The 71,809-nt window shown below is 43.9% G+C and overlaps 1 protein-coding gene and 4 non-coding genes across 5 annotated transcripts; 1 reads left to right on the top strand and 4 right to left on the bottom strand.

Annotated features, from left to right (window-relative positions):
* Window positions 1-9,818: 9,818 nt before the first annotated feature.
* Window positions 9,819-9,982, bottom strand: LOC122678620. The gene has a single exon (XR_006336268.1). It is a non-coding gene; the product is annotated as a U1 spliceosomal RNA (small nuclear RNA).
* A 13,189-nt stretch (window positions 9,983-23,171) lies between these two features.
* Window positions 23,172-23,294, bottom strand: LOC122678565. Its single transcript, XR_006336219.1, has one exon. It is a non-coding gene; the product is annotated as a small nucleolar RNA SNORA26 (small nucleolar RNA).
* A 3,105-nt stretch (window positions 23,295-26,399) lies between these two features.
* On the top strand, window positions 26,400-39,091 carry LOC122676725 (putative neuroblastoma breakpoint family member 5). The gene is made up of 6 exons (XM_043876317.1): window positions 26,400-26,526; window positions 28,230-28,344; window positions 29,444-29,658; window positions 37,926-37,977; window positions 38,739-38,797; window positions 38,997-39,091. The coding sequence occupies exons 1-6, from the start codon at window positions 26,400-26,402 to the stop codon at window positions 39,089-39,091; spliced, it is 663 nt and encodes a 220-aa protein (XP_043732252.1).
* A 17,146-nt stretch (window positions 39,092-56,237) lies between these two features.
* LOC122678625 lies at window positions 56,238-56,401 on the bottom strand. The gene has a single exon (XR_006336273.1). It is a non-coding gene; the product is annotated as a U1 spliceosomal RNA (small nuclear RNA).
* Window positions 56,402-69,598: 13,197 nt separating this feature from the next.
* Window positions 69,599-69,721, bottom strand: LOC122678564. The gene has a single exon (XR_006336218.1). It is a non-coding gene; the product is annotated as a small nucleolar RNA SNORA26 (small nucleolar RNA).
* Between the last annotated feature and the right edge of the window lie 2,088 nt (window positions 69,722-71,809).

The following is a 71,809-nucleotide window of genomic DNA, read 5'->3' as shown; positions in this document are numbered from 1 at the left end:
GAGTTTCTTGCCTTTGTCTTTTCTACCTAGGAATTTTTTGTTGTCATCCATTGTATTTTCCTTGGCTCATTTTTGGCATTTGGAAACACGTTTGCCCTGTGGCACACTTAGCAATACTGGGTAGTATGAGGAAGATCAGCAAAAAAGAAAATATAAAAATATCTCCATTGCTTCACCTACCCATGGGCTTTCAGATGGCCTTTCTTGTTCCTGGACACTTTTGGTACCTGATGTCCTTCTTGGGTGAAGGAGTAAGTCTCTGTAAATCATGAATAACAATGGATCCTGTTGGCTGTGGTTTTCTCTTCAGAGCTGGATGCTTCCATCAGAATGAAGAACCCTCACAAGCTGGAAGGTGAGGGCTCCACAGCAAGCACACAGGAGCATCCAGTCTGTAACAAGATTAAAGGCTTAAGTGTCCTGAAACAGAAGATTCTCAGAAGAAAACTGCTGTTTGGCAAGTGGAGACTAGCATGCAGATTCCCTGGCCTTCAAGCTTAGGGTACAGAGGTAATCCCAGGCACTTCTTCCTTATGCTCTTTATCTCTTATGGCTCAATCTCCCACTGAGTTTCCTCTTCCTCATTTGTTCACTCAACAGCTGACACACCTCTGTGTGGTCTTTCCTCTCTTTTCCGTGGGGGCTGCCACCCTGCAGTGGCCTTCCCTCTCACTCTCCTGTTTCCACTCTGACCCGTACTGTTTCCCCACTGCTACCATCCTCATATTCCCTCTGACCTTTCCTATTAGCCACAAGGAAGCCCAGATCCATGGTCCTCCTCATCAGAAGAGCAGCATTTAAGCCACTGAAAACATTGGCCTTCAATCATACACATTCTTGGTTTCCTCACCTGACTTTCCCCCTTGCCTCAAGTCCACTGCCTCTTTCTTTCAGGATCATGACTGAAGGAATCTCTCACATGTGAGTTGGCTTCTGGAGAAATGAACCTAGGAAAGTCCTTAACCCTCAGCTTTTCCACCTGAATAAGAAATGCCAGAGCTGAAGGAAAAAGCCTTGATTACTAACATAAAAGAAGAACCTGGGTCATAGGTGGGAGTGCTGGACTGGCCTGAGTCATGATTCCCCTCAGGCCCTGATGGGCAGAACTTTGCTAATGTGCAGGGGCTTCCAGGAACTCACTGGAGCTGGCATTAGGGGGAGGGCAGTAAATGGCCCCCTAAAGGGACACTGGGGAAAAGGAGATAGAGAAGCCAGGTTTTCAAAATACACAGAGCGTGAGATGGACAGCGCTCGGACCTCTCCAGTTTACTCACATTATTCCTTCTCAGTATTAGTCAAAGCCCAGAAAAATGAACTGAGTTGAAGTCTGAGGCCAGGGAATGTAGGACACCATTATACTGAATTAACTTGGGCCACATTTATGAAGACCCAGGGAGATACACAAGAATACAAGATAATCATTGCTTCTGACCATCCAATTGAGAAGGCCAATTATATATGAGAGTAACAGAAAAAGACCAAAACATCTTTAGGGCCAGTGGGGAGAAGTCCATATTGGACTAGAAGGAGAAAATAAAAAGAGTGATGTGAAATAGTGTAGTCTAGTGTGTAGTTCTAAATCATGCTATTGTAAAATGAAAACGGATTGGGTTTTGAGCTAACATGAATGCCTTAACCCAATCCATTGAAATTCTGATTTTAAAGTTCTGAGGATGAGGTTTGGATATCAGTATCTTTCCAAACTCTGCTAATATGCATCAAGGATCAGAGGACAGTGGTTCTAATAGGATATAAGTAACCAATATGGCAATGGCCTATGAGTGGCTGCTTCCTCAAAAATCTGAATATCAACAATTAAGGGAATTTGCATTCTTCTCTCAACAGAACTATTTTGTACAGCCTGGAGAAGAGAAAAGAGAAAAAAAAGAGATGTAGATAGTTAAGTTAGATATATAATCTCTCTGTTTGGATTGAAGTTTCTCACAATTTTCTTAGTACAATTTACAAGAAAACAAACAAACAAACAAAAGAACATTACAAATGCCTCAACGTATAAAATCACCCCTCCCCTTGCCACAAGAATACAGTTTGGTATTTCCTTTTCAAATGTTAAAATGCAACTTGCAGTTAGCTATTCACTAGACTTGTTTCACAGACTACTAACTGGTTCAGAAGAGCAGATGCAACAAAGCTTTTTTCACTGAATATATTCTTTATGCAAAAGCCCCCTAATGAGTATTAGGCTTTACCCTGCTATGTTTACCCTTTTACACACCCATCTATCAGTTCCGTTAAGTTCCTCAGTTGTCTCCAAATCTCTGCGACCCCATGGACTGCAGCAGGCCAGGCTTCTCTGTTCACCACCAACTCCCAGAGCTTGCTCACATTCATGTCCATTGAGTCGGTGAGGCCATCCTACCATCTCATCCTCTTTTGTCCCCTTCTCCTCCTGCCTTCAATCTTTCCCAGCATCAGGGTCTTTTCCTGTGAGTCAGTTCTTCACATCAGGTGGCCAAAGTATTGCACTTTCAGCTTCAGCATCAGTCCTTCCAATGAACATTCAGGACTGATTTCCTTTAGGATGGACTGGTTGGATCTCCTTGCAGTCTAAGGGACTCCCAAGAGTCTTCTCCAACACCATCGTTCAAAAGCATCAATTCTTTGGCACTCAGCTTCCTTTATGGTCCAACTTTCACATCTATACATGACTACTGAAAAACTCTAACTTTGACTAGATGGACCTTTGTTGGCAAAGTCACATCTCTGCTTTTTAATATGCTGTCTCAGTTTATCATAACTTTCCTTCCAAGGAGTAAGAGTCTTTTAAATTCATGGCTGCAGTCACCATCTGCAGTGATTTTGGAGCCCAAGAAAATTAAGTCTGTCTCTCTTTCCATTGTTTCCCCATCTATTTGCCATGACGTGATGGGACCAGATGCCATGATCTTCGTTTTTTTGAATGCAAAGTTTTAAGCCACCCTTTCACTCATCTCTCACTTTCGACAAGAGGCTTTTTAGTTCCTCTTTGCTTTCTGCCATAAGGGTGGTGGCATCTGTATATCTGAGGTTATTGATATTTCTTTTGGCAATCTTGATTCCAGCTGTGCTTCATCCAGCCCAGCATTTCACATGATGTACTCTGGATTTAAGTTAAATGATCAATATGACAATATACAGCCTTGACATCCTCCTTTCTCAATTTGGAACCATTCTGTGTTCCATGTCCAGTCTAATGATGCTTCTTGAGCTGCATACAGGTTTCTTAGGAGGCAGCTAAGGTGGTCTGGTATTCCCATCTCTTTAAGAATTTTCCATACTTTGCTGTGATCCTCACAGTCAAAGGCTGTGGCCTAGTCAAGAAAGCAGAAGTAGGTGTTTTTCTGTACACTAGCATAAAATACTAGGAGAGACTCTTTCTTAGAGAAAAGCTTGGGAAAAAGGTGATGAGAATTTAGTATAACTAAACTGAATTCTCTTTCACTTCAGAGTTTGATTTGTGTAGATGTCAAGGATATTCCTAGAAATGCCTTAAGGTAGATCCAGCATGAAATCACCTTCATAGCATTTTGGTGTCCACAGGATGCAAATGGGTTGAGACACAGTTCCACTCCCTGCTCTCTTTTTGCTCATTTTATTTTGAGTTTCCCCCCTTTCCATTCATTCCTCAGTCTCTTTGGAGCAGGATTTCCCTGGAACGCCTTATTCCTGTCCAGGAGGATGACCAAACATGCTCCATTAACTGTTGACTCCTCCACATGGGAGCTTTCCTCTCTTCTCTACCTTCCGAGAAATGTGTAGGAAGGGCCTGTGGCCTGGGTTTTCAGTAACAAGTCATGTGGTTTTGGATAGTCCTTAGACCTTGAAAACATAGCTCCTCCCCTCTAAATTATGCAACTGGACTTGCATACATTCTGAGGTCCCTTTTGGTGCTCACATCCAGGACTGTTGGCAGCCTGCTTCTCCTCCTCAGAGGGCAGGGAGGAAGAGGTAGAAGAGGGTCCTTTCTCAATGAGGATCCTCTGCTCCCATAGCAGTCTATTTCCAGCTGTGTATGAGAGTCGCTCAGCACGTCCATCCCTGAATGTGTGGGAAAGCGTACAGATGAAGGGGATTCAAGAGTGAAAGGACTGTTGCGGATTGAGCGGTGGGGATCCAGTCAAGGCTCTGAAGCAGCTCTGAGCGGAGACATCACCAAGCATAGGTGGGGTGAGGAGGGGTCCTTCGATGCTGCACCACAGGCTAGAGGAAAGTTTAGGGAGGTATTCCTTCTAAATCATGGATCTCACTTTCCTGTCCAGCCAGCCTGTGCTCTCCCTTCAGCTCGTCCTGTCAACAGCTCTTTCTGCCCCTGGCCCCCAGTCACCATGTGGCCATCCCTCCAGTCTCAGCAAGACCTAAGAAACCCTCACATTGCTTCTCTCCCTCTCTCTGTCTTTCACAGATACCAATTACTTTAGGAACTAAGGAAAGATATTGTTAATTTGAGAAACCACACTATAAAATGAACCTTTTCCATTTGATGCAAAAAAAAATCTACAACAGCAAATCAATTTAAACCTCAGCAACACTGGAGGGATCCCTTCCTGAGAATGAGCATCCCAACTGACAACCACGCTCCACACCCCAAGGGACAGAATTGATGGGAGTCATCCCAGTCATCAGCCTCGGAATTTCATCCTCAGTAACGTGATCAGTGCTTTGATGGACACACAGTTTGGAAAGACCTTGACTTGTGCACCTCTAAATATTCATCCTCCACACACCAGCATGGGAACAACTGGAAGAAGACAACATATCATCCCGGTCATTCTTTGCCACCAGATGGACTGTGCTCAAAGCAGACAGCATTTACTATGCATTGTTCTTGCTGAAAGTGTTTATCCTGTGTTTACTATTGAGGTAGATATCAGATAACTGCAGAATTTAGACCTTTGAACCAGACAACTGGCCTGTCTTTCTTCAAACATTCGATGTTTGCACCAAAAAGACAGCAAAAAGGAGAAGAGATGTTTGAGGTTCCAAAGGACTAAAAAGATCATGTTACTTTATTTCTTTAGTCCTTTGGAACCTCAGACATCTCCTCAGCTCCTTGTAGTTGTCTTTGATGGTCGTGACATTGACTTGTTTGCAGAGGATAGGTCAGCTGTCTACTCAAAGGTCTCCATTTTGCAGTTGTCTGATCATTTCCTCATGAGTAAATTCAGGTGAACCTTTTTTGCCAGGAACACCATCTAGTACATGCTGTGTGCTTCCTAGTGCAGTCTATTTGGAGGCTAAAAGTGTCCACTTTACCTGTCACCACTATCATTATTTTAGCATTGAACACTGTTATGCAGAGGCTTAGAAGATCTGTTCATTGAAAAGACAGCCTTTTGTGTCTGTAATGAGTAATTTGATGAGTGGTATTTTGAGAGTGTATGAATATCATATTCTATGATGCTCTTTCTGTAAAAATTTTACCATCCTTTATTGATCCCTGATGTGTGTCAATTATCATATCTGTGGTATTGCCAGATTTGTGCTGTGGAAAAGACAATCCCTACCCCTAACATATTATTAAAAATATTTTTGTGTTTCACTGTGGACCCATGCTTTTTTAAAATTCAGTGTTATAATCCCTTATTTTCTTACATTTATTTTTAATTGGAGGCTAACTGCTTTACACTGTTGTGCTGGTTTCTGCCATACACCAGTGGGAATCAAATGTAAGTATAAATATGTCCCCTCCTTCTTGAACCTCCTTCCCACCCCTCCCCCACCCACAGTCCATTATTAACATGACTGATTTTATTAATATAAAGACTCTGTTTCTCATGTGCCATGCTGTGCTTAATTGCTCAGTCGTGTCCGACTCTTTGCACCCCCATGGACTGTAGCCCCCCTGGCTCCTGTGTCCATGGGGATTCTCCAGGCAAGAATACTGGAGTGGGTTGCCATGCTCTACTTCAGAGGATCTTTCTAACCCAGGGATCGAACCCAGGTGTCCCCCATTACAGGCGGATTCCACCAGGGCAGCCCAAGAATACTGGAGTGGGTATCCCATCCCTTCTCCAGGGAATCCGACAACCAGGAATCGATCCGGGGTCTCCTGAATCCCAGGCAGATTCTTTACCAGCTGAGCTACCAGGGAAGCCCCTTTGTTTCTCCTATTCAGTTTTGTATCTTAAACTCCTCTCGCATCTTTTCATCTGTGTTTACCATTTGTAGTAGATGGTATCTTCTGTGTTTCTTTCTCTGTGACTTTATTTTCTTTGTGCATGCATATTTGGGTGTGTGTGTTTGTGTTTTGCTTGGTATTTTGGAAGGCCTGGATAGCTAGTTAGTGCACTAACATTTTTGACATGTTAGTCCTTTAGTATTTTGTCACATTTCTAATATTTGAAGTATATGTTTTAAATGTTATCTATCAACCTCAACTACTTACTACTGTGATGATCGAGGACATTATTTGCTTTTTTCTTCTGTCTTTACCTACTTGATAGTATTATTACCTCATTGCATTATTTCAACCCAATCAAATGTATGCCCTTTATATACCATATTTTCCCTACCTTTTTTTGTTAATGTGCTAGTTGGTAGGGTAGAGGTAGGAGCTGGAGGAGGGGCCCACTGGGTCCTTTCGACCCCCTGGTGGCACAGGATGGCTGTCCCACTCTGGGAGTACTAGTAGCCTCCCTGCGGAAGTTTGAGGGTGTACCTAGGCTGCCCCCAGAGCAGGGCCCACAACACAGTGGCTTAAATCTACAATCACATTTATTCAGTGATGACCAGATGTACAAAACTCAGTTTCCTGTCAATTCTTGATGAGTAGAGTTCATCTTTAAAGATTTCTCATGATGGTTTGGGGACTTATGTTTGATATACCTAATACTTTTTTTCTGTTGCTTTGATTCAGTACAGACACCTTGGCTCAATAAAAAGAACTTATCCAGAATGAGTTCTATTGATATTTGAAACAAAAAAAATATTGTCTTACTTTGTATGTTCTGCTGAGATGTAGAATGTAAATTGATGTTTTTTCACTGAGGATAAAGAGTGATCTGGAGCTTCAGGACATTTTTTCTTTTAGAAAGCACGTCTTTCAGCTCTCCTAGGATAGGTCTTAGAACTGACCATTCCAGGTCTATTGCCCCTAGGTATCTATAACTTTCCCTCCGAACCTTTCTCACTATGTTTTGTTCATTTCTATTCTGTTCGATGTTTTCATTTTTAATGCAGTGTCCCTTATTAGTTTCGATAAATATGTTCTCTAAGTACCGTGTCATTTAGAGTTTTTTTCCAAAGAATTTTCTTTACCTTCAATTTTTTTTAATTTCTGCCAGTTCCAATTTCTCATTTTTTCTTTCCTATCTACTTCTATCTCATGTTCTGCATTTTTAATTAAAATATTGAAGTTTTTTCCATGTGTATGTGTCTACAAATGCTTTGTTCAGAATAATTCAAAATATGGATGCCATTTTACATTTCCCAATGTTCTTTGTGTGATTTTGAGGCAACCTTCTCATTTGCTGAAATTTTTGACTCCACCTGCAATGCGGGAGACATGGGTTCGATCCCTGGGTTGGGAAGATTCCCTGAAGGAGGGCATGGCAACCCAATCCAGTTTTCTTGCCTGGAGAATCTCCATGGACAGAAGAGCCTTGAGGGCAACATACAGTTCATGGCGTCCGCAGAGCTGACACAACTAAGCACACAGCACTCGAAAAAACATAGCTTTGACTGGAATATAGTTGGAACAAAAGTTTAAATGTCCTTCCCTGGTTATTCTGACATCTGTGTCAGCTCTCGGTCACTCATAAATGATCACTGTGTCCCTTCATTGTGAGTCATTTCCCCTTCCTCTTTGGATACCTAAAAATCTGATGGAATCCCAGACATTGTAAATGTTGTTTGGAGCTGGATCGTTTTGTGTTCCTATAAATGTTGAGTTTTGTTCAGGGTTGCCCTTAAGTTATTTGTAAACAGTTTGACGGTCTCAGGTCTTGCTTTTATGATTTGCTAAATGGTCTGGAGCAGCTGAACACTCAGTCTAGGGATAAGAAATTCCTGCTACTGAGCTAAGACTTCCTTGAGCACTCCACTCCACGATCTCCTTAATTACAAGGTTATTATTAGTATTTCCTAGTGTACCTGCTGAGGGCAAGCATGACTGTGAGTGCCAGGCTCTCTGTTCTGTCTGAGCCTGTGGAAGATTTCCCCCTGACTTTGGGGAGTTTTCTCCCAGGGCTGCACTGATCAGTACTTTGCTGCCCTCTGGAGGAGCCTCCTTTGCAGGGCTCTCCTGACTACCCTCAGCATCTCTCTCCTCCCTGGGACTTTGTCCTATGCACTCTAGCTCCTTTGACATCCAGGAACTTGTCCTCAACTCAGCAAGGTCCACTGGGCTGGTTTTCAGTTTGCTCCTGGTGCCTCGCTTGGGAACTCTCCACGCAATCAGTTGGAGCCACTGGAGCCATTGTTTCCCATCTCTCAGGGATCACTCCCTGTCCTTCTTCACCTGATACCAAGTCTCCTGAAAATCTCTGTTTAATGTCCCCAGTCTGACTTTGTGGTTTCAGCAGTTCAGTAAACTTAGTTTCTATTAATTGTATATGGGTGTGGGGACCCTCTGAACTCAACTTGTGAAAAAACCATTAAGATTCTAAAAGAGTTCTACATGGTACAGAACACAGGTTCCCACTAAAATCTTTTGAGGTCTGCATTTGTCAAACAACAATTAAAGACTTCACACAAAGTGTCACGACTAGCAAACATCTTGCAAAGAAATCAGACATCATTGAGTGAGTGAACAACAACTGCAAGTATCTCAGTAGAAGTTTTGCCTGAGGTGTCTCAAAAGTAATCACACCCCTTCATTCAATTTCTTAAAGATTGGCTGACCTGCCTCTTGAGAAACCTGTATGCAGGTCAGGAAGCAACACTTAGAACTGGACATGGAACAGATTGGTTCCAAATAGGAAAAGGAGGACATCAAAGCTGTATACTGTCACCCTGCTTATTTAACTTATATGCAGAGTACATCATGAGAAACGCTGGACTTGATGAAGCACAAGCTAGAATCAAAATTGCAGGGAGAAATATCAATAACCTCAGATATGCAGATGACACCACCCTTATGGCACAAAGTGAAGAACTAAAAATTCTCTTGATGAAAGTGAAAGAGGAGAGTGAAAAAGTTGGCTTAAAACTCAACATTCAGAAAACTAAGATCATGGCATTCAGTGCCATCACTTCATGGCAAATAGATGGGGAAACAGTGGAAACAGTGGCTGACTATTTCTCTGGGCTCCAAAATCACTGCAGATGGTGATTGCAGCCATGAAATAAAAAGACACTTACTCCTTGGAAGGAGAGTTATGACCAACCTCGATAGCATATTAAGCAGCAGAGACATTACTTTGCCAACAAAGGTCCGACTAGTCAAGGCTATGGTTTTTCCAGTGGTCATGTATGGATGTGAGAGGTGGACTATAAAGAAAGCTGAGCGCTGAAAAATTGATGCTTTTGAAATATGGTGTTGGAGAAGACTCTTGAGAGTCCCTTGGACTGCAAGGAGATCCAAGGAGTTCATCCTAAAGAAGATCAGTTCACGGTGTTCATTGGAAGAACCAGTATTGAAGCTGAAACTGCAGTCCTTGGGCCACCTGATGCGAGGAGACCTGAATGTGCTTTCCAGGTTAAGAAGATTCCCTGGGGGAAAAAAATAGCGACCCACTCCAGTATTTTTGCCTTGAAAAAATCTCACAGAGAAGCCTGGCAAACTACACTCCGTGGGACCCACAAGAGTCAGATACAACTGAATAACTAAATCACTGCCAAGGAAACATAGATTAACTCTGCAGTTATTACTTAGTTATTAGGGGAAAGCGCGCACGCAGTCCCCCACTACCATAAATTATACAGTCGAGTTTCCCCTATTTGAGGAAATCGCAGAGGTCAGCACACCCGGAGTGCAATGGGTGAGCCTCGCCCTGGGAGAACCACCTTCTTGATCATGGTATCTCCCCTGCCAGGTAAGTATGAGTTGACCTTCGCCCTGCCCCACACAGCCTTAGACACGTTCACTGTACACACACGCTGACTTTGCCGTTTCCCCGCAGTTCTTCCACTATCCTCCGCACCCTCTCCTTTCCCACACCCCTCAGTCCCTCCAAATAACTCTTCTAAAAAACATATCCAACAAAATCTCATGAAAATTTCCATAAGGAGGGAAGTGGCTCGCTAGGAACAGGACCACTTCGCTGCAAGATTTACATAAACCAACCCCATTCGGGACCTCTAAGGCGGCTCCTCTTCTTCAACCCAACCCACCCCTGTGGAGATAACCAATGGCGAGTCCCCTGTGACGGGAAGTGACGTCATGACTTCATCAACGTTAGCAATGGACATACTTACAACGATAGAAAAGACCTGGGGCGTCTTTGGTGGCTCAGGGGGTAAAGCGTCAGTTTACAATCCGGGAAACCCGGGTTCGATTCCTGGGTCGCGAGGGTCCCCTGAAGAAATGGCTAACCCACTCCAATACTCTTGTCTGGAAAAATCCATAGACGGCGGATCCTGGTAGGCTACAATCTATGGGCTTGCAAAAAGTCCAACACGACTCAGCAATATAACCTTCACCGTTTAAATGAGACATACACGGGTTTTTATTTCTTTGCACTTTAAAATTTTTATTTTTTATTTGGGTATAGCCAGTTAAAATGTTGTGGTAGTTTCAGGTGAATAGCGAAGGGATTCAGCCATATACACACATGGAGATACGGATGGATTTTGCCAGCCTCCTCGGAGTCTGACTCTTCGGGCTGGATTGCACGCCGAGGAGAGAAATTTAGGGATCGTGTTTACACTGATGCAAAAGTTTTTAAGTAATAAATAAGTTGTAAAAACATGTCAGGAAGCAACAGTTAGAACTCGACATGGAACAACAGACTGGCTCCAAATAGGAAAAGGAGTACATCAAGGCTGTCTATTGTCACCCTGCTTATTTAACTTATATGCAGAGTACATCATGAGAAACGCTGGACTTGATGAAGCACAAGCTAGACTCAAGATTGCCGGGAGAAATATCAATAACCTCAGATATGCAGATGACACCACCCTTATGGTACAAAGTGAAGAACTAAAAATTCTCTTGATGAAAGTGAAAGAGGAGAGTGAAAAAGTTGGCTTAAAGCTCAACATTCAGAAAAGTAAGATCATGGCATTCGGTCCCATCACTTCACGGGAAATAGATGGGGAAACAGTGGAAACAGTGTCAGACTTTATTTTTTGGGGCTGCAAAATCACTGCAGATGGTGATTGCAGCCATGAAATTAAAAGACACTTAATCCTTGGAAGGAAAGTTATGACCAACCTAGATAACATATTAAATAGCAGAGACATTACTTTGCCAACAAAGGTCCGTCTAGTCAAGGCTCTGGTTTTTACAGTGGTAATGTATGGGTGTCAGAGTTGGACTGTGAAGAAGGCTGAGCACGAAACAATTATTGCTTTTGAACTGTGGTGTTGGAGAAGACTCTTGAGAGTCCCTTGGACTGCAAGGAGATCCAACCAGTCCATCCTAAGGGAGATCAGTCCTGGGTGTTCATTGGAAGGACTGATGTTGAAGCTGACACTCCAGTATTTTGGCCACCTCATGCCAAGAGTTGACTCATTGGAAAAGACTCTGATGCTGGGAGGGATTGGGGGCAGGAGGAGAAGGGAACAACAGAGGATGAGATGGCTAGATGGCATCACCAACTCGATGGACATGAGTTTGAGTAAATTCCGGGAGTGGGTGATGGACAGGGACGCCTGGCGTGCTGCAATTCATGGGGTCGCAAAAAGTCGGACACGACTGAGAGACTGAACTGAACTGAACTGAAAACAGTGAATAGAAATACAGAGACAAAATAAAAGCATATGTATATTTCATGTGTGTAAACATATGGATTTCGGGTTACATCTCAAAGTGCTACTCGGTGGACTTGTTTTCTGTGCAGATTCTTCCTGTTTCATTCTGAAGATTTCCCAAGGACCATGCTTTTCCTTTGCTTACCATACAGAATACAAGAAATGAGGACTCTGAAATAGAAACTGATGACTAAAATAAGGGCAAGAAAGATGACGTGAGAGAGTGAGGTTTGCTTGGAGAGTGAGGTTTGTCTATTTGTTTTCTCTTACTGCAGAAGACTGGGTTAGACCTGAGGGCAGAGAAGTGGGAGGCTGGAGAAGACAGCCAACTTGTGTTTTCCAACCAGAGAGCACGGGGAAATGGAGTAACTTGATCCTTGAGGTGCCTTTGGTTTAAGGGGGAAGGTGACTTCTGGAAAATCTTGGGGCGAACAGCAAAGGAACTCAGCATGCAGTTAACTTCCACGAAGAATCTTGCTTTCTGCCTCCCTTCCCCCGCCCCCCCCCCCCCCATTTCTATCTCTGCAATATCAGAAATAGATTCTGGCTCTTTTCATATGACATAAACTTCAATCCAGGGCTAGTAATACCTTAGAGAATCTCCAGAAAACTGGAGAATGAATTTATACAAACTGGGAGGAAGAAAAAAGGCTGATGAAAGCGAGCACACAAACCAAATGGAACGGACACTGGTGCCTTCTGCTCAGTGACAAACCCTCTAACTGCACAGCTGACCCTGTTGGGCCTGGGCACTAGACACCACCCGTGGTTCCATGAATTCTGCTGCACCTGGTTGGTGTTCAACTAAAGATCTTGTCGTGGGGGGATTCTTCTGTTGTAGTGGCCAGAAAGAATTTTCCCAGGGCCCACTCCTGTGTCTCTCACCTCCTATTAAATGCTGGAGTATTTTTTACTTGTAGGGAGTGGCCAGTTCCTGGTAAGAGATCCACATCTTAGCCCCTCAGAAAACTAAGTGTGTGATCCTCAGAAGTTGCAGAATATGGAAAATTCCTCATCAAAGGAAAGGGGGGTTCAGATAGTAGTTGATGAAGATATAACAAAGGACAGCCCTGCAGCTAGCCCAGTGAAGAACATTATAAATTCAGTGCCCCATTTGACACAGTGCAACCCTGTGTCAAATAGACCAGGCATGCACAACCCTGTCTTGGAGCATACTAGACGTTTATCCCTGAGTGCAAGCGAGGTTTCAGCCTCTTATATGGGGATGGTTGTACCTCATCCAGTATTATTTACATTTTCTTCACTGAGAATTAAATAGCTTGAAAGTTCCCATTTCTGGGGATAGAGTAATTGGTCTAAAGCTATGGTAACAGATTCCCACCATAAGTGGTTTTAAATATTCTTTATTCACCGAGGTCCACTGTAGGAGTTTCCTATTGCTACTGTTACATGTCACTACATATTTAGTGCCTTAAAACAATACACATTTCTTATCTTATGATTCTGGAGGTCAGAAGTTCAAGATGCATCTCCCTGGGCTAAAATCAATGTGACAGTTTTGTTGTGGTGGTTCTTTGAGATGCTAGGGGAGAATCCGTTTACCTTGTCCAGCCTCTAGAAGATGCCCAGATTCTACTCTCATGGGCTGCTAGTTACAACTGATCAAGTCATTCTCACAACACATTATTCTGACACCAACTCTCTTTCCTCCCTCTATATGACCTTTGTGATTCCATGCGGTCCCCATCTCAAGATCTTTAATTTAATCAGACTGCAAAGTCTCTTTTGCCATGTCAAGTAACATAATCACAGATTCCAGGGACTCAGATGTGGACATCTTTGGGGAAGCATTAGCCTGCCACCGCAGCCAGAATCCTCAGTGACCACATTTCTGCTCCCTTCTGAAACTCATCCAGGTGAAAGCAAGTCAATCCACGGCTTCTTAGAATCAGCCAGTCAACAGCTGTGCCCTGAGCTCAGGCAGTAGAGTCAGAGAGAGAGAGAGAGAAGGAGAAAGTCTATGGGGAGATGAATCTGAGTAGCCAGTGCCTGGGAAGTTCCTAGGGACTAGAGCTGAGAGCTGCAAATGCCTTCATGGGGGGAGAAGGCTGGGGAGGGTGTTAGGAACTGAATGTATATCACCACCACCAGCACCCACCACCACCTAATTCATATGTTGACCCCTAATCCGTGTGGGGCTGTATTTGGAGAAAGCATTTTGAGGAAGATGTTGTTCAGTCATGTCCACCTCTTTGCAACTGCTGTGGCCTTCAGCATGCCAGGCTTCCCTGTCCTTCACATCTGGAGATCGCTCAAACTCATGTCCGTTGAGTCGGTGATGCCATCCAACCATCTTGTCTTCTGTTGTCCCCTTCTCCTCCTGCCTTCTATCTTTAAGGAAGTAATTAAGGTGGCTCAGACGGTAAAGCGTCTGCCTACAATGCGGGAATCTGGGTTTGATTCCTGGGCCGGGAGGATCCCCTAGAGAAGGAAATGGCAACCCACTCCAGTACTCTTGCCTGGAAAATCCCATAGCCGGAGGATCCAGGTAGGCTACAGTCCATGGGCTTGCAAAGAGTCAGACATGACTCAAAGATATAACTTTCACTTGCATAAGCTTAAATGAGGCCATAGCCTTGGGGTCCTGATCTGATAGGATTAGTGTCCTTGTGAGAAAAGAAACCAGAGAGCTTGGGCTCCTGCCCTACCCTAGCTCAACCACACAGAAGAAGCCCGGAGAGGACCCAGTGAGAAATCTGCTCTAACATTTGCAAGCCAGGAAGAGTGTTTGCATCATAAATTGAATTGACATGACATGACAGGAACGTGACATGAGTCTTTATCTTGGACAACCATCCTCCAGAATGTGTGAAAACAGACTGATAGTTAAGCCACCCAATCTATGGTAATTTTGTATGGTTTGCCTGAGCTGACTAATACAGGAGGTTTCTTAACCATTGGCCTGAGAATCTTCTCCTACCTGGCCTTTGTGAGATCTGCCCCAATTTTGTTCGTTTCCTATAATTAGTACTCACAGCCTGCTTTCCCTTATTAAGGCTTATCTGTGACTTTAGAATGAGAATTGATCACCTGGTTTAGCGTTTTATAGTATAAGTTATTCCATGTAACAATAACCTGCACAAAGTAGTTGGTTTTTTGGGTTTTTTTTTTTTTGTAAACAGTTTTTGCATCTTCCCAAATATCAACCTGGCATGTTTTGAACAGCCAGATTGAGATTTTTGCAGAGTGACCCCATGAGAACATGTGGCCTGCATTTCCTCTTCTCCTGGGAGATTTCTGTGGTTTGGACTCTCCAGAGCCACAGACTAGGGTTTGGGTGCTGGTGAGGAATCTGTGGCTAGCTCTAAGGAGACCTAGGCAAAAAAGAAAACATCCCTAGAATCAGAGCATGGAAGGGGGCTGGAGGGGGATGTGATAAGAGGCTGCTCTTATGGGAATCAAGGGGTTTGGAAGATGAAAGAGGTTGTTGGGCATGTGTAACTGTCCACCATGAGGTCAGGAGAAGTTCAAGAGAGAGCAGCTGCTATTCTGGGACCAGGGACTAGAACTTTCTTTGCCATTCAGGCTCTGGTCATCTTCCTCCTTACTCTGCCTCTGTTTTCCCCTCCTCCTCCTTTAGAATTGACAAGGAAACATATTATCCCTTAAAGCCTTCAGAAGGTAAGACAGTCCTGTTGACATTTTGATTTTAGTCTAATGAGAACTTTGTTGGCCTCCAACAAAATTGAAGATAATAAAAGTGTGTTCTTTTAAGGTAATAAAAGTGTGTTCTTTTCAGAGGCTAAACTCATGGTCACTTATTACAACAGACATAGAACATCAGTTCAATGTGTCTGTTACATTCACTTTAGAAGTTATAAGATGGGGGACATAATGAACCCTGTATGGACCTGCAGGTTGTCTACTGACAGGTCAAGCAATACTGGTACTTCTTTGAAGCATTTCATTAAGTGTCTTTTTTCCTTTCTGTTTTTCCCCTCAAGGACTCTCATCCTATTTCCTGCACAGTTGTACCCAACGTGGTTCTCATTTACAGCAAATTGGCAGACATTGGTGATGACACAGGTTGATTTCATTTGTTTTAGAATGGGTTCTAACATGTAGAGGGAAATAATATAATTTATGAAAAGTTAAATATTATAGAATACTCCATCTTAAAGATACACTTTTTTGCAACTTTTTTTAAAAATTAGGGTGAAGCACTACCTTTCAAAGGGTGAAACACAAAATAGCTTTTAGGAATTTTCCCCAAAAGTAATTTGTGATTTGATCCTGACCAGGTCTGAAATTTACATGATTCATATGCTGTTGTTTTTGTAAAATCTTTGTCCACAAAATGAAGTTTTTTAAAAGCATTACTTGGGTCCTCCATTAATTACTGATTATATTATCAATTCCTAGAGTCCTCAGCAACACTGGGATGAAGGAAAAATTTCTGGGATGCTTGAATAACCACACAGCAAAAGATACTCCAATTTTACTACTTTATCTTAAAATAATAGTTCATATCTTGGCTGACTTTTCACCCATTCTGCTGATTCTGCCAGTGAGTTCCTCTATAGTGACAGCCAGAGGTGCTGATGGAAAATATATAATTAGCTAAGTGTAAAAAGCAGAAGTTGAGGTCTTCCATCTACTTCAAAAAGGGGGCATGTCGCTGTACCTCAGGGCTGAGTCTCTTGAAGGATCGTTTTGTAATTGGTGGTAGGGGTGGTGAGTTTTTTTGTTCATGTTGTTGCTTATTTTATTTTTCAACTGTTACTAGGAATTAACTGTGGAATGAGTGCTTGATTTTAATTCTGGAAGGCAAAAGAATGTAACGAAGGACATTTTCCAAGGAATGTTTGAAGATCTTCATGTTAATTTGTGGTTCAACGAATCTACTTTTTAATTAAAGATATTTAATTAAAAGAGAACAAACTTATATATGGGTTTGAATCAGTGTTATAGAACAATAGGTCTTAAACGGTGATCTACAGCTTACCCACATCAGAAACATATGGTTGTGTTTATGTGAAAAATTCAGACTCTAGGACTCTACACCAACAAAATCTCTGGGAAATGGAAGCCAGGAAATATATTCTCGCTAAATAGACCAGAAATAGGAGGCCCTGGGCCTCTCCTACTGCTTCCGTGGGCCTGAGGAGCTGAGCCTGTGTTCCAGGTGCTCCTGTGGGTGGTTGTTAATGCAGATGGACTCCTCTAGGCCCTGGGGCAGATTCCAGATTTCACCAAGATGTTCCTCTAGCAGGTCAGCCCCTGCAAGCCACCTAGCAGGATAGGAGGAGGTGGGGATGGAGCACCCTGGTCACTCGTGGGGCCCACACTGGGGGTGGGGCTCGGCCAGCAAAATCCCAAAGATCACCATCCTCTCTCACACAGACATCCAGAAGTTTAGGTGAGCTTGCTTGAAGAGTAAACTGGCTTCAAACACAGAACAGGTGATGCTAAGCAAGCCCCAGTGGCCTCCTCCCATACAGGGTATGTGTAAGGGAGTTGTAATACATGGCCAGTTACCTGGGCAACTGGTAGGTGTAAGGCGTTTCCCATTGTCTAGAAAAATAACTGAAGGCTGTGGCTCTCGGTCTAGACCCTAGACAGGTGTGACCTTTGCCTGAGTTGACTTGAGGGTCCTAGGGAGGAGCTCAATTAAGCTTAATTCCTCTCCTTGCACTGACCGTTGACTGAACATTCCTTCACAAGGAACAATGCTCTTCCTCCACCCTTAGAGAGAAGGCCTAAGGTAAGAGTGGGTATCTCATGGACTTCCCTGGTGGCCCCATGATTAAGAATATGCCTGCCAATGGAGGGGACATGAGTTTGATACCTGGACCAGGAAGATTCCACATGCTGCAGGGCAACAAAGCCCATGCGTTCACCACAGCTAGTGAAGCTCATATGCTCTAGAGTCCTGGCTCCATAACAAAAGAAGGGACCACAATGAGAAGCCTGTGCACCATAACTAGAGAGTAACCTCCACTTGCTGCAACTAGAGCAAGGTCCTGCATAGCAATGAAGACCCAGCACAGCCAAAAATAATAAATAAATAAAGTTTAAACTGTTAGTACCTCATGTCAACTCATCCTGTGTGGTTAATGATTGGTTCTCAACAATTCCCTGAAATCACTTTTATTATGGAAGGAAGAAAGCTCCCTGAACTTTGCCAAAGAGATCTGTGATGTGGTCTTTGGGAGCAAAAATGATTGTACTGATGTCTGCTATTTAATGTTTCAACTAACCATCCCTTGCCTCATCAAGGCCATTGCCTTTGGTTGCTAAAGATTTGAATATTTGCCATCTCCAGTCCTTTCAGCAGGTAATCCAGGTGAATTTGCTTTTCCAAAGGAGATTGGCTGATTCTATGTCCTGTTATTTGCAAACAGACCTTAAAATGCCTTTTCTTAGCTCTTCTACCTGCAACCCTGATTTGGAAGTGCCAGTTCAATCTCAGTCACAATTATCTACTCCTCCATAAATGGCTGCTCCTGTGTTTGCATAAAAACATCTCTAGTATGACATTATCTTTGTCTGTATGGCACTGAAGTAGGAATCTGACAGTTGATTAGAGAGTTGGAAAAAACACTCCAAAGAAAAGAAGAAAAGATGCAGGCAAGAGCAGTGGGTGGGGTGCTGATGACAGACTCCATCAAATGCCTCATTTTACCTGAGGACAGCCTTTTTCTAAGAATCCCAGTCCTCTTCTGTTGGAATTGGGCTGCATCCCATCATTCACCTGTGTGGCTGCGCCTCTCCACCAGGTGGAGACCAGGGAGCTAGGAGTTAGAAGGAGAGTTTGAATTGGATTGGTACACAGGGCACGTTTATGGGGTTAGGATCTGTGTAGAAACAGCCCCACATTCTGTTATAACTCTTGATGATGGAAGATGTTGTGTGAATGTTGGCACCTGGCATTCTGGAAGGGTCTGAGAGTGGGCTGCGAGGGGACCAGGGTGCAGGACTGAGAACGATGTGATGAGAGCACAGAGGCAGTCACTGACTCGCTCACACCCCTGCTCCGCCCCGAGGCCCAGGGTGGGGAGGATGAGGGGTGCACTTGGACGGACTTGGCACTGCTAGGGCACTTCCTTTTCCTCGCTCTGTGAGCAGGGTCTAGAGGAGAAATGGAGGAGGATGCCCTGGTAGAAAAGAGGTGGATCCTAAATGAGACTTCATTTCACAGGCTGACCCACTCAGCTTTGTGTTTACCTGTGGGTTTGGAGTGAAGCTGGCACATGGAGGAGCCTGAGGATAGGTCTCCAGTTATGGTCACTTCCTGAGGTCTCATCATGTACCACTGGCCACTGCTGCCCAGTTCTGCCCTGGAAGAGAGTGGGGCTGGGCAGTGTTGGGCACCATTCTACAAAGGAGACATTTGCCCTTGAGAAGCCACCTTGACAAGGGACTTGTTTTACTTAAGCTGAGTCATGCCTGTTGCTGATAGGACTTCAAGGTCTTCATTCTCGGCCATTTGTTTAATGTTGGGGCTTTTTCCTTCATGAGAACCTCCCTGGAATTTTTGTCTGAAATGCAGTTTCTCGAGTCTTATCCCCAAGTTTACAACAGGTCCTGTAGTGTCTCTGGTGTAGATTTCCTATACTGTGCAGCCAGCCCCCAGGGATTGGGACCTGTGTCCTGTGTGATATCACAGTTAATCATCAAGGTTAGTACTACTTTCTCTATTTTACATGATACATTCTTCTCCATTATACATGAGATCCATATGCTCAAAGAGGGGAATGAAATCACCATGCAAAGCAGACTTGGTATTTTGGTGGAGTTGGAATTTGCATCTTGGACTTCTGTCACCAGGGCTGTGCTTTCATTGTTTTCACATAGACACAGGGTAGGATCGGTGGAAATCGGGTAGGGAGCAGAAGACCTCAGTAAGAGTTAGTGATTCCTGGTAACTAGTATGGATCTGCTTGACAAGTATTTACTGAATATTCTATGTGGCAGGCTTTGAAGAGACTTTGGGTGGAGGGTGACTGAGGCTCAGAGAAGGCCTGGCTCTCAGGGATATGGCCTCTAGCACAGGAGCCAGATGCTTTACAGAGAAGCACATCTAATTTTAAAATACAGACTGTGACGTATTCAACATTCATGCATTCCTTGGTCCCACTGTGTCCACCAAGTTGGTAAACACAGTATAAATATGGGACTACTGGGAGGACTTTGGGCTTCTGGTGATTCAGATGGTAAAGAATCTGCCTGCAATGCAGGAGACCTGCGTTCAATCCCTGGGTCAGGAAGATACCCTGGAGAAAGAAATGCCAATTATAAATATAGGACTATTGAAAAGAGATGAAATTCTTTTGGGGAAATGTCCATCAGGTATTTTTATTTTAAGAAGGAAAATAAGAAGAATGTTTGATCAAATGTCCCCTGAAATTTAGCCATGGGTTCCTGGTGCTTTTGGATACAAAAACTTGTGGTCAAGGTTTGTGTGGCAGCTATGCTGCCTAAGGGTGTGGGAATTTAGGCAAAATCTCCACATCTCTCTGGGCCTCAGTTTCCCCATCCGTAAGAGAAGGTTATTCCAATTCTCCAAATTCCTTTCCTGCTGAGTTTTTTCTGAGTGCATAAGAGACTGAGATGTATGTTAAACGTGCACTGGGATCTGCAGCCAAGACCTGATCTTGGTTCCTTCTCTGTGTGTCTACTATAGGAGCCTCAACTGGGCCCACACGCTGGAATCACAGAGAGGAGATAGGGGATGGAAGAAAGGAAATCAGCAGGTTCGGAGGATGAGAAAACCCAAAGAGAAGCAAGGTAATGGTCGAGGAGCTGTTTGCCAAGGGAAGTGAGGATAAGGATAAGTTGAGCTTGGAAAGTTCAACAGGAAGTGAGGAATGCACAGCATCATGAAAGTTCTCAAGGAGCAACTTGAGCTGAGCAAGAAGGATCAGGAGAGTAACTTAGTCCAGAGTGAACTTGTGCACCTGCCGAGGAGATCCACATGACGGATCCAGTTGGCTTTACTGCTAGGAGCACCAATTCCAGGAGGAGGATGAGGTCTATACTGCTGCGAGCACCAATTCCCGGAGGAGGATGATGAGACCCTGAGGCTCTGCCCTAGACCCCCAGCCTGAAACGTGGAAGTGCCCACATGTGGATGTCCTCCAAGTAAGTGTGCAATAAGGTGGATAAATGGTGTTTGGAGAAAATTAGAGATCTTCATTCTTATCAGGGGCCAGGATAATGGGACTCATTTCTGAAGTAGAGATGGTAATAATATTCTTCTGCATGTATAATTTTGAGGCTTTACGCACATCATCTCTTAACTATGTGTTGAGTGCTTAATTTGCAGACAAGAAAGAGTATGTATACTGTTCCAGTGTATAAATTTGTTAAAAAGGCAAATTCATCTAAACTGGCAATGGTTCCTTGGGGCTAAGAGTTGAGGGCATGATGCACTGCAAAGGGGAACAAGGAAAGTTGTGACCAATGGAACACCCTGCATCTTGATTCTGGCTGTGGTTTCCATAGTGTGTACATCTATCAAAATGCATTTAGTTGTATATTTTTGAATGGTGCAGTCAAGAGGACTCATATAAAAATCTACCACATTTCTCCATACCAGCAGTATTAGGAAATGAAATTCAGTAAAACATAATAGAGAGAAACATCCATGATCATTTAATGCTTAAGAATACAGATACTGATGACTCCTGAAATCTATTGCTAAGAGAAATTAAAGAAGACCTAAATAAACAGAAATATACATTATATTCATAGATTGGAAGACAATATTTTTATAAAGTCAAATCCTTGTTCCTCTGAATAGTATTGCAGCTGGCATTTGGGGGGAGGTATAGTTTTGCAGGCGAATTATAACATGTAAGTGGAAATCAAAGTATCTCAATGAGCCAAGACTGAGAATTAAGTTTGAGGATTTACTCTACTAGATTTCAAAACTCAGGTTAAAACTACAGTAAGTAGGAGACTATACTGGTATAAGTAAACAGAACACAAATTGATGAATGAAAGAGGAAAGATAGAAAAGTTACCCACACCCATATTCAGTTTTTTAATAAAGTCACAAATATGCATCACGGGGTAATGATAGACTTCTCTGAAAAATATCTGTTGTGATAAACAGTATCAAGTGAGAAATTATTAATACATTGGGGAAGTTTTCGGTAGAAATGCAGTATGGAGGAAGGAAACAGCTATTTGGAAGAATCTGACACAAGAGTGAACTGGAAAATGTGGGCTGGGGTTTCGGAGTAGAAGGGATGCTACCCGGGTGTGGCTCCAGCACTTACTGCAAGGGGGTCTTGGCCCGTTAGAGACCCTCTCTGTGCCTCAGTTTCTTCAACTGCAAAGCAGCAGAGAGTTATGTTTTTGGCACCAGTCAATTTTGAACAGTAGAAGTACCATAAATGAAATAATCATCCCCTCGAATCATGAGGGAGGTCAATGAAATCAGTGGGTAAAACTAAGTGCACACCTGAGTGCCTTTAACAAATAGATTCCAGGTCCCACCTCAACTCGCTGAACCACAGTTGCTTCAGGAGAGGACTGTGCACTTGTCTGGGTGCTAACTCAGATTAGTGACTCTTACAATGATCAGCTTGGGGACAGAACACACTGAGGTGTATAACTTTTACCCAAACACAGAAGTAGGACAGAGCAGAAGCACAAGGGTGTTTCCAATCCAGTGACTAAAGCAGAGAACTATAGGGAGACTCTAGAACTGAAGGACTAGGCCCATCTGACCCCATTTTAGTCTTGTCCAGTTTACAGCAGAGACACAAGTCCTTGGGGACACATGCCTGTGGCAGCTGACCATCCACCTTGAGGAAAGTGAGAGGCCGAATTTTTAATTCAGTCTGGTTTTGAGTGAAAGCTAAATTCACCCTTGTTTGCTCATTGATGGGACCAATCCTCTCCAAGCCACCGCTTTCTAAAAAATAAATTGCATTGCTATAAATGCAAACTTCAACAAAGATGTTTGTTAGAAAATTTTATAAATACCCAAGCCATCTAACAAGAAACCAAAAAGTTAGCAAGAGCATTCAATTTCAGGAGAGTTCGTCCCAGTAGAGCACAGTCACTGAGAGAAAAGATTCTTGAGTTGAAGGGAAGTGATCCCTTTCTGTCCGGGGACATCCTCCTAACTTCAGTGGGCTGAGAAAGCAGCTGCCCATTCTAATAGATGGGATTCTCAGGTGGGGCTAGTGGTAAAAAACCCACATGTTAATGTAAGACATGCAAGAGACATGGTTTTTTCTTTTTCTTTTTATTGTCAAATCTAAGGTCAAGTTTAAATTTAATGACTTTGGTATTAACTATACACATACTAGTAAGTGCTAAGACTTAAAATCTTCCGATTCAGTTGTGACTCCAGACAGGATCCAGAGAGGAGTTCTAAAAATCTCTTCTCTGGGTTTTATGGAGACTTTCTTTACCCTCCTGTGTTAGCCTCTTAAGGCACTGCGTCAGCCTTAAAAGGGCAATGGAAAGGGTGAAGGAGACACGGTTTTGATCCCTGGTCAGGAAGATTCCCTGGAGGAAGAAATGGCAAGCCACTCCAGTGTTCTTGCCTGGGAAATTCCATGAGCAGAGGAGGCTGGAGGGCTACAGTCCATGGGATCACAAAGAGTCGGACACGGCTGGCGCAGCTTAGCACACACACGTTCTGACAGACGGGCTGCTCTTGCCTCCAGACGGTGTCTGGTGTCCTGAAACACGTCAGCGCTCAGGGAGCCTTTAGAAGGGCCCAGCCCTCACTTCTGCTATTGCTCAGTGCATAGAAATGGTTCAGTTGACAAAAGGTAGGGCTCTAGGAATAAAGTCAGGTCACAGAGAAACAGAGGAGTATGAAATGGGGTAAAGGCAGGATAAACACAATAGAATTCTCCTACCTACAAAATGCAAAGCAATAGCTTACTTGCCTTGATAAAATGTTTTTTTTTTAATTTTAACTTTGGTTGAATAAATTTTTTAATGTACTTCTTCTACAATGATGTTACCTTCAATTATTACGATAAAAGAAAGTATCATAATATGTGTGAAATGCCTGGCACGTTATCAGTCAATGAACTGTACCTATTATACACTTCTGCTAGCATGGCAAAATTCATCCCCATTTGACCTCAAGTCAGACACCCTCTGTGAGCTTTTTTGGTTTCATCCTATTTATAATGAAGAAATTTGACACATTTTTCTTTCTCCCACAGAATGTCAGGCCCCACAGCAATCGGAAAATAGATTCCCTTCAAGCCTTTGCTGAATCTCACACACCAATTATCATTAAGCATTTTAGTTGGAGGATTGTGTGGGGGTGTGGGGAAGATAAGCTTTCATAAATAGTTGTTCCAGTTTTGTATCTTTTACCTTAACATGAACAAATACTCAGTGGCCTGTTGTCACACACATTTCACCCTCCATCCAGGTTAGACCAACAGCTAACCTGAAGAGATGGATGCTATAAGGGTTCCCCAAGTCTCAGACTCACAGGTCCAGGTAGGAAGAGATGCTAGGGGAATGAGGAGTTGGTTCACACCATCACTATCCCAGGGCTGCCTGTCTCTCTTTCCTCAAACTCAGCTTCTATGTCACTGAACACAATGCTTATGTTCACTTTGGATCATCATGATCCCTGACCTATGACCCTGAACTTAACCATGCTCTGTTTCTGGAATACAACCACAGGTCAATGGCAGGAGGAAAACTCATAGAGATGGGTCAAAGTGTGTGCCACCAACACTGCTCTGGAGCCCTGGTCTGTTCAATATGTGGGTGAACTGAATGAACACAGAACGATAGCACGAGGCTGTCAGATCTTTCCTAAACAGACAGGCACCCCCATGTATTCAGTGGTTCAGTGGTAAAGAATCAGCCAGCAATGGAGGAGACACAGGAGATGCGGGATCGATCCCTGAGCCACGAAGATCCTCTGGAAGAGAGCAGAGCAACCAACTCCAGGATTCTTGCAAGGAGAATCCCCATAGAGAGAGGAGCCTGACGGGCTACAGTCCTGGGATCGCAAAGAGTCAGACAAGAATGACGTGATGGCACAAGCACACCATGTTTTCAAGGATATACACATAAACTCTTCTAGTCACTTTGACAGCTTGGAAAGAGCTCTTGTGAGGCTACAGTGAAATACATAAGTGAAAGTATGAAATGCAGTATTTAGTAGCATTAAAAAAAATCAAATAAAACAACCCAGACCCAGAGGAAGAATTCAGAAATTAGGGTTGTCAAATTTCAGTTTATTCTATAGACAACATGCTGCCCAGCAAAGAGAATAAAATGACATAACAACAGGATGCAGCAAAAGCACTGAGATGGGACAGAAAATATTTTTTAAAATTATTTATTCACTTAGTATTGTACTCTGATTTGTATCCTACAGTTTTTAGGACAGACTAAACTGGAGAAGACACAGAGAAGAAGTTTATGACATCTACAAGTTTGATGTCCTTCACTTGTGGAAAAGCCTTAAGATCTGTTTATAAAGAAGAGGTTAGAAAAAAAAAAAAGAAGATGAGGTGATATGGTTTGTCCAGTAGTCTTGAATGCATGTGAGAGTTGGACTAAAAACAAGGCGACTGCCGAAGAATTGATGCTTTTAAAATGTGGTATTGGAGAAGATTCTTGAGAGCCCCTTGGACTACATGGAGATCAAACCAGTCCATCCTAAAGAAAATCAATGCTGAATATTCACTGGAAGGACTGATGCTGAGGCTGAAACTCCAATACTTTCGCCACCTGATGCAAAGAACTGACTCATTGGAAAAGACCCTGATGCTGGGAAAGATTGAAGGAAGGAGGAGAAGGGGATGACAGAGGATGAGATGGTTGGATGGCATCACCGACTCTGTGGATGTGAACTTGAGTGAACTCCAGGAGTTGGTGATGGACAGGAAGGCCTGGAGTGCTGCAGTCCATGGGGTTGCAAAGAGTCAGACATGACTGAGCGATGGAAATGAACTGAACTGAACTGAGGTGACTTTATGACAGCCCGACAGGAATTAAGGCCTGCTGGCAAAGTATTTCTCCCATGAATATTTTTATACACAGAAGAATGAACAATGGGAACTCAGCTTAGATAGTTTTTGGAAGGAGATAGGTCAGTGGTATCGGAACGTATGTAGACAACCCAAGAGTGGCTGCTGAGGGATTGGGTGCTATCAGTAGTGATGTTCACAAATGGTCATGGCCTAGGCACCTGGAAGCCAGGGGCCCCCAAGATTCCATGAACCCCTCCCCCTACCAGTTCTGTTATGGCAACTCCAGATGGTTACCTAGCACGCTGGGTCCCCCTCCTTCACTCCTGTCTTAGTCTGAGCCCCACAAAGCACCTGTGGCTCTGAGCTCTGGCATCTTCAACTTCTTTTTGTGGTTGAGAACCCTCTAGTTGTTCCCAATAGTAAATCAGGAAATCCAGTTTTTGTCATCCCTCAGTGCTGGTTAAACCAATGTGATTTTGCTTGTTTTACTCCCCCATATATTGGATATCTCCTCCCCACCCCTGGCTTCTACCTCTTCTACCACATGTCACCATGGCAGTATGTCTTCCCTCTTTATCGGATCTGAGGGCAGAATGTACCCTCATGGAAATCAACCAGGAGCTTCAGTTGCAGCTGGAAAAGTACAAGCAGGACTTCAGAGACCTCACAGAGAAATTCCTCGTATCCCAAGCTACTGCTTACTCCCTGGCCAACCATCTGCAGAAATATAGTAAGTCCTCGGGGTCATGGTCACCAAAGCAATGAATGATCACTGTCTTCCCTCTAAGAAATTGTAAGTCTTCAATATTGGTCTCCTTTTCCCTTAGTCATTTTGAATTCCATTCTGACCACAGTGCAGGAAAGGTAGTAGTGTGGCTCTTTTGCCTTCAGTTCCTGAGGCTGGGGAAACTGAGGCACAAGGAGTGAGGCACTTTTCCAAGTTGTTAGTGATGTGTAGGGGGAGATTCGAGTTAAAATTCCAGACAGTGATTCCTGGTGCCGGCACAGGAGTGCCTGTGTCTCTCAGGCAGAAACTAAGCTGTGTTGCCTGGAATCTTTTCTGTTCTGTATCTGATCCTGCATGCCTCTAGGCTAAACCTCTGGGACTAATGAACTCCATGGGTTCAAGGTTCCCTGAGGTCCCATTGGCAAAGCCCTGTACTATTTGCACTGGGGTAACGTGTGGTTACATACTGTGAGAAGCAGGGGATATGATTTATAGGAGCTTAAGGATGAGTCTGCTTCTCACTGAAACCATGGTCCCTGTGAGGCCATCAAGACAGGGACTCCCTGGTGAGAAGGAATTTGTGTTTTCTGACTGTGCAATTTCTCCTTTCTGAGTCCAAGAAAGCCATGTGACTCTGTGCCAAGAATGAAGGTGTTCCTTGTCAATCAGACAATCTGCACTTTCCCCTCTCTCCCCACTTGAGCTGGTGAAACTTTGGTGATACAGGTTGACCAGGAGTCCGGGAGACCCTGAGTCTATGCTATAAGATCTGTGACCAACATGAGGATGATGGTAAGTGGGGGCAGATCACCAGCCCCAGTAAAAACCCAACAGAGTGTGAGGAGGCCCTTTGCACCCACAGTCAGCCGGCAAATGGAATCATTTTTGCCTGTTCAGTAAGAGGGGCCTGGAGTAAGGAAAGAAGTCATGACCAGGGTACTTGCACAAAAAGGGGATGAGTGGAATCTTGACAACCTGTGTCTGTGTCACTTTTCTACAGTCATTTTCAGTGAAGCGATGAGGGAGTCAATGAAAAATGACTGACACAGAGAGATGTAAGAGGTAAAGCCTCCTATTTAAGAAAGTGAAATGATGAGCTTTGGGGAAAGGACAAACTAAGTTTTATTTACCCCACTCCTTATGATAGTCACAAAATTCTAGGAAAGACATTGTGAGGCTGGTGAAGAAGAAATGTCTCACCAGGACCCTGGTGTGGAGGTCAGGGTCACCTTTCACACCTCAGCACAGTGTGAAAGACGTGGACTCTGGGCCAAGCTCCCTGGGCTCACATCCCTGGTGGGAACCTTTCTGTGTCTCTGTTTCCTCCTCTGTCCGTGTGGTGCTCTAATAGGAACTCTTGTTTGAGTTGTAGTGAATACTGAGTAAATCTGACAAAGTTCTGACAACAGTGCCTGGCTCAGTGTGAATACACTTAGTTCATAGTTCTACTGTTCCTAATGACACAGGCTTTCTCAGGGTTTGGGCCTATCTCTTTCAGGTCCTTATGGTTTCACGTATTCTATTTCACACCAGTGTGTCCAGGTGAGGTTTATACTTAAGACACTTGTTCGTTACTGAGATCCCAGCATGAGGAGACTGGAGAAGGAGTTACATCCACCACTGAGGTGGCCCATGCTCCTCCCTTGAAGGCAGTGACCACAGCAGCAAGGCCGGCTTTCCCTGAGGCACTGTCTCTCTTTCCTCAGAGTGTGAAGCATGTAAGGACATTGTTGAATCCGTGTTGGGGGAGAAGCTGCCGGTTGAGGCGCGGAGGCCAGCAGAGAAGCAGGCAGAGAAGCCAACACTTGATGAAAGGTTGAGGTAAGGAGGGCAGGGATATTCATCACAGGCACAGGGCAGAATGTGATAAAATTGGTGGAGAACACCAGTTGGTGAATTATGGACTCAAGTTGTTATTCAGAAAGTAATTTACTTTGCTTTTAAATAAACTAGTGACTTGAATCCCATCATGAAATTCACTACATTCAAGTGAACCAGTGGCACTTAGCTCACTGACAATGTTGTGCCAATGGTACCTTATTTGCCTTTAAATCACAACCGCCTCCTGACTGACTACATCCTGGAATGCTTTATTGACCCTGTCATTCTTATGTTCTTCCCAATTCACACTAGCTATATGTGTCCACATTCTATATCTGGCTGTGTGTCATTCACTGGACAGTATTTTGTGTTGCCACATTAAAAATACAGAAAATAAAAAAATAAAATAAAATAAAAATACAGGAAATACTTTGTGTATTTTTTAATGAAAATGGGCATGGCTGAGTGAGGAACTGAAGAGACATCTTCATGATGCAGATTTAGGAAGACATTGATGCATGCATGTGCACTCAATAGTGTCTGACTCTTTATGACCCCATGGACTGCAGCCCACCAGGCTCCTCTGTCCATGAAGTTTCCAGGCAAGAATACTGTAATGGGTTTCCATTTCCTTCTCCAGGGAATGTTCCCGACTTAGGGATCAAACCTTCATTTCTTGTGTTTCCGGTATTGTCAGTCAGGTTCTTTACCAGCTGAGCCACCAGGGAAGACATTAGGTTACCTTTACAGAAGGACAAGATGAATGGAATGTCACGGAATCTCACAGGAGTACTGTCTGATACAGAGGAAACATTTTTTTATCTTCTTTCTCTTTGCCATAGGCCAGTCATCAGATATGGAGTAGGAAATGGCAACCCACTCCAGTATTCTTGCCAGGATAAGCCAATGGGCAGAAGAAACTGGTGCATTATACTCCATTAGATCGCAAGAGTCGGACACGACTGAGTGACAGAGCCAGTCATCAGATATGTGCCAGAATTCTATTTCAAGGTCTCCTTGGGGATGTTCTCACAGAAATCCCTAACCGTCTTTCATCTAACTCTTTGCCTTTCACATTTGTGTCTTCTCTTCCACCTAGGACGTGTGACGTCCTCATTCGAAGTCAGGCACGAGAGCTGACCCAGTTACGGCAGACACTACAGGATGGGAAAGATGACTCTGTCCTGCTCAAGCAGCACATCAAGGACCTCCTCACCCACGGTGACCTGGACAACCACCAGGGGCAGGGCTTCCGAGAGAGCCTGTCTGAGGGATACCGCCTGGCAGAGCGCCTTGCCTGCAAGCTCAGCCCAGGTGAGGGGGCCACAGACCCTGAGAGCACTGATCCTCTCCTAGGTCCCCAGGTGATAAGATGAACACCTCCACTGGGAATGTTTATCAGCTTTCCTGTTTCATATCCTATTTGGGGCTATGTAGGAGCAGGATTGTCTTAGGAAGAGGACAGAGGAGAAATGCACAGGGTGGAGGCCGTTGTATCCCAACGGTCTGCTTCCTCCCTGATGGACCATGGCCACTGGGGAAGGAGGCAACATCCAGCCAGTATTGAAGCGCAGAAAGGAGAAGGTGACAGGCAGCTTGTTAGAGTGAACAGAGCCCTAGATGAAGCTTGGAAGTTCCCAGGTTCCATGCTGAGTGCTGTGTTTATAACTGTGTGAGAATGATTGCTTTTCCTTATGTTAGTAACTGTTCTCATCTGCAAAATGGATCGAATAATCTGTTGATGGTAGCTATAGTGATGAAATTTGGGAATATTTACAAATACACTGCAGAAAAGAGAAAACCCTTCATGTTGGATAAGGTACTTGATAGAGTTGGACTTGGTGTTGGGAAAATGGTTTAAACTGAAGCACTCACTTTCCATGGAGATTTTCCCAGATAACACAGAAAAGCTACCTTGAAGAACCAGGATGTTCCCAGATGGAGGGATGTGGGATGTGGTTATTCTCCGTAGAGCAAGGACGGCATCTTGTGAGGCCTGAAAAGCTTTATGGAGCCTGTGTCTTTGGCAGAATTTGTGGCAGGATGGATGATACATTTGTAGATGTGGAGATGGGAGGTGGACAATGTGAGGTGATATAAGGAAGAAAAGGCAATTTAAATGTTTGCCCAATTTCAAGCAGGTGTCCTGAGGATGATCTACCAGTTTAGAAACAGACTGCCTGTTGGGTCAGAAATCCATGCTTGGGCAGCTATTTAAAGACAATGCATTAAAACTCCTGTACAGTACTAACTCACACATAGATATTTTGACTCTGTGACCACATGAGTCCCTGTGTCTGTAGTGGGTGAAGTGACTAAAAGCTGACTGGGTATTTCTGATTTTGTTTGAAGAAATTGATGAAGATGAAGATGACAAACAAGCACAAGAAACACCAACCCCCAGGTAACGATTATCTATCAGTTCAGTTCAGTCCCTCAGCCGTGTCCGACTCTTTGTGACCCCATGGACTGCAGCCCACCAGGCCTCCCTGTCCATCACCAACTCCCGGAGTCTCAAACTCAGGTTTATTGACAGACTCAATGATGCCATCCAACCATGTCATCCTCTGTCATCCCCTTCTCCTCCCGACTTCAATCCTTCCCAGCATCAGGGTGTTTTCAAATGAGTTGGATCTCCATATCAGGTGGCCAAAGTATTGGAGTTTCAGCTTCAACATCAGTCCTTCCAGTGAATATTTAGGACTGATTCCTTTGGGATGGACTGGTTGGATCTCCTTGCAGTCCAAGGGACTCTCAAGAGTCTTCTCCAACACCACAGTTCAAAGGCATCAATTTTTCAGTGCTCAGCTCTCTTTATAGTCCAACTCTCACATCCATACATGACCACTGGAAAAACCATAGCCTTGACTACATGGACCTTTGTTGGCAAAGTAATGTCTCTGGTTTTCAATATGCTATCTAGTTTGGTCATAACTTTTCTTCCAAGGAGTAAGTGTCTTTTAATTGCACGGCTGCACTCACCATGTGCAGAGATTTTGGAATCCCCCAAAATAAGTCTGCCACTGTTTCCTCTGTCTCCCGATCTATTTGCCATGAAGTGACGGGACCAGATGCCATGGTCTTAGTTTTCTGAATGTTGAGCTTTAGCCTACTTTTTCACTCTCCTCTTTTACTTTCATCAAGAAATTCTTCAGTTCTTCTTCTCTTTCTGCCATAAGGGTGGTGTTATCTGCATATCTGAGGTTGTTGATATTTCTCCTGGCAATCTTGATTCCAGCTTGTGATTCATCCAGCCCAGCATTTCTCATGATATATTCTGCATGTAAGTTAAATAAGGAGGGTGACAATATACAGCCTTGACATACTCCTTTTCCTATTTGGAACCAGTCCATTTTTCCATGTCCAGTTCTTACTGTTGCTTCCTGACCTGCATACAGATTTCTCATGAGACAGGTCAGGTGGTCTGTTATTCCCATCACTTTCAAAATTTTCCACAATTTGTGGTGATGCACACAGTCAAACAGAGAAGGCAATGGCACCCCACTCCAAGTACTCTTGCCTGGAAAATCATGTGGATGGAGGAGCCTGGTAGGCTGCGGTCCATGTGGTCGCTAAGAGTCAGACATGACTGAGAAACTTGATTTTCACTTTTCTCTCTCATGCATTGGAGAAGGAAATGGCAACCCACTCCAGTGTTCTTGCCTGGAGAATCCCAGGGATGGGGGAGCCTGGTGGGCTGACATCTATGGGGTCGCACAGAGTCTGACACAACTGAAGTGACTTACACAAAGACTTTGGCATAGTCAATAAAGCATGATAGATGTTTTTTTTTTTTTTTTGGAAGTCTCTTGCTTTTCCATTGATCCAATGGATGTTGGCAATTTGATCTCTGGTTCCTCTGCCTTTTCTAAAACCAGCTTGAACATCTGGAAGTTCATGGTTCAGGTATTGTTGACGCCTGGCTAGGAGAATTTTGAGCATTACTTTACCAGCAATGTGAGATGAGTGCAATTGTGCAGTAGTTTGAGCATTCTTTGGCATTGCCTTTCTTTGGGATTGGGATGAAAACTGATCTTTTCCAGTCCTTGGCCACTGCTGAGTTTTCCAAATTTGCTGGCATATTGAGTGCAGCACTTTCACAGCATTATCTTTTCGGATTTGAAATAGCTCAGCTGGAATTCCATCACCTCCACCAGCTTTGTTTGCAGTGATGTTTCCTAATGCCCACTTGACTTCACATTCCAGGATGTCCGGCTCTAGGTGAGTGATCACACCGTCATGGTTATCTGGATCATGAAAATCTTTTTTGTGTAGTTCTTCTGTGTATTATTGTCACCTCTTTATATCTTCTGCTCTGTGAGATCCATATCATTTCTGTCCTTTATTGAGCCCATCTTTGCATGAAATATTCCCATGGTATCTCTCATTTTCTTGAGGAGATCTCTAGTCTTTCCCATTCTATTGTTTTCCTCTGTTTCTTTGCACTGATCACTGAGGAAGGCTTTCTTATCTCTCCTTGCTCTTCTTTGGAACTCTGCATTCAAATGGGAATATCTTTCCTTTTCTCCTTTGCTTTTCACTTCTCTTCTTTTCACAGCTGTTTGTACTACCTCCTCAGACAGCCATTTTGCCTTTTTGCATTTCTTCTTCTTAGGGATGGTCTTGATCTCTGTCTCCTGTACAATGTCACGAACCTCTGTCCATAGTTTATCAGGCACTCTATCAGATCAGTCCCTTAAACCTACTTCTCACCTCCACTGTTTAATCATAAGGGATTTGATTTAGGTCATACCTGAATGGTTTTCTAGTGGTTTTCCCTACTTGCTTCAATTTAAATCTGAATTTGGCATTAAGTAGTTCATGATTTGAGCCACAGTCAGCTCCTGGTCTTCTTTTTGCTGACTGTATAGAACTTCTCCACCTTTGGCTGCAAAGAATGTAATCAATCTGATTTTGGTGTTGCCCATCTGGTGATGTCCACGTGTAGGGTTTTCTCTTGTGTTGTTGGATGAGGGTGTTTGCTATGACCAGTGCATTCTCTTGGCAAAACTCTATTAGCCTTTGCCCTGCTTCATTCTGTACTCCAAGGCCAAATTTGCCTGTTACTCCAGGTGTTTCTTGACTTCCTACTTTTGCATTCCAGTCCCCTATAATGAAAAGGACATCTTTCATGGGTGTTAGTTCTTGAAAGTCTTGTAGATCTTCATAGAACTGTTCAACTGCAGCTTCTTCAGCATTACTGGCCAAGGCATAGATTAGGATTCCTGGGATATTGAATGGTTTGCTTTGAAAACGAACAGAGATCATTCTGTCCTTTTTGAGACTGCATCCAAGTACTGCATTTTGGACTCTTTTGTTTACTATGATGGCTACTCCATTTCTTCTAAGGGATTCTTGCCCACAGTAGTAGATATAACAGTCATCTGAGTCAAATTCACCCATTCCAGTCCATTTGAGGTCGCTGATTCCTAAAATGTCGACGTTCACTCTTGCCATCTCCTGTTTGACCACTCCAAATTAGCCTTGAAACATGGACCTTACATTCCAGGTTCCTATGCAGTATTGCTCTTTACAGCATCGGAACTTGCTTCCATCATCAGTCACATCCACAACTGGCTGTTGTCTTTGCTTTGGCTTTACCTCTTCATTCTTTCAGGAATTATTTCTCCAGGGCTCGAAGCCACATCTCTGCATTGGCAGGAGCCACTCAGCCTCCTGAGTCACCGGGGAAGCCCTTATTGACTTGACTACTTCATCTTAAATTCAACATGGCTTAGGACCTGTGGGGAAGCACTTGGTGTGGAAGTTCATCTGTGCTTCCTGTTCCTGAAAGTACCATCCTGGGATGGTTGAGGCTCCTTCCTCATCAGAGCTTTGTGGCCGGTCTATTGGGTACCTGCTTGACCCCCTATCCCATCCCCAGACAGACACACTCCACTTCATATAAGAGAGGACAGTTCCTTCTGTCTTGAAGGGGCCTGCTCTTGTACTCTCTGTGACCACTGGGCATGCCTCCTGTCAAAACCAGCCAGCATGGCTTGGGGTCAGATCTTCTTCATTTAATTTTCTGTCATTCCTTTCCCATCTGGCACAGCATGGAGCTGCAGGAGGTTGAAAAGAAGGAAGTGCATGAAGAATCCAAGGATGAATGTGTTTTGATGCCTTCAATTCTCCAAGGAAGTTCTGATCAGCACCAGCCTTACAGTGATGACAAATTTAACTTTAATGAACTGGAAGTAGACATTGATCTGGATGGACCATGTGGTTACTCTCATGCTAAAGAAGATGAAATTCCAACCAATATCTCAGGTAGCCCCCATGTTATTTCTCCCCACAAGCTGTGTAGACCAAGGAAGGTCATCTCTTAGGACAGGTTGTATAGACACATCTTAGTCGAAACCAGGGAAAAGGCTCTCTTGTGGAACAGAGACATCAGGTGGGTCAGGGAGCTTTCATTGTTTTCTTGGCTCTGGGCTTGCCTCTGTCACCCTGACCCCAGTATCAGGCATTTGACCCAAATCAGTTTTGACAACTCTCACCCACCTCAGCTGGAAATCCACAGGAGGTATCTGTCAGAACTAGTTCGGAGCCAGTGTATTGTTACTTGCAGTGATCTAATTTTTGTAAATGTTCCTGGCCTCTCCAGAAATGATGACGGACTTGCCTCTTTATAAGGAGAGGTGATTTCCAGGTTTGGTTTTATTCCTCTCAACCCCAGTCTCCCTTTTCTCGATGTTGGCAGGTCTTAGCTAAGATGTTATCTGACACCAAGACAGACACAACTAACTGTACCATAGCCTCGCTTGGATGTTGAAGCAAGGCTGGGCTCTGGCAGTTCCTCCAGCCTTGAATGGCCATGGTTTCTGTGTAGCACCAAAGAGTCTTTTTGAGTTGAGGGTTAGTACAATTCACTGGGCTATCCTGGTGGCTCAGATGGTAAAGAATCTGTCCTCAATGCGGGGGACCCAGGTTCAATCTGTGTATCATGCAGATCCTCTGGAGAAGAGAATGGCACCCACTCTAGTATTCTTGTGTGGAGAATTCCATGGCCAGAGGAGCCTGGTGGGCTCTAGTCCATGCGGTCACAAAGAGACAGATATTACTGAGTGGCTAACGCTTTCACAATTCACCCATCACTCTAGCCCCAAGTATAAATTCCTCTAAACCATCAACAATCACATAATCTGATGGGACTAAGCAGTACTACAGAAATAATTCTAGAAAATAACTCAGCTCATGTTCCAGCATCTCTGTGGAAAATACATTTTTAAGTGCTTATACAGACTCAGAACAAAGGATGTTGGGAGAGATAGCAGCTCAAGCAGCAAATTTCCTCAATGGCTCTGGAAGCAGTCCAGTCTAATTCTCATAAGACTTAAGTGTCCTAGAATAACCTTGCTAAAGAATTATGTTCTTACAATGAGAATATTAAAGTCCTTGTTGTATATGTGATTACTGAGTAGATATGTGTGAGGTCTGATTTTCTTATTATGACCTGCTGTCTCTGAATTTCTTAATAGACAATGAAAATTCTCACAAGCAAGTGAGTGGACAAGAGCTCACATTTCCCAGGTAATTTGAAGATCTGTGGGCTGTGAATGTCAATGGTGACAGCAAGAGACTTCAGATCCACAGAAAAATAGAAAGTAGCCTATGTAACTCTTTCATCTATTCATTCAACAACAATTATCTCTTTAACAACGTTGTCTATTTATGTTTCACAAGTTTCTGCATTTCCATTTTTTAATCCTTCAAGTTTAGTAATGTACAGCGAGTTGACCCAGGTGAAATAACCAAACCTAGGAGTTCCTGTGTTCATGTGCTTTCTCCTGAGTGGTTAATGTAGGGTGAGATCCTATGGTCTTACACTGGTTTGGAATCAGCATGTTCGCAAATATTGGATTTTAAGGGAAGAAAACAGAATGGTATTCATATTACAACAAAATATTGAGAAAATAGTTCTTGAAGGCAGAATATATAGTCTACAACTCCTTTTTCGCCAACTTTGAAATACTAATTTGGAAGGTATATTTGTGCAAATAAAAAATTTTAAATTGAATGGAATAGAGTCCAAACTCAAACAAATTTTTAACTTCTTAACAGCTGTGTTGACTTAGACACAGGATATCCAGATCAACACAATGAGTGCAGAAAAGTTTGAACGGAGGTCCCAGTCCTCTGTGCATGCTGAAGGTCATGACTTTAGCATGCAGGGAATGTTCCGACTCCTCCTTCAATCGCTGGTTCTGTGACCAGTGTCCTGCGAATCTGCTGTCTCTCTCCCACCCCAGGGCAGCCACACTCCACTCCACCTCAGGAGGAGTTACGTCCCTCCTTAAGGGGGCTGCCCTTTTGCTCTCTGTGACCACTCTCAATGCCTGTCCTCAAAACCAGCCAGATAGCTTGGAGTCGAGTCCTCTTAATCATCTGTCCTCCCTTTTCCCACTGACACAGTGTGAACATGCAGGATGTGGAAAAGAAGGTGGTGTTCCCGCAATCCCAGGATGACTGTGTTTCAGTAGCTTCCACTCCCCAGGAAAGTTCTGCCTGCAACCAGCCTTACAGTGATGGGAAAGTTGCATTTGATGAAGAGAATGTGGAGTCTGCCGTGGATGGAGCCTGTGGTTGCTCTCAGGCTGAAGAGGATGAAATTCCAACTGGTCTCACAGGTAGACTTCACTACATCTGTTAGTCTACTCCTGGAGAATTAATCCCCTTTGATAGACCCTATGCTTACATCCTGAAGCCTGGTTTGAACCAGACTCTATAATTCCATCTAAAATAAGACATTCTATGAATGAACTTTCCTAAGTTCCCTGTCATGGGTGTCCCTGTGGTAAACCACTCTACCCAAGGTGGTCCAGCCAGACTCACGTGTACCTCAGCAGCTGTGGCACAGGAGGTACCGTTCAGGCTTCCTAATTTTGAGTGAACCTCTTAGTTCACATGAAATGCTTTAATTTTCATTTCTGGGTAGTGTCCATAAGTTCCTACACCTGTCCAGGGCTTTTGGCAGGCTTGTTTATACCTTTGGAGGTGTCACTACTTTGGTTCACTTCTATCAACCCATAGGCTCTCTCTTTTCCTTTGACTTATCTTGTTCAAAGTCTTCTGAAACCAGAAGGTAAGCCACACTGTCATCTTTTGGTATGTTTCTCTGAGCTAGGGCAGGGCCCTGGAACTTCCCAGCCTGATGAATGGCCACTGATTGCAGCTTTGAGATTCATTTGACTTGATGGTGTATGGATTCCACTTCCATTTAATCTCAGTGTATAATCACTTATCCCATTAATAAACAACATTTCAGATGAAAAAAGCCTGAGTATTATAGCAGCCTGAGGATGTAGCAAAGTTGTTCCCCAGGAACTGTGGGGAAAAGGATTTATTTAGCTGTTTTCACAGACTCACGACCAGGGTACTCTGCCATGACATATGATATCAAGGAAATTTGCCCATTGCCTCAAGAAGGAAACCCAGTGCCTTCTTATGAGGCTCTTTCTAGGGCCTCCTGGATGATTTCTGTCTCAACAGCCTGTTACCACATTGTGAAGATAGGCACAGGATTGGGCATTTTTGAAAGGCATTTGCCTGATATAACTCTCCTGTTAATTGATTTGCAGAAAAGAGGAATGATCATGATGACCTGAAAGGACCAGAGGTGGTTGCCCCGAGGTAATTTTGAATATCTGTGGGCTCTTTGTACAGTGCTGACATCTACAGACCCCGATCCAGGGAAAACCGGAAAGTGCTGAATATATTGTGTTGGCAGGTTTGCCCACCACTATTATCCTTTTTCATACTGTTCTCTGCTTTCACTGTGGTACTTCTATTATTTCCCGTTTCTTATTTACTTGTCAAGTTTAAAACCCAAATCAGTTGACCCGGGTGAACTAAGTCAGACTGGTGTTTTTGCACTCAATCTTTTATCAGATATGGTTTACAGAGTGAGATGCGTATCTGCTTTCTGTTTGGTGTTAGCTTGCTGGAATGTGTGTCATAATAATGTCAATGCAGTGTAAATGGAAGTGTGAAAGCCAATGTTTTGTGTCCTGTATGTGAGGCATGCTGCACCATCAGAGAGAATTCAGTCTGTTCATCAGCCTGTTCTTTGGCCAGAGCACTGAGCCCCTACTGCTCTTTCTCTCTTCTGCCCCTGTGAAACCACCCTGTGTCTCACACACAAAACAGACTTTTCTCTCCCTAATGGATCAGACCCTTGGCGTGCTTCACCACTCAAACATTCCACTAGAACCAGATAGAACTGTACAGTTTCTGATCAGTCTTGGCTTAATCTTTTGCCCTCCCTCCCCGACCAGGTTCAGCAGACAGATGCCACAGATGGTAGAAGATGGTGTCCCACAGAACTCTCTGGATGACTATTATCTGACTGACTCGGTTCTTCCTAACCTGTCAGACTCCTTCTGGCCTTATAGGAGCACAGCCGTCTTCTCATCTGAGGACCTGGATGTCTCTTATGCTCGGGATGTAACCAGTGAGTATTTTCTTATGATAGAACTCCACCTGGATGCCCAGGTAGACCCTGTGTGCTTCGTACTCCTCGCCTCTGGGGTGCTGAGATTTCTCCTCCCTGTTGGAAGTTCTGTAGGCAGTGATTTGAATCGGACTCTGTGGCAGAGTTTTAAGTACAGACATCAGGTGGATCTGGGAGCTCTGCTGTCTTCTTCATTCAGGTGAAGCCTACGGGTCAGGCCCCAAGTTAGATCATGGACCCAAGGCTGGTGTGACACACTCACTCACTTGTATGTGTGCAGGGGTCCGGAGATGACTGTATTTTCTCCTGACTCCTTTGCGATGTCTCTTCTTGTCCACACGGCTCCCATTTTGACACCCAAAGTGCCCCTTGAATCTCCGCGCCTTCCCACAGGTGCTCACAGCCTTCAGTATTTGTTCTCCCCTGGTGTCACTGCTGGCACCCCCAGTGTCTGCTTCTCTAAATTGCTTGTCTTAGCAAACCAATCATCTGGGCCCCAGGATGCAGAGAGCCCTCCCATCACCTTGCATGTGTGTTTCATGAAGCAAGGCAGAGCCCTGGCATTTTCCCACCCCATGAATGACTGAAGGATTCGTGTAGCAACTAGGATTCATGTGAGTCGAGGTTTTGTTCATTCCACTCATCATTCTGCTAAAGCAGTCAGCATATGATGAGAAAAGCCTGAGTATTACAGTATTCTGCAAGAATGCTGTGGGCTATTCCCCAGACTCTGTGGGGAAGATGAATCTTTAACTTTTACTGAGACTTGGAAGAGAATACTGTGGTGAGGATCTACCAGGGAAGGGAGATCTTGCCTGATGGCTCAGGAAAGTAAACCAAGGAGAGTCTGAGAGATCCAACGTGAGGCATCTGGAATATCCTTCGTAAATAGCCAACTTGAGGCATCTGGAATACCCTTCTTAAATAGCCTATCATCTCATTGCTGATATAAATGTCCCTATGGTAGTATTAGACAGTGGATTATTAATTTACACAAAGAGATCTGCTAAATGTTTCTCAACTTGTCTGAATTTATCCATAGAAAATCTTGCTGATCTTGAGGATGAGGAAAATCAAGACATCATCTGTTCTAGGTAACTATGGAGAAACACAGGTCTGACATCAGTGGTGACATTTGGTCATCTCAAATGCAGGGGAATCAGAAAGTGCTGAACATGCCTAGTCCTTCCATTCAGACCACCACAAACTGTCCCTGTAACAAGGTTATCTGTTTTCACCCTTTATGAATCCCTCTCAATTAGAGTAAGTTGCAGTCAGTTGAAGCAGGGCTACTGATGAGCCACAGGATTTCTTGTACTCCTCTGTCCTCTCCTTTTCATGAAAACCAGGATGCCATACTTATCTGCCTTTGTCTTTGATCTTAAGACCTTGGCAGGTATTTCATGGCAAGAAAAGTAACTAGGGAAAAAAAAATTCATGTCCCATCGCAGTATTAGAGAAATTGGTCTTGCAGACACAAGATTTCTAAGAGTCCATTATGCTGCCGGAGCTGGTGTTCATCTGGATGCAGCATGTAAATTTCAACAAAATTTATGGAGCATTTGAAGCCGCCTTTGTGTTCTGAGGGCGTGTGTGACATGACTATGTGTCCTGGGGTGGCTCCTCCCCTTCCTCCTGAGCTCATTTCTTCTCTGTGCTCAGAGCATCTGATGCTCACTCTCCCTTACTCTCTCTCACTTTCCCTTTGCAAGTGCTTTCAGGCCCAGATTGGGGTTGTGGGTGGGGGGATTGTTATGCCTCCCTTTAAGGGAAATCCCCATTTGTTTTTCCCAACATGTCCCTTAACCCTCCCATCAAAACCAGCTATGGCTCCAGGTTGACTAATCCCTCTTGTTTAACCATCTGCTCTCCCAACCCCACAAATCTCAGTATGGAGCAGCTGGTGGTAGAAGAGAATGAAGTCCACCAGGACTCACTGGATGAATGTTGTCTGGCTGCTTCTATTGGCCATCATCTGGAAGGCTCCTGTCATCCTTCTAGGAGTGTCTCCTTCCCAACAGAGAAGAGAGAAGTTTTCTTGGCTCTAGATGTAAACGGTGAGTGCTCCCAGACAGGTTCTTAGGCTCGGGTCGATTAGAACTATGTTCTCAGTTTGAACTTTTAAAAGGCGTCATGAGCCTTTGCATTCTTCTTGCCCCAGGCTGCCCTCTGTCACCTGAACTCGTTTCACCAGCACAGGCTTGTGGTATCAAGTCAGACCAGAGAGGGCAAGTGGAGGGATAAGGGCAGAATCTCAGCTCCCACTCTCTCACCTGCAGGAATTTGTGTAACAGAGCTCTGTTTATCAAGATAAGAATCTTTAGAGTCATGAAATTTTGCTACTAATTGTATTTCTTGAAAATGCAAGCTCTCTGGCTTTGCATTCATAATTGCAATCTGCTCCATATTTGTAATACATGTTATATTGTTCCCCAACTCCAGATTCTTACCCCTTGGCTGCCTATCTCCCTCTGAAGCATTTAGATACTAGGTCCTGAGCATCAAATCTGTCTATGTCCTGTCATTTCCGTGAAGCCAAAAGCTGTCTCTGTTGTTCTATCCTCTAGAAACACCCTTGTGTTTCATCCTTTGTGCATCAAAAGGTGTCTTCCATGTGTGGCTTATAGTTTCAATGTTTTATGCAATCTCAGTGGTATAATCTCGTGGAAACTATCTATAACTTGTGTGTCTGATTGGGCATTGGCCTAATTTATGGGCCAGGTCCCCTTGGGTAGGAGTTCATAGGGTGTGGAAATTAAAACCTAGTATGAAATCCTTCTTGGGCTATTTTTTTTTTGTACTTTTCCTATAGGAGAATCATTCTTAATGTTAGGACTTTGATACATAAGATCATCTTGTAAACCAGAAGAAACTCCATTATGTATCAGACTTTATCTGACTTCTTTTAAAATGATATTGGGCATATAAATATTGTCTGTCAATCAGTTGGTGACTTTTCACCTTGGAAGCAGTTTCTTTCTTATTTCTCATTCTTCCCTGAGGAGCAGAGAAGCAAAGGCTTTCTCAGGATCACAGTGGTTCACAAACCAGAAAGGGAACACACAGTTATTGTGCACCTGCTGTCCTCCATGCTCTTCCTAAGCGAGCTCCTAGTGCACTATAACCCCTTCAGCGCTCCCAGGCACCCTCTCAGGTAGCTGTGGTGTCCCATGGTGGAGCCGAGGACACTGAGGATCAGCAGGTCCCTTCCCTGGGCCCAGACTCCTGGCCACTGGCAGGTGGGACACTGACCTCTCCTGGGCCCGACTCCCTGGCTCAGGCTCTGTCCTCTCCTCTCAGCAGTCGGACCATCAGTGACTCAGAGAGGATGTTGCTCAGGTTTTTCTCTGCCCTATCCAAATGATTTGCAACTATCTTAATCTTCAACAGAAAGTTGCCAGAGGGCTGCAGAGAAGCCCTGTGGTCCCTCACTCAGACCTGCCAGCTCCCAGTCCCTCTGTGCACTGTGTCCCAAGGGCAGAGCCAGCGCTCCCCGGCCCCTCCAGGTGGAGCCACAGCTCCACAGGGCTCTCTCTGGGAACAGCCAGGGTGAGAGTCCACGCCGCTCCCCACGCCTGACCCCAGGTCACCTGCTGTCACGATGGGTCCAGGTGGACCTTCAATTTGGCTGTGCTGAAGCCATTGAAAACTGTGGAGCTCTATTTCAGAGACACTGACCGCCGGGTGTGGGTTCCCGTGAAGAGGATGAGTGAGGCTCAGACACGTGACTCAGATATGTGTCTGAGATGTTTGTGAGTGTGTGATAGGGCCCAGTCCCGGGAGTCCATTGTTCACAATGGGCCGGGAAAGGCCAAAGCCCCTCAGATGGATTAAGATGAATGAATAGAATATCTAACTATACAGCATCCATCCTGCGTCTGGGTTCACATGATAACGTGAGGACAGTGTGAATAGCCATTATGCAGCCATGCGTGTATGAGTAGTCAGGTCTACCCCATCCTCTCTGTACAAGGAGAAACCCTGCAGAAACAACACAGACACTTGATTTTTAAATTATATCTTTATCTTCTATTGGAGGCTTTTCCCCACACTAACAGTATTGGGCAGTATTGTTGATGATTGATAAAATGTTTGGTTATTATATATTCTGTGAATGCAAAGAATATTCAAAGCATAGGTTTAATAAAACCCATTCTCAAGAAAGGCAAATAAAATTAGATGATGAAATTACACAGTGCTAATTAAAGACAATCCTAGACATCGATTCATAATAACATTGGAGAATATTAGTTTTGACAGTACTTTCAAACACCAAATTTGTTGATATACAAGGATTTACCCTTCAGCATAATGTGAATTATCATAAAATCGGATGAAGTGTCCTAAAACATGATGATTAATGTTTAATGAAGTTTGCCTGGTGGAAATATGAAGGGCACACCAGACTGAGAGAGGTGCTTTTGGAAAAAGCCCTGGAAGCTCACAGAGGCTCCTGGTACAGGGCTGGGGTCAGAAAGGGGCCAGCCTGAGCCTAGGAGGATTTGCAGAGGGTGTTGTGGGAAGTGATGTTGCAGAAGAAAGAGGGACAGAAGCCAGGAGCCCTGGAAAGGCAGGTGAGGAGGTTAGATCTGTGTAGCAGGGAAGGGAGGATGAATTTCCATAAACTGAGGCACATGTAATAAAACAGGATTGGGGGGTGATAAGCCAGGTGACCTTTGAGAGTGTGGAGAGGACTGAATCAGAGAAAGCAGTTGGAAGGAGGTTGGATGAACCTTTGATGAGAGTCAGACTCAGATGCTCTCCTGAAGACTAAGAGATAACAGGCACATGAGAGACAGTTGCAGAAACAAACCCTGTTGAGGGTGCGGACGCATAAGGAGGTGAGAGGAGGGCCCCACAGCAATGGAGAGCAGGCCCTGGCGGCCGAGACCTCACAGCAGCCTGAGCTGCACCGGAGGAGGGAACTTCATGCCTGGTTAGCCCAGGTTCTGTGAATATGTACTCATTTCGCAGTAGAAATATATAAACAGATTTCATCACGAGCACTGTCAAGGCACCAGTGGAGGGACGTGTATTGAAGGAGTGTACTTATATAATCTCTCTAAAGAGACACAAAGATGATTCCAACAGGGTCTCAGCCCTCTTTCCCACTAGTTCTAGCTGCTAATACCATCCATCCCCATTCTGCCCCACGTGGGAATAGGTTTTATTCTATATGTACATGTACGGGTGAGTGGAAGGGTAGACAAACATTTCAAGCAAGGAAGTTCAAAAGGGTCTGGAATGTACTGTATTTTCTCAGCTCAAATTCTAGTAGGACCTGAAGCTTTCAGGCCATATGTCTCTTCCTGATCTTTTATTCCTGTGGGTAGATATCAACAACTCTTTCTCCCCCATGCCTAGAGGCTTGTCTAGAACTTTCTCTCTAGGCTCCAAGACTAATAAGGCTAATAACAGAATAAGAGGCTTGACCTCCTGTGTCACCCAAACCCTCTCGACTCAAGTGGGTGATTTCTCATTTCAAGAAACTGCAGCCTAGCACCTGCCTTCTCAACACCCCAGTCCCAGCCATAAATACGGCGCCTTCTTCACATTGATGTCTGCCATTGTTGTCTGCGTTATTGGGTGGTTTCACTCATGGGCTAGGACAGCAGAAATGGGCCCTCTGGGAGGGCTTAGCAAGAAAAAGCTTTCCTTGGTCCAACGAACCCTCTTTTCCTTTCAGGTGACACCTGGGAGGACTCTCACCAGGAACCTGTGAGTTTCCCAGGGTCAGAGGTGCCAACTTCACAGGCACAGCTTCACAAAAGCACCCACATGACTGATTGTCTGCAGCGGCAGCTGGACCAGCATCTTGACTGTGGTGACAGCAAAGCCATTCTTGGTGTTTCTTCCACCAACTGGGCCTTTACCACCAACCCTGATTCTGGAAACCAAGGACCACTCTTTCTAGGTAAGAAAGAAAAGGGGATTAGAATGCTCTGGTCCATGTGCTGGTTATCACAAAGCTCTGGGTGGAGGAGGCAGAGGGCCTCTCCCAAACCCGCTGTCAGCCCAGTTGAAACCCGTGACACTCTAACAGAGTGAGGTGATCAAGAGCCTGGGACTTAGGACCAGCTCAGCCTCAGGCCCTGGTTCTGCAAACTCCTGCTTGTTTAACTGAGACAACTAATTTATCTTCCTAGGTATTTGCCTCTCTCATCCCTGAAATGAACTCATGAAACTTCTATCTCCTTTGCATGATTGTTGGGAATCTTAAACAATATAATGTCCAGGGCATCTGATTCGCTAAAATTTGTTTGATAACCACTGTGAATATATAATATCTAAGCTTTGTGTATTTCTGGTGCTTTAACGCTTACAAAATGATTGCACAATGATTGTTTCCTCTAAGGTAGCATAAGCTTTATGGTCTCTACTTTCTCTAAACCCCATCTTCCCTTGCTTTCTCAGGAAGGTAGCTTGGCCAGTATTTTCCTCTCCTTTCAACATCCCTCATCAAGGCAATTTACTCCTGTTGGGTGCTCCCAGGAACAGTGTATTAGCAACATGCAATAGGAGTGTAAACACTGGCCCTGCAACTCAGTCCCATGTTTGCTTTTCATATCCAGTTTCTTTTCCTCATTTTCCCCTCATTTTGAAATAAAGGGCTACCCTCATTCTTGAAGTGCACCCATCAGTCTCTTTTATGACCCTCCATTTAAGTCATTCTCTCCACTCATCTCCTTTTCCGTCTCCTAGTCTTCCTCTCCTCTGGATCCACCTCTGTTCAAGTTTCCTTCAAAGAGCTTTCAGACCCTCACATCCATTTCATCTGGGACGTATTCATCCTTACCCTCCCTCGCTCTCCATATCCTCCACTGGAACCTGGGGCTGCCTGCTGCTCCTCCCTCAGGCTGTGGCTTCATGTGAGGATCCAGGAGAGACCCACGTCCTCAGGTGGAGCTGAGCTGAGAAGGAGCCCCCTGGTGCAGCACCCAGCGTCTCACGGAAAGTGCTCAGGGAGGGAGGGGTGCAGAGCCTGACAAGAGCCAGTAGGTCTTGTGGTGTTTATTGTCTCCTCTTCCGCTTGTCTCTCCTTTTCTTGTGCTTGGTCTCCCACATTCTCAGCCAAGACTGAACCCCACTGGCTCAGTCACTCTGTTTCCTGCTCACCTTCCATGGAGACCTGAGCATAAATCCAGGCTTCACAGCAGATTTTGCAGCAAAGGGTAGACTTAATGCCCTTTACTTTCACACCCCTTCACACTGTGACTCCCATCTGCCCCCCCCCCATATCTCCTAGTTCCTGTCACCAAATACAGCTTCTTTCTCATTCTTCTTATTTTTCTATTTTCTTTTCCAAATTCAACTCATCAGGAAGCCAACAGAATGATCCATTCAATAGCTCAAATCCTTCATTCATTTATTCTATCACAAACACACTCACCTGTGAGTTTTCTTCCATTTTTATCATATCATCTATGCCTTATATAAATTATGTATAAATATCATATGTAGTGTGTGTCTATATACATGAAGTGTATATTGATGCACATTTAAAAGTTTTCCAATTTAGACTTCCCCACTTCTTTTCTCTCATGAGGTTCTCCTTCAACTTCCACTTTCCTTCATCTCTTCCCTCCCAACAGTACAAACTACATCCTGTAGGAGTTTCTTGCCTTTGTCTTTTCTACCTAGGAATTTCTTGTTGTCATCCATTTTATTTTCCTTGCTCATTTTTGGCATTTGGAAACATGTTTGCCCTGTGGCACACTTAGGAATACTGGGTAGTATGAGGAAGATCAGCACAAAAGAAAATATAAAAATATCTCCATTGCTTCACCTACCCATGGGCTTTCATTTGGCCTTTCTTGTTCCTGGACACTTTTGGTACCTGATGTCCTTCTTGGGTGAAGGAATAAGTCTTTGCAATTCATGAATAACAGTGGATCCTGTTTGCTGTGGTTTTCTCTTCAGAGCTGGATGCTTCCATCAGAATGAAGAACCCTCGCAAGCTGGAAGGTGAGGGCTCCACAGCAAGCACACAGGAGCATCCAGTCTGTAACAAGATTAAAGGCTTAAGTGTTCTGAAACAGAAGATTCTCAGAAGAAAACTGCTGTTTGGCAAGTGGAGACTAGCATGCAGATTCCCTGGCCTTCAAGCTTAGGGTACAGAGGTAATCCCATGCACTTCTTCCTTATGCTCTTTATCTCTTATGGCTCAATCTCCCACTAAGTTTGCTCTTCCCCATTTGTTCACTCAACAGCTGACACACCTCTGTGTGGTCTTTCCTCTCTTTTCCGTGGGGGCTGCCACCCTGCAGTGGCCTTCCCTCTCACTCTCCGGTTTCCACTCTGACCCGTACTGTTTCCCCACTGCTACCATCCTCATATTCCCTCTGACCTTTCCTATTAGCCACAAGGAAGCCCAGATCCATGGTCCTCCTCATCAGAAGAGCCGCATTTAAGCCACTGAAAACATTGGCCTTCAATCATACACATTCTTGGTTTCCTCACCTGACTTTCCTCCTTGCCTCCAAGCCCACTGCCTCTTTCGTTCAGGATCATGACTGAAGGAATCTCTCACATGTGAGTTGGCTTCTGGATAAATGAACCTAGGGCAGTCCTTAACCCTCAGCTTTTCCACCTGAATAAGAAATGCCAGAGCTGAAGGAAAAAGCCTTGATTACTAAAATAAAAGAAGAACCTGGGTCATAGGTGGGAGTGCTGGACTGGCCTGAGTCATGATTCCCCTCAGGCCCTGATGGGCAGAACTTTGCTAATGTGCAGGGGCTTCCAGGAACTCACTGGAGCTGGCATTAGGGGGAGGGCAGTAAATGGCCCCCTAAAGGGACACTGGGGAAAAGGAGATAGAGAAGCCAGGTTTTCAAAATACACAGAGCGTGAGATGGACAGCGCTCGGACCTCTCCAGTTTTACTCACATTATTCCTTCTCAGTATTAGTCAAAGCCCAGAAAAATGAACTGAGTTGAAGTCTGATGGCAGGGAATGTAGGACACCATTATACTGAATTAACTTGGGCCACATTTATGAAGACCCAGGGAGATACACAAGAATACAAGATAATCATTGCTTCTGACCATCCAATTGAGAAGGCCAATTATATATGAGAGTAACAGAAAAAGACCAAAAAATCTTTAGGGCCAGTGGGGAGAAGTCCATATTGGACTAGAAGGAGAAAATAAAAAGAGTGATGTGAAATAGTGTAGTCTAGTGTGTAGTTCTAAATCATGCTATTGTAAAATGAAAACGGGTAGGGTTTTGAGCTAACATGAATGCCTTAACCCAATCCATTGAAATTCTGATTTTAAAGTTCTGAGGATGAAGTTTGGATATCAGTATCTTTCCAAGCTCTGCTAATATGCATCAAGGATCAGAGGACAGTGGATCGGATAGGATATAAGTAACCAATATGGCAATGGCCTATGAGTGGCTGCTTCCTCAAAAATCTGAATATCAACAATTAAGGGAATTTGCATTCTTCTCTCAACAGAACTATTTTGTACAGCCTGGAGAAGAGAAAAGAGAAAAAAAGAGATGTAGATAGTTAAGTTAGATATATAATCTCTCTGTTTGGATTGAAGTTTCTCACAATTTTCTTAGTACAATTTACAAGAAAACAAACAAACAAATAAACAAAAGAACATTACAAATGCCTCAACGTATAAAATCACCCCTCCCCTTGCCACAAGAATACAGTTTGGTATTTCCTTTTCAAATGTTAAAATGCACTTGCAGTTAGCTATTCACTAGACGTGTTTCACAGACTACTAACTGGTTCAGAAGAGCAGATGCAACAAAGTTTTTTTCACTGAATATATTCTTTATGCAAAAGCCCCCTAATGAGTATTAGGCTTTACCCTGCTATGTTTACCCTTTTACACACCCATCTATCAGTTCCGTTAAGTTCCTCAGTTGTCTCCAAATCTCTGCGACCCCATGGACTGCAGCAGGCCAGGCTTCTCTGTTCACCACCAACTCCCAGAGCTTGCTCACATTCATGTCCATTGAGTCGGTGAGGCCATCCTACCATCTCATCCTCTTTTGTCCCCTTCTCCTCCTGCCTTCAATCTTTCCCAGCATCAGGGTCTTTTCCTGTGAGTCAGTTCTTCACATCAGGTGGCCAAAGTATTGCACTTTCAGCTTCAGCATCAGTCCTTCCAATGAACATTCAGGACTGATTTCCTTTAGGATGGGCTGGTTGGATCTCCTTGCAGTCTAAGGGACTCTCAAGAGTCTTCTCCAACACCATCGTTCAAAAGCATCAATTCTTTGGCACTCAGCTTCCTTTATGGTCCAACTTTCACATCTATACATGACTACTGAAAAACTCTAACTTTGACTAGATGGACCTTTGTTGGCAAAGTCACATCTCTGCTTTTTAATATGCTGTCTCAGTTTATCATAACTTTCCTTCCAAGGAGTAAGAGTCTTTTAAATTCATGGCTGCAGTCACCATCTGCAGTGATTTTGGAGCCCAAGAAAATTAAGTCTGTCTCTGTTTCCATTGTTTCCCCATCTATTTGCCATGACGTGATGGGACCAGATGCCATGATTTTCGTTTTTTTGAAAGCATAGTTTTAAGCCACCCTTTTCACTCACCTCTCACTTTCGTCAAGAGGCTTTTTAGTTCCTCTTTGCTTTCTGCCATAAGGGTGATGGCATCTGTATATCTGAGGTTATTGATATTTCTTCTGGCAATCTTGATTCCAGCTGTGCTTCATCCAGCCCAGCATTTCACATGATGTACTCTGGATTTAAGTTAAATGATCAATATGACAATATACAGCCTTGACATCCTCCTTTCTCAATTTGGAACCATTCTGTGTTCCATGTCCAGTCTAATGATGCTTCTTGAGCTGCATACAGTTTTCTCAGGAGGCAGCTAAGGTGGTCTGGTATTCCCATCTCTTTAAGAATTTTCCATACTTTGCTGTGATCCTCACAGTCCAATGCTTTGGCCTAGTCAAGAAAGCAGAAGTAGGTGTTTTTCTGTACACTAGCATAAAATACTAGGAGAGACTCTTTCTTAGAGAAAAGCTTGGGAAAAAGGTGATGAGAATTTAGTATAACTAAAGTGAATGCTCTTTCACTTCAGAGTTTGATTTGTGTAGAGGTCAAGGATATTCCTAGAAATGCCTTAAGGTAGATCCAGCATGAAATCACCTTCATAGCATTTTGGTGTCCACAGGATGCAAATGGGTTGAGACACAGTTCCACTCCCTGCTCTCTTTTTGCTCATTTTATTTTGAGTTTCCCCCCTTTCCATTCATTCCTCAGTCTCTTTGGAGCAGGATTTCTCTGGAACGCCTTATTCCTGTCCGGGAGGATGACCAAACACGCTCCATTAACTGTTGACTCCTCCAGATGGGAGCTTTCCTCTTCTCCTCTACCTTCCCGCAAATGTATAGGAAGGGCCTGTGGCCTGGGTTGTCAGTAACAAGTCATGTGGTTTTGGATAGTCCTTAGACCTTGGAAACATAGCTCATCCCCTGTAAATTATGGAACTGGACTTGCATACCTTCTGAGGTCCCTTTTGGTGCTCACATCCAGGACTCTCCGGTAGCCTGCTTCTCCTCCTCAGAGGGCAGGGATGAAGAGGTAGAAGAGGGTTCTTTCTCAATGAGGATCCTCTGCTCCCATAGCAGTCTATTTCCAGCTGTGTATGAGGGATGCTCAGCACGTCCATCCCTGAATGTGTGGGAAAGCGTACAGATGAAGGGGATTCAGGAGTGAAAGGACTGTTGAGGATTGAGCGGTGGGGATCCAGTTAAGGCTCTGAAGCAGCTCTGAGCTGAGACATCACGAAGCACAGGTGGGGTGAGGAGGGGTCCTTCGATGCTGCACCACAGACTAGAGGAAAGTTTAGGGAGGTATTCCTTGTAAATCATGGATCTCACTTTCCTCTCCAGCCAGCCTGTGCTCTCCCTTCAGCTCATCCTGTCAACAGCTCTATCTGCCCCTGGCCCCAGTCACCATGTGGCCAACCCTCCAGTCTCAGCAGGACCTAACAAACACTCACATTGCTTCTCTCCCTCTCTCTGTCTTTCACAGATACCAATTACTTTAGGAAGTAAGGAAAGATATTGTCAATTTGAGAAACCACACTATAAAATGTACCTTTTCCATTTGATGCAAAAAAAAATCTTCGACAGCAACTCAATTCAAACCTCAGCAACACTGGAGGGATCCCTTCCTGAGAATGAGCATCCCAACTGACAACCACGCTCCATACCCCAAGGGACAGAGTTGATGGGAGTCATCCCAGTCATCAGCCTCGGAATTTCATCCTCAGTAATGTGATCAGTGCTTTGATGGACACACAGGTTGGAAAGACCTTCATTCTGGCGCCTCTAAATATTCATCCTCCACACAACAGCATGGGATCAACTGGAAGAAGACAACATATCATCCCGGTCATTCTTTGCCACCAGATGGACTGTGCTCAAAGCAGACAGCATTTACTATGCATTGTTCTTGCTGAAAGTGTTTATCCTGTGTTTACTATTGAGGTAGATATCAGATCACTGCAGAATTTAGACCTTTGAACCAGACAACTGGCCTGCCTTTCTTCAAACATTCGATGTTTGCACCAAAAAGACAGCAAAAAGGAAAAGAGATGTTTTAGGCTCCAAAGGACTAAAAAGATCATGTTACTTTATTTCTTTAGTCCTTTGGAACCTCAAACATCTCCTCAGCTTCTTGCAGTTTTCTTTGATGCTCGTGACATTGACTTGTTTGCAGAGGATAGGTCAGCTGTCTACTCAAAGGTCTACATTTTGCAGTTGTCTGATCATTTCCTCATGGTTAAATTCAGGTGAACCCTTTTTGCCAGGAACACCATCTAGTACATGCTGTGTGCTTCCTAGTGCAGCCTGTTTGGAGGCTAAAAGTGTCCACTTTACCTGTCACCACTATCATTATTTTAGCATTGAACACTGTTATGCAGAGGCTTAGAAGATCTGTTCATTGAAAAGACAGGCTTTTGTGTCTGTAATGAGTAATTTGATGAGTGGTATTTCGAGAGTGTATGAATATCATATTCTATGATGCTCTTTCTGTAAAAATTTTACCATCCTTTATTGATCCCTGATGTGTGTCAATTATCATATCTGTGGTATTGCCAGCTTTGTGCTGTGGAAAAGACAATCCCTACCCCTAACACATTATTAAAAATATTTTTGTGTTTCACTGTGGACCCATGCTTTTTTAAAATTCAGTGTTATAATCCCTTATTTTCTTACATTTATTTTTAATTGGAGGCTAACTGCTTTACACTGTTGTGCTGGTTTCTGCCATACACCAGTGGGAATCAAACGTAAGTATAAATATGTCCCCTCCTTCTTGAACCTCCTTCCCACCCCTCCCCCACCTACAGTCCATTATTAACAGGATTGATTTTATTAATATAAAGACTCTATTTCTCATGTGCCATGCTGTGCTTAATTGCTCAGTCGTGTCCGACTCTTTGCACCCCCATGGACTGTAGCCCCCCTGGCTCCTGTGTCCATGGGGATTCTCCAGGCAAGAATACTGGAGCGGGTTGCCATGCTCTACTTCAGGGGATCTTTCCAACCCAGGGATCGAACCCAGGTGTCCCCCATTACAGGCGGATTCCACCAGGGCAGCCCAAGAATACTGGAGTGGGTATCCCATCCCTTCTCCAGGGAATCTGACAACCAGGAATCGATCCGGGGTCTCCTGAATCCCAGGCAGATTCTTTACCAGCTGAGCTACCAGGGAAGCCCCTTTGTTTCTCCTATTCAGTTTTGTATCTTAAACTCCTCTCGCATCTTTTCATCTATGTTTACCATTTGTAGTAGATGGTATCTTCTGTGTTTCTTTCTCTGTGATTTTCTTTTCTTTGTGTATGCATATTTGTGTGTGTGTGTGTGTTTTGCTTGGTATTTTGGAAGGCCTGGATAGCTAGTTAGTGCACTAACATTTTTGAAACGCTAGTCCTTTAGTATTTTGTCACATGTCTAATATTTGAAGTATATGTTTTAAATGTTGTCTATCAACCTCAACTACTTACTACTGTGATGATCGAGGACATTATTTGCTTTTTTCTTCTGTCTTTACCTACCTTATAGTATTATTACCTTATTGCATTATTTCAACCCAATCAAATGTATGCCCTTTATATACCATATTTTCCCTACCTTTTTTTGTTAATGTGCTAGTTGGTAGGGTAGAGGTAGGAGCTGGAGGAGGGGCCCACTGGGTCCTTTCGACCCCCTGGTGGCACAGGATGGCTGTCCCACTCTGGGAATACTAGCAGCCTCCCTGCAGAAGTTTGAGGGTGTACCTAGGCTGCCCCCAGAGCAGGGCCCACAACACAGTGGCTTAATAAATCTACAATCACATATATTCAGTGATGACCAGATGTACAAAACTCAGTTTCCTGTCAATTCTTGATGAGTAGAGTTCATCTTTAAAGATTTCTCATGATGGTCTGAGGACTTCTTAAGTTTGATATACCTAATACATTTCTTCTGTTGCTTTGATTCAGTACAGACACCTTGGCTCAATAAAAAGAACTTATCCACAATGAGTTCTATTGATTTTTGAAAAGTAAATATTGTCTTACATTGTATGTTCTGCTGAGATGTAGAATGCAAATTGATTTTTTTTTCACTGAGGACAAAGGGTGATCTGGAGCTTCAGGACATGTTTTCTTTTAGAAAGCAAGTCTTTCAGCTCTACTAGGATAGGTCTTAGAACTGACCATTCCAGGTCTGTTTCCCCTAGGTATCTATAACTTTCCCTCCGATCCTTTCTCACTATCTTTTGTTCATTTCTATTCTGTTTGATGCTTTCATTTTTAATGCAGTGTCCCATATTAGTTTAGATAAATATGTTCTCTATGTACCTTGTCATTTAGCCTTTTTTTTCCCAAAGAATTTTCCTTACCTTCAATTTTTTTTTAATCTCTGCCAGTTCCAATTTCTCATTTCTTCTTTCCTGTCTACTTCTATCTCATGTCCTGAATTTCTTAGGTAAAATATTGAAGTTTTTTCCATGTGTATGTGTCTACAAATGCTTTGTTCAGAATAATTCAAAATATGGATGCCATTTTACATTTCCCAATGTTCTTTGTGTGATTTTGAGGCAATCTTCTTATTTGCTGAAATTTTTGACTCCACCTGCAATGCGGGAGACATGGGTTCGATCCCTGGGTTGGGAAGATTCCCTGAAGGAGGGCATGGCAACCCACTCCAGTTTTCTTGCCTGGAGAATCCCCACGGACAGAAGAGCCTGGAGGGCTACATACAGTTCATGGGGTCTGCAGAGCTGACACAACTAAGCACATAGCACTGGAAAAAACATAGCTTTGACTGGAATATAGTTGGAACAAAAGTTTAAATGTCCTTCCCTGGTTATTCTGACATCTGTGTCAGCTCTCGGTCACTCATAAATGATCAATGTGTCCCTTCATTGTGAGTCATTTCCCCTTCCTCTTTGGATACCTACAAATCGGATGGAATGCCAGACATTGTAAATGTTATCTTGTTGGGTGCTAGATAGTTTTGTGTTCCTATAAATGTTGAGTTTTGTTCAGGGTTGCCCTTAAGTTATTTGTAAACAGTTTGACGGTCTCAGGTCTTGCTTTTATGATTTGCTAAATGGTCTGGAGCAGCTGAACACTCAGTCTAGGGATAAGAAATTCCTGCTACTGAGCTAAGACTTCCTTGAGCACTCCACTCCACGATCTCCTTAATTACAAGGTTATTATTAGTATTTCCTAGTCTACCTGTTGAGGGCAAGCATGACTGTGAGTGCCAGGCTCTCTGTTCTGTCTGAGCCTGTGGAAGCTTTCCCCCTGACTTTGGGGAGTTTTCTCCCAGGGCTGCACTGATCAGTACTTTGCTGCCCTCTGGAGGAGCCTCCTTTGCAGGGCTCTCCTGACTACCCTCAGCATCTCTCTCCTCCCTGGGACTTTGTCCTATGCACTCTAGCTCCTTTGACATCCAGGAACTTGTCCTCAACTCAGCAAGGTCCACTGGGCTGGTTTTCAGTTTGCTCCTGGTGCCTCGCTTGGGAACTCTCCACGCAATCAGTTGGAGCCACTGGAGCCATTGTTTCCCATCTCTCAGGGATCACTCCCTGTCCTTCTTCACCTGATACCAAGTCTCCTGAAAATCTCTGTTTAATGTCCCCAGTCTGACTTTGTGGTTTCAGCAGTTCAGTAAACTTGGTTTCTATTAATTGTATATGGGTGTGGGGACCCTCTGAACTCAAGTTGTGAAAAAACCATTAAGATTCTAAAAGAGTTCTACATGGTACAGAACACAGGTTCCCACTAAAATCTTTTGAGGTCTGCATTTGTCAAACAACAACTAAAGACTTCACACAAAGTGTCATGACTAGCAAACATCTTGCAAATAAATCAGACATCATTGAGTGAGTGAACAACGACTGCAAGTATCTCAGTAGAAGTTTTGTCTGAGGTGTCTCAAAAGTAATCACACCCCTTCATTCAATTTCTTAAAGATTGGCTGACCTGCCTCTTGAGAAACCTGTATGCAGGTCAGGAAGCAACAGTTAGAACTGGACATGGAACAGACTGGTTCCAAATAGGAAAAGGAGGACATCAAAGCTGTATATCGTCACCCTGCTTATTTAACTTATATGCAGAGTACATCATGAGAAACGCTGGACTTGATGAAGCACAAGCTAGAATCAAGATTGCAGGGAGAAATATCAATAACCTCAGATATGCAGATGACACCACCCTTATGGCACAAAGTGAAGAACTAAAAATTCTCTTGATGAAAGTGAAAGAGGAGAGTGAAAAAGTTGGCTTAAAACTCAACACTCAGAAAACTAAGATCATGGCATTCAGTGCCATCACTTCATGGCAAATAGATGGGGAAACAGTGGAAACAGTGGCTATTTCTCTGTGCTTCAAAATCACTGCAGATGGTGATTGCAGCCATGAAATAAAAAGACACTTACTCCTTGGAAGGAAAGTTATGACCAACCTAGATAGCATATTAAACAGCAGAGACATTACTTTGCCAGCAAAGGTCTGTCTAGTCAAGGCTATGGTTTTTCCAGTGGTCATGTATGGATGTGAGAGGTGGACTATAAAGAAAGCTGAGTGCTGAAGAATTGATGCTTTTGAAATGTGGTGTTGGAGAAGACTCTTGAGGGTCCCTTGGGCTGCAAGGAGATCCAACGAGTTCATCCTAAAGAAGATCAGTTCACGGTGTTTATTGGAAGAACCAGTATTGAAGCTGAAACTGCAGTCCTTGGGCCACCTGATGCGAGGAGACCCGAGTGTGATTTCCAGGTTAAGAAGATTCCCTGGGGAAAAAAATAGTGACCCACTCAAGTATTTTTGCCTTGAAAAAATCTCACAGAGAAGCCTGGCAAACTACACTCCGTGGGAACCACAAGAGTCAGATACAACTGAATAACTAAATCACTGCCAAGGAAACATGGATTAAGTCTGCAGTTATTACTTAGTTATTAGGGGAAAGCGCGCACGCAGTCCCCCACTACCATAAATTATACAGTCGAGTTTCCCCTATTTGAGGAAATCGCAGAGGTCAACACACCCGGAGTGCAATGGGTGAGCCTCGCCCTGGGAGAACCACCTTCTTGATCATGGTATCTCCTCTGCCAGGTAAGTATGAGTTGACCTTCCCCCTGCCCCCCGCACAGCCTTAGACACGTTCACTGTACACACACGCTGACTTTGCCGTTTCCCCGCAGTTCTTCCACTATCCTCCGCACCCTCTCCTTTCCCACACCCCTCAGTCCCTCCAAATAACTCTTCTAAAAAAACATATCCAACAAAATCTCATGAAAATTTCCGTAACGAGTGAAGTGGCTCGCTAGGAACAGGACCACTTCACTGCAAGATTTACATAAACCAACCCCATTCGGGACCTCTAAGGCGGCTCCTCTTCTTCAACCCAAGCCACCCCTGTGGAGATGACCAGTGGCAAGTCCCCTGTGACGGGAAGTGACGTCATGACTTCATCAACGTTAGCAATCGACATAGTTACAACGATAGAAAAGACCTTGGGCGTCTTTGGTGGCTCAGGCGGTAAAGCGTCAGTTTACAATCCGGGCAACCCGGGTTCGATTCCTAGGTCGCGAGGGTCCCCTGAAGAAATGGCTAACCCACTCCAATACTCTTGTCTGAAAAAAATCCATAGACGGCGGATCCTGGTAGGCTACAATCTATGGGCTTGCAAAAAGTCCAACACGACTCAGCAATATAACCTTCACTGTTTAAATGAGACATACATGGGTTTTTTTTATTTCTTTGCACTTTAAAATTTTTATTTTTTATTTGGGTATAGCCAGTTAACAATGTTGTGGTAGTTTCAGGTGAATAGCGAAGGGATTCAGCCATACACATACATGGAGATCCGGACGGATTTTGCCAGCCTCCTCGGAGTCTGACCCTTCGGCCTGGATTGCACGCCGAGGAGAGAAATTTAGGGATCGTGTGTTACACTGATACAAAAGTTTTTAAGTAATAAATAAGTTGTAAAAACATGTCAGGAAGCAACAGTTAGAACTGGACATGGAACAACAGACTGGCTCCAAATAGGAAAAGGAATACATCAAGGCTGTCTATTGTCACCCTGCTTATTTAACTTATATGCAGAGTACATCATGAGAAACGCTGGGCTGGCAGAAGCACAAGCTGGACTCAAGATTGCCGGGAGAAATATCAATAACCTCAGATATGCAGATGACACCACCCTTATGGCAGAAAGTGAAGAACTAAAAATTCTCTTCATGAAAGTGAAAGAGGAGAGTGAAAAAGTTGGCTTAAAGCTCAACATTCAGAAAACTAAGATCATGGCATTCGATCCCATCACTACACGGGAAATAGATGGGGAAATAGTGGAAACAGTGTCAGACTTTATTTTTTGGGGCTGCAAAATCACTGCAGATGGTGACTGCAGCCATGAAATTAAAAGACACTTAATCCTTGGAAGGAAAGTTATGACCAACCTAGATAACATATTAAATAGCAGAGACATTACTTTGCCAACAAAGTTCTGTCTAGTCAAGGCTATGGTTTTTCCAGTGGTAATGTATGGGTGTCAGAGTTGGACTGTGAAGAAGGCTGAGCACCAAAGAATTGATGCTTTTGAACTGTGGTGTTGGAGAAGACTCTTGAGAGTCCCTTGGACTGCAAGGAGATCCAACCAGTCCATCCTAAGGGAGATCAGTCCTGGGTGTTCATTGGAAGGACTGATGTTGAAGCTGACACTCCAGTATTTTGGCCACCTCATGCCAAGAGTTGACTCATTGGAAAAGACTCTGATGCTGGGAGGGATTGGGGGCAGGAGGAGAAGGGGACAACAGAGGATGAGATGGCTAGATGGCATCACCAACTCTATGGACATGAGTTTGAGTAAATTCTGGGAGTGGGTGATGGACAGGGAGGCCTGGCGTGCTGCAATTCATGGGGTCGCAAAAAGTCGGACATGACTGAGAAACTGAACTGAACTGAACTGAAAAGAGTGAATAGAAATACAGAGACAAAATAAAAGCATATGTATATTTCATGTGTGTAAACATACGGATTTCGGGTTACATCTCAAAGTGCTACTCGTTGGACTTGTTTTCTGTGCAGATTCTTCCTGTTTCATTCTGAGGATATCCCAAGGACCATGCTTTTCCTTTGCTTACCATACAGAATACAAGAAATGAGGACTCTGAAATAGAAACTGATGACTAAAATAAGGGCAAGAAAGATGACGTGAGAGAGTGAGGTTTGCTTGGAGAGTGAGGTTTGTCTATTTGTTTTCTCTTACTGCAGAAGACTGGGTTAGACCTGAGGGCAGAGAAGTGGGAGGCTGGAGAAGACAGCCAACTTGTGTTTTCCAACCAGAGAGCACGGGGAAATGGAGTAACTTGATCCTTGAGGTGCCTTTGGTTTAAGGGGGAAGGTGACTTCTGGAAAATCTTGGGGCGAAGAGCAAAGGAACTCAGCATGCAGTTAACTTCCACGAAGAATCTCGCTTTCTGCCTCCCTCCCCCCCCCCCCCCCATTTCTATCTCTGCAGTATCAGAAATAGATTCTGGCTCTTTTCATATGACATAAACTTAAATCCAGGGCTAGTAATACCTTAGAGAATCTCCAGAAAACTGGAGAATGAATTTATACAAACTGGGAGGAAGAAAAAAGGCTGATGAAAGCCAGCACACAAACCAAATGGAAAGGACACTGGTGCCTTCTGCTCAGTAACAAACCCTCTAACTGCACAGCTGACCCTGTTGGGCCTGGGCACTAGACACCACCCGTGGTTCCATGAATTCTGCTGCACCTGGTTGGTGTTCAACTAAAGATCTTGTGGTGGGGGGATTCTTCTGTTGTAGTGGCCAGAAAGAATTATCCCAGGGCCCACTCCTGTGTCTCTCACCTCCTATTAAATGCTGGAGTATTTGTGACTTGTAGGGAGTGGCCAGTTCCTGGTAATAGATCCACATCTTAGCCCCTCAGAAAACTAAGTGTGTGATCCTTAGAAGTTGTAGAATATGGAAAATTCCTCATCAAGGGAAAGGGGGGTTCAGATAGTAGTTGATCAAGATATAACAAAGGACAGCCCTGCAGCTAGCCCAGCGAAGAACATTATAAATTCAGTGCCCCATTTGACACAGTGCAACCCTGTGTCAAATAGACCAGGCATGCACAACCCTGTCTTGGAGCATATTAGACGTTTATCCCTGAGTGCAAGCGAGGTTTCAGCCTCTTATATGGGGATGGTTGTACCTCATCCAGTATTATTTACATTTTCTTCACTGAGAATTAAATAGCTTGAAAGTTCCCATTTCTGGGGATAGAGTAATTGGTCTAAAGCTATGGTAACAGATTCCCACCATAAGTGGTTTTAAATATTCTTTATTCACCGAGGTCCACTGTAGGAGTTTCCTATTGCTACTGTTACATGTCACTACATATTTAGTGCCTTAAAACAACACACATTTCTTATCTTATGATTCTGGAGGTCAGAAGTTCAAGATGCATCTCCCTGGGCTAAAATCAATGTGACAGTTGGGTTGTGGTGGTTCTTGGAGATGCTAGGGGAGAATCCGTTTACCTTGTCCAGCCTCTAAAAGATGCCCAGATTCTACTCTCATGGGCTGCTAGTTACAACTGATCAAGTTATTCTCACAACACATTATTCTGACACCAACTCTCTTTCCTCCCTCTATATGACCTTTGTGATTCCGTGGGGTGCTCATCTCAAGATCTTTAATTTAATCACACTGCAAAGTCTCTTTTGCCATGTCAAGTAACATAATCACAGATTCCAGGGACTCAGATGTGGACATCTTTGGGGAAGCATTAGCCTGCCACCGCAGCCAGAATCCTCAGTGACCACATTTCTGCTCCCTTCTGAAACTCATCCAGGTGAAAGCAAGTCAATCCACGGCTTCTTAGAATCAGCCAGTCAACAGCTGTGCCCTGAGCTCAGGCAGTAGAGTCAGAGAGAGAGAGAGAGAAGGAGAAAGTCTATGGGGAGATGAATCTGAGTAGCCAGTGCCTGGGAAGTTCCTAGGGACTAGAGCTGAGAGCTGCAAATGCCTTCATGGGGGGAGAAGGCTGGGGAGGGTGTTAGGAACTGAATGTATATCACCACCACCAGCACCCACCACCACCTAATTCATATGTTGACCCCTAATCCCTGTGGGGCTGTATTTGGAGAAAGCATTTTGAGGAAGATGTTGTTCAGTCATGTCCACCTCTTTGCAACTGCTGTGGCCTTCAGCATGCCAGGCTTCCCTGTCCTTCACATCTGGAGATTGCTCAAACTCATGTCCGTTGAGTCGGTGATGCCATCAAACCATCTTGTCTTCTGTTGTCCCCTTCTCCTCCTGCCTTCTATCGTTAAGGAAGTAATTAAGGTGGCTCAGAATGTAAAGCGTCTGCCTACAATGCGGGAATCTGGGTTTGATTCCTGGGCCGGGAGGATCCCCTGGAGAAGGAAATGGCAACCCACTCCAGTACTCTTGCCTGGAAAATCCCATAGCCGGAGGTTCCTGGTAGGCTACAGTCCATGGGCTTGCAAAGAGTCAGACAGGACTCAAGGATATAACTTTCACTTGCATAAGCTTAAATGAGGCCATAGCCTTGGGGTCCTGATCTGATAGGATTAGTGTCCTTGTGAGAAAAGAAACCAGAGAGCTTGGGCTCCTGCCCTACCCCAGCTCAACCACAGAGAAGAAGCCTGGACAGGACTCAGTGAGAAATCTGCTCTAACATTTGCAAGCCAGGAAGAGTGTTTGCATCATAAATTGAATTGACATGACATGACAGGAACGTAACATGAGTCTTTATCTTGGACAACCATCCTCCAGAATGTGTGAAAACAGACTGATAGGTAAGCCACCCAATCTATGGTAATTTTGTATGGTTTGCCTGAGCTGACTAATACAGGAGGTTGCTTAACCATTGGCCTGAGAATCTTCTCCTACCTGGGCCTTTGTGGGATCTGCCCCAATTTTGTTCATTTCCTGTAATTATTACTCACAGCCTGCTTTCCCTTATTAAGGCTTATCTGTGACTTTAGAATGAGAATTGATCACCTGGTTTAGGGTTTTATAGTATAAGTTATTCCATGTAACAATAACCTGCACAAAGGAGTTGGTTTTTTGGTTTGGTTTTTTTTTTTTGTAAACAGTTTTTGCATCTTCCCAAATATCAACCTGGCATGTTTTGAACAGCCAGATTGAGATTTTTGCAGAGTGACCCCATGAGAACATGTGGCCTGCATTTCCTCTTCTCCTGGGAGATTTCTGTGGTTTGGACTCTCCAGAGCCACAGACTAGGGTTTGGGTGCTGCTGAGAAATCTGTGGCTAGCTCTAAGGAGACCTAGGCAAAAAAGAAAAAATCCCTAGAATCAGAGCATGGAAGGGGGCTGGAGGGGGATGTGATAAGAGGCTGCTCTTATGGGAACCAAGGGGGTTGGAGGATGAAAGAGGTGGTTGGGCATGTGTAACTGTCCACCATGAGGTCAGGAGAAGTTCAAGAGAGAGCAGCTGCTAATCTGGGACCAGGACTAGAACTTTCTTTGCCATTCAGGCTCTGGTCATCTTCCTCCTTACTCTGCCTCTGTTTTCCCCTCCTCCTCCTTTAGAATTGACAAGGAAACATATTATCCCTTAGAGCCTTCAGAAGGTAAGACAGTCCTGTTGACATTTTGATTTTAGTCTAATGAGAACTTTGTTGGCCTCCAACAAAATTGAAGATAATAAAAGTGTGTTCTTTTAAGGTAATAAAAGTGTGTTCTTTTCAGAGGCTAAACTCATGGTCACTTATTACAACAGACATAGAACATCAGTTCAATGTGTCTATTACATTCACTTTAGAAGTTATAAGATGGGGGACATAATGAACCCTGTATGGACCTGCAGGTTGTCTGCTGACAGGTCAAGCAATATTGGTACTTCTTTGAAGCATTTCATTAAGTGTCTTTTTTCCTTTCTATTTTTTTCCCCTCAAGGACTCTCACCCTATTTCCTGCACAGTTGTCGCCAACGTGGTTCTCATTTACAGCAAATTGGAAGACATTGGTGATGACACAGGTTGATTTCATTTGTTTTAGAATGGATTCTAACATGTAGAGGGAAATAATATAATTTATGAAAAGTTAAATATTGCAGAATACTCCATCTTAAAGATACACTTTTTTGCAACTTTTTTTTTAAAATTAGGGTGAAGCACTACCTTTCAAAGGGTGAAACACAAAATAGCTTTTAGGAATTTTCCCCAAAAGTAATTTGTGATTTGATCCTGACCAGGTCTGAAATTTACATGATTCATATGCTGTTGTTTTTGTAAAATCTTTGTCCACAAAATGAAGTTTTTTAAAAGCATTACTTGAGTCCTCCATTAATTACTGATTATATTATCAATTCCTAGAGTCCCCAGCAACACTGGGATGAAGGAAAATTTCTGGGATGCTTGAATAACCACAGAGCAAAGGATACTCCAATTTTACTACTTTATCTTAAAATAATAGTTCATATCTTGGCTGACTTTTCACCCATTCTGCTGATTCTGCCAGTGAGTTCCTCTATAGTGACAGCCAGAGGTGCTGATGGAAAATATGTAATTAGCTAAGTGTAAAAAGCAGAAGTTGAGGTCTTTCCATCTACTTCAAAAAGGGGGCATGTTGCTCTTCCTCAGGGCTGAGTCTCTTGAAGGATCGTTTTGTAATTGGTGGTAGGGGTGGTGAGTTTTTTTGTTCATGTTGTTGCTTATTTTATTTTTCAACTGTTACTAGGAATTAACTGTGGAATGAGTGCTTGATTTTAATTCTGGAAGGCAAAAGAATGTAACGAAGGACATTTTCCAAGGAATGTTTGAAGATCTTCATGTTAATTTGTGGTTCAACGAATCTACTTTTTAATTAAAGATATTTAATTAAAAGAGAACAAACTTATATATGGGTTTGAATCAGTGTTATAGAACAATAGGTCTTAAACGGTGATCTACAGCTTACCCACATCAGAAACATATGGTTGTGTTTATGTGAAAAATTCAGACTCTAGGACTCCACACCAACTAAATCTCTGGGAAATGGAAGCCAGGAAATATATTCTCGCTAAATAGACCAGAAATAGGAGGCCCTGGGCCTCTCCTACTGCTTCCGTGGGCCTGAGGAGCTGAGCCTGTGTTCCAGGTGCTCCTGTGGGTGGTTGTTAATGCAGATGGACTCCTCTAGGCCCTGGGGCAGATTCCAGATTTCACCAAGATGTTCCTCTAGCAGGTCAGCCCCTGCAAGCCACCTAGCAGGATAGGAGGAGGTGGGGATGGAGCACCCTGGTCACTCGTGGGGCCCACACTGGGGGTGGGGCTCGGCCAGCAAAATCCCAAAGATCACCATCCTCTCTCACACAGACATCCAGAAGTTTAGGTGAGCTTGCTTGAAGAGTAAACTGGCTTCAAACACAGGACAGGTGATGCTAAGCAAGCCCCAGTGGCCTCCTCCCATACAGGGTATGTGTAAGGGAGTTGTAATACATGGCCAGTTACCTGGGCAACTGGTAGGTGTAAGGCGTTTCCCATTGTCTAGAAAAATAACTGAAGGCTGTGGCTCTCGGTCTAGACCCTAGACAGGTGTTAACTTTGCCTCAGTTGACTTGAGGGTACTAGGGAGGAGCTCAATTAAGCTTAATTCCTCTCCTTGCACTGACCCTTGACTGAACATTCCTTCACAAGGAACAATGCTCTTCCTCCACCCTTAGAGAGAAGGCCTAAGGTAAAAGTGGGTATCTCATGGACTTCCCTGGTGGCCCCGTGATTAAGAATATGCCTGCCAATGGAGGGGACATGAGTTTGATACCTGGACCAGGAAGATTCCACATGCTGCAGGGCAACAAAGCCCATGCGTTCACCACAGCTAGTGAAGCTCATATGCTCTAGAGTCCTGGCTCCATAACAAAAGAAGGGACCACAATGAGAAGCCTGTGCACCATAACTAGAGAGTAACCTCCACTTGCTGCAACTAGAGCAAGGTCCTGCATAGCAATGAAGACCCAGCACAGCCAAAAATAATAAATAAATAAAGTTTAAACTGTTAGTACCTCATGTCAACTCATCCTGTGTGGTTAATGATTGGTTCTCAACAATTCCCTGAAATCACTTTTATTATGGAAGGAAGAAAGCTCCCTGAACTTTGCCAAAGAGATCTGTGATGTGGTCTTTGGGAGCAAAAATGATTGTACTGATGTCTGCTATTTAATGTTTCAACTAACCATCCCTTGCCTCATCAAGGCCATTGCCTTTGGTTGCTAAAGTTTTGAATACTTGCCATCTCCAGTCCTTTCAGCAGGTAATCCAGGTGAATTTGCTTTTCCAAAGGAGATTGGCTGATTCTATGTCCTGTTATTTGCAAACAGACCTTAAAATGCCTTTTCTTAGCTCTTCTACCTGCAACCCTGATTTGGAAGTGCCAGTTCAATCTCAGTCACAATTATCTACTCCTCCATAAATGGCTGCTCCTGTGTTTGCATAAAAACATCTCTAGTATGACATTATCTTTGTCTGTATGGCACTGAAGTAGGAATCTGACAGCTGATTAGAGAGTTGGAAAAAACACTCCAAAGAAAAGAACAAAAGATGCAGGAAAGAGCAGTGGGTGGGGTGCTAATGACAGACTCCATCAAATGCCTCATTTTAACTGAGGACAGCCTTTTTCTGAGAATCCCAGTTGTCTTCTGTTGGAACTGGGCTGCATCCCAGCATTCACCTGTGTGATGTGCCTCTCCACCAGGTGGAGACCAGGGAGCTAGGAGTTAGAAGGAGAGTTTGAATTGGGTTGGTACACAGGGCACGTTCATGGGGTTAGGATCTGTGTAGAAACAGCCCCACATTCTGTTATAACTCTTGATGATGGAAGATGTTCTGTGAATGTTGGCACCTGGCATTCTGGAAGGGTCTGAGAGTGGGCTGCGAGGGAACTAGGGTGCAGGGACTGAGAAGGATGTGATGAGAGCACAGAGGTAATCACTGACTCGCTCACACCCTGCTCCGCCCCGAGGCCCGGGGTGGGGAGGATGAGGGGTGCACTTGGAAGGACTTGGCACTGCTAGGGCGCTTCCTTTTCCTCACTCTGTGAGCAGGGTCTAGAGGAGAAATGGAGGAGGATGCCCTGGTAGAAAAGAGATGGATCCTAAATGAGACTTCATTTCACAGGCTGACCCACTCAGCTTTGTGTTTACCTGTGGGTTTGGAGTGAAGCTGGCACATGGAGGAGCCTGAGGATAGGTCTCCAGTTATGGTCACTTCCTGAGGTCTCATCATGTACCACTGGCCACTGCTGCCCAGTTCTGTCCTGGAAAAGAGTGGGGTTGGGCAGGGTTGGGCACCATGGTACAAAGAAGACATTTTCCCTTGAGAAGCCACCTTGACAAGGGACTTGTTTTACTTAAGCTGAGTCATGCCTGTTGCTGCTAGGACTTCAAGGTCTTCATTCTCGGCCATTTGTTTAATGTTGGGGCTTTTTCCTTCATGAGAACCTCCCTGGAATTTTTGTCTGAAATGCAGTTTCTCGAGTCTTATCCCCAAGTTTACCACAGGTCCTGTAGTGTCTCTGGTGTAGATTTCCTATACTGTGCAGCCAGCACCCAGGGATTGGGACCTGTCTCCTGTGTGATATCACAGTTAATCATCCAAGGTTAGTACTACTTTCTCTATTTTACATGATACATTCTTCTCCATTATACATGAGATCCATATGCTCAAAGAGGGGAATGAAATCACCATGCAAAGCAGACTTGGTATTTTGGGGGAGTTGGAATTTGCATCTTGGACTTCTGTCACCAGGGCTGTGCTTTCATTGTTTTCACATAGACACAGGGTAGGATCGGTGGAATTCGGGTAGGGAGCAGAAGACCTCAGTAAGAGTTAGTGATTCCTGGTAACTAGTATGGATCTGCTTGACAAGTATTTACTGAATATTCTATGTGGCAGGCCTTGAAGAGACTTTGGGTGGAGGGTTGACTAAGGGCCAGAGAAGGCCTGGCTCTCAGGAACATGGCCTGTTGCACAGGAGCCAGATGCTTTACAGAGAAGCACATCTAATTTTAAAATACAGACTGTGACGTATTCAACATTCATGCATTCCTTGGTCCCACTGTGTCCAACCAGTTGGTAAACACAGTATAAATATGGGACTACTGGGAGGAGTTTGGGCTTCTGGTGATTCAGATGGTAAAGAATCTGCCTGCAATGCAGGAGACCTGCGTTCAATCCCTGGGTCAGGAAGATACCCTGGAGAAAGAAATGCCAATTATAAATACAGGACTATTGAAAAGAGATGAAATTCTTTTGGGGAAATGTCCATCAGGTATTTTTATTTTAAGAAGGAAAATAAGAAGTATGTTTGATCAAATGTCCCCTGAAATTTAGCCATGGGGTCCTGGTGCTTTTGGATACAAAAACTTGTGGTCAAGGTTTGTGCGGCAGCTATGCTGCCTAAGGGTGTGGGAATTTAGGCAAAATCTCCACATCTCTCTGGGCCTCAGTTTCCCCATCCGTAAGAGAAGGTTATTCCAATTCTCCAAATTTCTTTCCTGCTGAGTTTTTTCTGAGTGCATAAGAGACTGAGATGCATGTTAAACGTGCACTGGGATCTGCAGCCAAGACCTGATCTTGGTTCCTTCTCTGTGTGTCTCCTATAGGAGCCTCAACTGGGCCCACACACTGGAAACACAGAGAGGAGAGAGGGGATGGAAGAAAGGAAATCAGCAGGTTCGGAGGATGAGAAAACCCAGAGAAAAGCAAGGTAATGGTCGAGGAGCTGTTTGCCAAGGGAGGTGAGGATAAGGGCAAGCTGAGCTTGGAAAGTTCAATAGGAAGTGAGGAATGCACAGCATCATGAAAGTTCTCAAGGAGCAACCTGAGCTGAGCAGGAAGGACCAGGAGAGTAACTTAGTCCACAGTGAACTTGTGCACCTGCCGAGGAGATCCACACGACGGATCCAGTTGGCTTATACTGCTAGGAGCACCAATTCCAGGAGGAGGATGAGGTCTATACTGCTGGGAGCACCAATTCCAGGAGGAGGATGATGAGACCCTGAGGCTCTGCCCTAGACCCCCAGCCTGAAACGTGGAAGCGCCCACACGTGGATGTCCTCCAAGTAAGTGTGCAATAAGGTGGATAAATGGTGTTTGGAGAAAATTAGAGATCTTCATTCTTATCAGGGGCCAGGATAATGGGACTCATTTCTGAAGCAGAGATGGTAATAATATTCTTCTGCATGTATAATTTTGAGGCTTTACGCACATCATCTCTTAACTATGTGTTGAGTGCTTAATTTGCAGACAAGAAAGAGTATGTATACTGTTCCATTGTATAAATTTGTTAAAAAGGCAAATTCATCTAAACTGGCAATGGTTCCTTGGGGCTAAGAGTTGAGGGCATGATGCACTGCAAAGGGGGACAAGGAAAGTTGTGACCAATGGAAACACCCTGCATCTTGATTCTGGCTGTGGTTTCCATAGTGTATACATTTATCAAAATGCATTTAGTTGTATATTTTTAAATGGTGCAGTCAAGAGGACTCATATAAAAATCTACCATGTTTCTCCATACCAACAATATTAGGAAATGAAATTCAGTAAAACATAATAGAGAGAAACATCCATGATCATTTAATGCTGAAGAATACAGATACTGACGACTCCTGAAATCTATTGCTAAGAGAAATTAAAGAAGACCTAAATAAACAGAAATATACATTATATTCATAGATTGGAAAACAATATTTTTAGAATGTTTAATCCTTGTTCTTCTGAATAGTATTACAGCTGGCATTTGGGGGGAGGTCTAGTTTTGCAGGCGAATTATAACATGTAAGTGGAAATCAAAGTATGTCAATTAGCCAAGATGCAGAATTAAGTTTGAGAATTTACTCTACTAGATTTCAAAACTCAGGTTAAAACTACAGTAATTAAGACACTATACTGGTGTAAGTAAACAGAACACAAACTGATGAATGAAAGAGGAAAGATAGAAAAGTTACCCACACCCATATTCAGCTTTTTAATAAAGTCACAAATATGCATCACGGGGTAATGATAGACTTCCCTGAAAAATATCTGTTGTGATAAACAGTATCAAGTGAGAAATTATTAATACATTGGGGAAGTTTTCGGTAGAAATGCAGTATAGGTGAAGGAAACAGCTTGTTGGAAGAATCTGACACAAGAGTGAACTGGAAAATATGGTCTGGGGTTTCGGAGTAGAAGGGACGCTACCCGGGTGTGGCTCCAGCACTTACAGCAAGGGGGTCTTGGCCCTTTAGAGACCCTCTCTGTGCCTCAGTTTCTTCAACTGCAAAGCAGCAGAGAGTTATGTTTTTGGCACCAGTCAATTTTGAACAGTAGAAGTACCATAAATGAAATAATCATCCCCTCGAATCATGAGGGAGGTCAATGATATCAGTGGGTAAAACTAAGTGCACACCTGAGTGCCTTTAACAAATAGATTCCAGGTCCCACCTCAACTCGCTGAACCACAGTTGCTTCAGGAGAGGAGTGTGCACTTGTCTGGGTGCTAACTCAGATTAGTGACTCTTACAATGATCAGCTTGGGGACAGAACACACTGAGGTGTATAACTTTTACCCAAACACAAGTAGGACAGAGCAGAAGCACAGGGGTGTTTCCAATCCAGTGACTAAAGCAGAGAACTATAGGGAGACTCTAGAACTGAAGGACTAGGCCCATCTGACCCCATTTTACTCTTGTCCAGTTTACAGCAGAGACACAAGTCCTTGGGGACACATGCCTGTGGCAGCTGACCATCCACCTTGAGGAAAGTGAGAGGCCGAATTTTTAATTCATTCTGGTTTTGAGTGAAAGCTAAATTCACCCTTGTTTGCTCATTGATGGGACCAATCTCCTCCAAGCTGCCACTTTCTAAAAAATAAATTGCATTGCTATAAATGCAAACTTCAACAAAGATGTTTATTAGAAAATTCTATAAATACTCAAGCCACCTAACAAGAAACCAAAAAGTTGGCAAGAGCATTCAATTTCAGGAGAGTTCAGCCCGATAGAGCACAGTCACTGAGAGAAAAGATTCTTGAGTTGAAGGGAAGTGATCCCTTTCTGTCCTGGGACATCCTGCTAACTTCAGTGGGCTGGGAAAGCAGCTGCCCATTCTAACAGACGGGATTCTCAGGTGGCGCTAGTGGTGAAGAACCCACCTGCTAATGTAGGACATGCAAGAGACTCAGTTTTTTGTTTCTTTTTATTGTCAAATCGAAGGTCAAGTTTAAATTTAGTGACTTAGGTATTAACTATACACATACTAGTAAGTGCTAAGACTTAAAATCTTCCGATTCAGTTGTGACTCCAGACAGGATCCAGAGAGGAGTTCTAAAAATCTCTTCTCTGGGTTTTATGGAGACTTTCTTTACCCTCCTGTGTTAGCCTCTTAAGGCACTGCGTCAGCCTTAAAAGGGCAATGGAAAGGGTGAAGGAGACATGGTTTTGATCCCTGGTCAGGAAGATTCCCTGGAGGAAGAAACGGCAAGCCACTCCAGTGTTCTTGCCTGGGAAATTCCATGAGCAGAGGAGGCTGGAGGGCTACAGTCCATGGGATCACAAAGAGTCGAACACGCCTGAAGCAACTTAGCACACACACAATCTGACAGACGGGCTGCTCTTGCCTCCAGACGGTGTCTGGTGTCCTGAAACATGTCAGCGCTCAGGGAGCCTTTAGAAGGGCCCAGCCCTCACTTCTGCTATTGCTCAGTGCATAGAAATGGTTCAGTTGACAAAAGGTAGGGCTCTAGGAATAAAGTCAGGTCACAGAGAAAAAGAGGAGTATGAAAGGGGACAAAGGAAGGATAAAAACAATAGAATTCTCCTACCTACAAAGTACAAAGCAATAGCTTACTTGCCTTGATAAAATATTTGGTATTTTTTTAATTTTAACTTTGGTTGAATAAATTTTTTAATGTACTTCTTCTACAATGATGTTACCTTGAATGATTACGATAAAGGAAAGTATCATAATATGTGTGAAATGCCTGGCACGGTATCAGTCAATGAACTGTACCTGTTATACACTTCTGGTAGCATGGCAAAATTCATCCCCATTTGACCTCAAGTCAGGTACCTTCTGGTGAGCTTTTTTGGTTTCATCCTATTTTTAATGAAGAAATTTGACACATTTTTCTTTCTCCCACAGAATGTCAGGCCCCACAGCAACCGGAAAATAGATTCCCTTCAAGCCTTTGCTGCATCTCACATACCAATTATCACTAAGCATTGAGTTGGAGGATTGTGTGGGGGTGTGGGGAAGATAAGCTTTCATAAATAGTTGTTCCAGTTCTGTATCTTTTACCTTAACATGAACAAATGCTCAGTGACCTGTTGTCACACCCATTTCACCCTCCATCCAGGTTATACCAACTGCTAAACTGAAGAGACAGATGCTATAGGGGTTCCCCAAGTCTCAGACTCACAAGACCCAGGTCGGAAGAGATGCTAGGGAAATGAAGAGTTGGTTCAGACCATCCCTGTCCCAGGGCTGCCTGTCTCTCTTTCCTCAAACTCAGCTTCTATGTCACTGAACACAATACTTATGTTCACTTTGGATCATCATGATCCCCGATCTATGACCTTGAACTTAACCATGGTCTGTATCTGGAATACAACCACAGGTCAATGGCAGGAGGAAAACTCAAAGAGATGGTCAAAGTGTGTGCCACAAACACTGCTCTGGAGCCCTGGTCTGTTCAATATGTGGGTGAACTGAATGAACACAGAACGATAGCACGAGGCTGTCAGATCTTTCCTAAACAGACAGGTACCCCATTTTTCAGTGGCTCAGTGGTAAAGAATCAGCCGGCAATGCAAGAGACACAGGAGATGCGGGATCGATCCCTGGGTCAGGAAGATCCCCTGGAAGTGGGCATGGCAACCCACTCCAGGATTCTTGCAAGCAGAATCCCCATAGAGAGAGGAGCCTGACGGGCTACCGTCCTGGGATCGCAAAGAGTCAGACAAGAATGAAGTGATGGCACAAGCACACCACGTTTTCTAGGATATACACATAGACTCTTCTAGTCACTTTGACAGCTTGGAACGAGCTCTTGTGAGGCTACAGTGAAATACATAAGTGAAAGTATGAAATGCAGTGTTTAGTAACATTTTTAAAAAAATCAAATAGAACAACCCAGACCCAGGGGAAGAATTTAGAAAGTAGGGATATCAGACTTAAGTTTATTCTGAAGACAACATGCTGCCCAGCAAAGAGAAGAAAATGACATAACAACAGGATGCAGCAAAAGCACTGAGATGGGACAAAAAATATATTTAAAAATTATTTATTCACTTAGTATCTTACTTTGATTTGTACCCTACAGTTTTTAGGACACAGACTAAACTGGAGAAGACCCAGAGAAGAAGTTCATGACAGTCTACAAGTTTGATGTCCTTCACTTGTGGAAAAGCCTTAAGATCAGTTTAAAGAGAAGATGAAGTGATATGGTTTGTCCAGTAGTCATGTATGCATGTGAGAGTTGGACTATAAAGAAAGCGAGTGG

This window comes from Cervus elaphus, chromosome 20, assembly GCF_910594005.1.
Source record: "Cervus elaphus chromosome 20, mCerEla1.1, whole genome shotgun sequence".
Classification (NCBI taxonomy): domain Eukaryota; kingdom Metazoa; phylum Chordata; class Mammalia; order Artiodactyla; family Cervidae; genus Cervus; species Cervus elaphus.
Note: the sequence above shows the minus strand (reverse complement) of the source record. Positions and strands in the feature narration are given on the sequence as shown.

Excerpts from the sequence above, each read along its gene's own strand:
- LOC122676725 (XM_043876317.1), top strand. The coding sequence starts at position 26,400 with ATGGAAATCAACCAGGAGCTTCAGTTGCAGCTGGAAAAGTACAAGCAG. Across the intron at positions 29,659-37,925 it reads TGCCTGCAAGCTCAGCCCAG|AAAAGAGGAATGATCATGAT; the intron begins GTGAGGGGGCCA and ends ATTGATTTGCAG. Across the intron at positions 37,978-38,738 it reads CCAGAGGTGGTTGCCCCGAG|GAGCACAGCCGTCTTCTCAT; the intron begins GTAATTTTGAAT and ends CTGGCCTTATAG.